This window comes from Gastrolobium bilobum, unplaced genomic scaffold (assembly GCF_033153095.1).
Source record: "Gastrolobium bilobum isolate Gb01-03AN ecotype WA unplaced genomic scaffold, APGP_CSIRO_Gbil_v1 utg1266, whole genome shotgun sequence".
In the NCBI taxonomy this organism is placed as follows: domain Eukaryota; kingdom Viridiplantae; phylum Streptophyta; class Magnoliopsida; order Fabales; family Fabaceae; genus Gastrolobium; species Gastrolobium bilobum.
In genome coordinates, this window is record NW_026898770.1 from 285,812 (window position 1) to 357,900 (window position 72,089).

General features: G+C 33.2%; 4 protein-coding genes across 5 annotated transcripts; 2 read left to right on the forward strand and 2 right to left on the reverse strand.

Annotated features, from left to right (window-relative positions):
* Nucleotides 1-2,343: 2,343 nt before the first annotated feature.
* Nucleotides 2,344-4,811, reverse strand: LOC133283953 (probable E3 ubiquitin-protein ligase EDA40). Its single transcript, XM_061480887.1, has 2 exons — nucleotides 4,211-4,811; nucleotides 2,344-4,083 (listed from the first exon to the last, which is right to left on the reverse strand). The coding sequence occupies exons 1-2, from the start codon at nucleotides 4,562-4,564 to the stop codon at nucleotides 2,389-2,391; spliced, it is 2,049 nt and encodes a 682-aa protein (XP_061336871.1). The 5' UTR covers nucleotides 4,565-4,811; the 3' UTR covers nucleotides 2,344-2,388.
* Nucleotides 4,812-22,508: 17,697 nt separating this feature from the next.
* On the reverse strand, nucleotides 22,509-27,684 carry LOC133283954 (auxin-responsive protein IAA9). 2 transcript variants are annotated; one of them, XM_061480888.1, is made up of 7 exons: nucleotides 27,467-27,684; nucleotides 26,445-26,892; nucleotides 26,181-26,359; nucleotides 25,825-26,051; nucleotides 25,549-25,690; nucleotides 23,623-23,684; nucleotides 22,510-22,828 (listed from the first exon to the last, which is right to left on the reverse strand). In XM_061480888.1, exons 2-7 carry the CDS (start codon nucleotides 26,862-26,864, stop codon nucleotides 22,791-22,793), a joined length of 1,068 nt encoding a protein of 355 aa, XP_061336872.1. In that variant the 5' UTR covers nucleotides 26,865-26,892; nucleotides 27,467-27,684; the 3' UTR covers nucleotides 22,510-22,790. The 2 variants fall into 2 exon arrangements, with proteins under 2 accessions (XP_061336873.1, XP_061336872.1); XM_061480889.1 differs by lacking the exon at nucleotides 27,467-27,684 and having other exon boundaries at nucleotides 22,509-22,828; nucleotides 26,445-26,888.
* A 19,316-nt stretch (nucleotides 27,685-47,000) lies between these two features.
* Nucleotides 47,001-47,694, forward strand: LOC133283973 (uncharacterized protein At5g65660). The gene is made up of 2 exons (XM_061480907.1): nucleotides 47,001-47,396; nucleotides 47,511-47,694. Exons 1-2 carry the CDS (start codon nucleotides 47,166-47,168, stop codon nucleotides 47,679-47,681), a joined length of 402 nt encoding a protein of 133 aa, XP_061336891.1. The 5' UTR covers nucleotides 47,001-47,165; the 3' UTR covers nucleotides 47,682-47,694.
* A 22,009-nt stretch (nucleotides 47,695-69,703) lies between these two features.
* Nucleotides 69,704-71,990, forward strand: LOC133283977 (uncharacterized). Its single transcript, XM_061480913.1, has 2 exons — nucleotides 69,704-70,502; nucleotides 71,148-71,990. The coding sequence occupies exons 1-2, from the start codon at nucleotides 69,918-69,920 to the stop codon at nucleotides 71,910-71,912; spliced, it is 1,350 nt and encodes a 449-aa protein (XP_061336897.1). The 5' UTR covers nucleotides 69,704-69,917; the 3' UTR covers nucleotides 71,913-71,990.
* Nucleotides 71,991-72,089: the final 99 nt, after the last annotated feature.

Below are 72,089 nucleotides of genomic sequence, written 5' to 3' on the forward strand. Positions count from 1 at the left end.
AAGTGCATTTAAACAAAATAAAATAAAATTCACAACTGATAGTCTTTGATTAAATTTTATACAATATTAACACATAGATAATGAAGATCTATTGCTTTGACATTTTTATATCCTTTATCTCGTATGTTTTACGTTTTCAAATACATCTCATTTTATAAAGAAAGAGGTAACATCATTGATGGATGTGGGAGTGCTGAAATACAAAAGTACAAAAGTTTATTATAATTCAATGGTTACAGTAAGTTTCTTAGTATCTCCTTGCTACCATAGTAACGTTATCCATTACTCTGTTTTTAATTATTTTTATTTAAAATTTTATAAAAATTTAGTAATTTAAAAAAAAATCACTAAATTTTCTTTTAATTTTATTAATTCTTTTCTCTTATTTTATTTTACGAGAGATAAAGATAAAATTAAAATATTAATTTTATTAAATTTTTTAAAATAAATAATTTAAAACATAAATATATATTGTATTAAGGTAAAATTATTTTTGCAGCCGCTTTACTTACAACAACGACAGGTGTATGGTTAAGGATCCCTATATTTAATGTTTTCATCCTTTGTATGGTTATGATTCCCCGCATTTAATGCTTTCAAGTATATATATGGCAAATATTTGATTGTTGCACGTAGAGCAGCTGCAGAAATATAAATCCTTTTTTATTGAAATTAACGGGTATATCTTTGATACTATAGAGTATGTACTCCTTTACAAAAAAAATAGAAAAAGATAAGACATAAGTATCAATAATCATAAAAGGTGAATAAAATAAAAAAAAAGTTAATTTTATTATTTTCTATCAAATTTAATAAAAAATATACCTAGTCAATATTACGAGAGTACTTAAGATATTTTCAAAATTAACATATGAGATTTTTTTTAAATCACTAGTGGGTGCTTGGTTAGAATCTGCCTCATAAATCACTAAATCGGGATCCCAAAAATCGCCCATCAATTCACCAAATAAATTCGTTGCTGACAGAATAGTAAAGAGAAAACCGTTGATGTTTTGACGTACTTATTTGTTGTATGCTTGATCTTTTTCTTCATAAAGGACTGACACTTGGCACTAGCCACAAACCAACAAAAATCAAACTTGACAACCAGGAAAGCATTTCCGTTGAAAGTTATGGTAAATGAAAACAAACTATGAAATGCATCATTTGCATAAGCCAACTATAATATTCAACATCTGCATAAAATATAAGAGTGAAGAGAAAAAGGTTCCACGGCTCGGTAGATAGAGTTATAAAACATGGAACTAAAATACACAAGTTCATAGTACCTAACATTCTCTGCTTTCTTTTCCATCCTCCTCTTTTTCTCACCGAATTCCTTGTAAACTTTTCTCCTAACAAACTTTAGTGATAGATTTTTTCTTTAAAGAGGAAATTAAAATGAGTGGAAAAGAACATGGCCGCATTTGCCCTCGTCTCTATTGCAGGTATATATTTCAGATTGTAAGGGGGGAAAATAAAATGAATATCTTCTTTGAATTTGGAATTAGTGGGGTAGTATCTCCCAATCATCATTATCCTTTTTTCACCATAACTCTACATTTTGGAAGTTCTTGTTTGGCACGGTGGAAGCAAAACCCCACTAGCAAGTGCGCTACACATGAAGAGCACTAAGGTAAATCTAGATAAGGTCTTTTTTCACCTGTGTGGAATTCCCATGATAGGATGCAGATGCAGTGTCAGATAACCAAACAAAATCTCACATGAAAAACAAACCCCCCCCTTCCATCCTAAATTCTTAGGAGGATCAAACGTTTATGCCCTATAATACCTAGTAAAGCACTTGGTATTATCCTTTGTCTTAATATGTAATGAGATCCAACCTTTATATGCTTCTTTAACCAACCGACCAACTATTAACTCACGCAAACATACAAAAACTGCTACTACTAATTTATTTCACATTCTGTTGATTAGACCCATCAACCGCAGCTATTATTAATTGGCAATTGAGCACAAAAAAGCAAAACAACCGCGTCAATATTCTCAATCTATTGATTTATTTACTCACTATTACTATTCCCTGCACACCTTTTGGATCGACATGATTATTTGCATACATAAAATTTTGGGATTTTCGAAAATTATAAGAGGAAGTAGGAAAGGACAAAACAGAAGAAACAGAGCCTCACTGCCCAATCAACTCATGTGGGGTTCACTTTCACTCTTCTATCACTCGCTATCCGTTCCTTTCCTATACAGAAAAGGGTCTATCCGTCTGGTATCTCTTGTCCTTATTATCATCGGCCTGGGCCATCTATTTTTTTTTCGTTTAAATTTCTTAAAAAAAGAAAAAAATTCTCTATTAATAATTTTTCCCCCTCTATGTACAAGATTATATTTCAATAAAATAAAATAAAATTACAACTAAAATCTGGCATTCTCAAAACCATGTAAATCACTGACTCTGTTCATAGACTTTCTCATGATAGCCACTTTAGCAAGCCTCTCAGCGGCTCTCCACGCCGAAGTCGGCGTAAGCGGCTCCAACTTCTCTTCGGCGCGATTGTTTCTATTGTTCCTTTGACTCTGTTGTCTGCGCCGTTGAAGTTCGGCTTGTTCAGCTTCGAGCCAGCGCAAGTGCTCTTCGGCCAGCTTGCTCGACTGCAACAGAAGAGCTCGAGCCGATGATAGCAAGTGACGAGCACCTGAGAAATCGCAGTGATCAGCCAGCCTGCTTGACTCGGCTACTGCTCGAGCCGTGACGTGGAGGTTCCTCAGCCGCTCTATCTTAGGATTCGATGATCGTACGGTGTGGGGACGAGGAACCAGCATTGTTTGCTCAACGGGATTCACAGCCTCTTGAGTTAGTGGGTCCCGGTAGGATGATCGTACGGTCAGAACGTGGTGGGACCCAGCTAAAGCGGCGGGCACCTTCAGCTCCACGAGCAATTCCCTCTCCTCCTCGGCGCAGAGATCGCCGATTCTTATAGAACCCGATCCGAGGGCTGTGGGTCGACCCGCCAGAGAGTACACTGCGGCAATCTCCACAGGGCGCGAGCGTGACACCACTCCTAACTGAATCCTAACGTCTTGAGCCACCACTTTTAACAAACCGCCCATGCATTTCGCGAGCACGTCGTCGGGAAGCGCGTGAGTACAATCGCCTTCGTTTGGGAAACGCACCGTGTGGACTGGTATCTCCAACGGACAGAGGCGCGTGGTGGACATCAGGGAGGGTTTCTGGCTGGACGCGGCAGCGCGTGAGTGGTTAATATCCGAAAGGACAATAATGGTGGCGACGGAGTTCTTCTCCCTGCGATCCTCGAGTACCTTCGCTGCCTTCTTCAGAGCATCGTTCTTCACAAGAGCACCTTCTCGGACCTGGTCAATCGCGGCAAGCGCGTCCACGATCCGTCGCGCAGACCTCTGGCCGCCGCCGGTCATCCTCCGCAACGGCAACAGCCTCTTGGATCCCGCGGAGAAAGCAACAATGGAAAGACGATCGTTGGGACCAAGGGAAGATATCACTAGTCGCATGGAGTTTTTCATCAGGCGGAGCTTTTGGCCGGACATGGCTCCGCCGACATCGAGAACCGTCACGAGGTCAATTGGAGCCCGACGCGCCGCCCTATGAGACGGCGATGGCTTCAACTGCAAGACGACAACGTAGGTCTCGTAGTTCCTGTTGGCGGCGACAATGGATGTCTCCGGCAACAAGCATAACTCAAGGTTGCTGGTAATTGCCGGCGACGATGATAAAGTAGCAACTGGATTGACGTTGAACCCTTGGAACTCAGTGTTATCTTCTTCATCTTCGTTTTCTGATTCTGGAATGGGGTTGAATCGAGCTAGGGATGTGGGAGAGAGGAGGGGCTCGTCGTCGTTGTAGACCTTAAACGACCTCGTTTCTCTGTTTCCCTCAGTGGGTTTCTTAATCTGCTTGTCGTTGTGGATAGCCAACACCGGTAGTTCCTTCCAGGTGGTGCCGCACACGGGGCACGTGAGGATTGGGTGCTTCTTCACTATGCAAGGGAAGTGAAACGTGTGAGAGCATTCAGCTGTGAAGATTGCAGTTCCTTGACCACTCTTCACACTCTGCATACAGATTCCGCATCGACTCTGCACAAAACAATACAAGAAAAGTTAACAAAAAAAATAAAAAAATGAAAGAATTATTGACCATTTGGCTGTGATAAAAAGGCATAGCATGATTTCGTTTTTATTGTTTTTTTTTTCTTTAACTTACTTTGGATAGGCGCAAGGTGGCTTTGAGAAGCGAGAAGCTTGATGGTGACTTGGGTGAAGAGGGATTGGAGAGTTGGAACAACCTTGGAGTTTTGGGCTGACTGGTGCATTGGAGTTTTGGGCTGTTGGGGACTGAACCAGTGGCCACCGAAGTTCGGCACCGGAGGCTGGGGCCTGATACCGGCTGAGACTGACACCGGGGCGTTGATGGGTTGGATAAAAATCCAAACTTGGAACTGATTTTGGGACTTTGATTGCTACTGTTGTCACAATGATGTTGTTTCTCTGTTAACACTTTGGGCTCTCTGTCCTTGGGGATGGATGTACAGAACGCTCTTCTCCACCCAGTAACCATTCTCACACTCCAAATCTCTCTCTCTCTCTCTCTCTCTCTCTGTATTTCTCCTCCGTAAAGGGGTGTTCTCTTATTTAGTTTCAGAGGAATTTAGGTGATGGTTGATCGATAGTATATATTGCAGTTGCAGGGGAAGAAAAGCTTTGGAGCATGGAAGTTGATTAGAAAGGCAGAAGAAGAAATGGATTAGATTCAGAGACCCTTTTCATGTTCCTCTTTTCCTTCTTTCTATTTCCATTCCCTACCATCTATTTATCTATGTCTTAAGGCCTAGGTGTATTTTCTAATTTCTATATTTCTGTTTCAATAACCCCAAAACAGAACCCCCCAATGGAAAAGCCTTAGGTGTTGCTTCCGAATTGAGCACTCTCTCTCTCTCTCTCTCAAAGGGTGTATAATAATATCATAACCATGTTAAAACCTAGAAAAACACGAGCTTTTCCCATAGTTGGGAATATTATTATCCGGGTAAAGTGAAAATGGGTGCCTTGGGATTAGCATGGTAACTGGCAAGTGTAGGTTGCTAAACTACAGAACAAGTCAACGCCCCCCAACCTTGTTTGCCTTGGAATCGTGCATCACTGTCCCATTCCCACGCTATGGTCACCGACCCATGCAACAGTGTGAAGTTGAGAAACGTCTCCATCTCTGGCTTTTGAACGTACAGACCTTAATACATAGTTACTCTTTTTTTTTTTTTCTTTTGGAATGTAATTCGTAGTTACTCTGATTCATCCCTTTCGCCTTAATCTTCTTCTGTTTTCCTTTTCCCCCACAAAGCAAAAATCCACGTCAAGAATTTTGATTCTCTCTTATTTATTTATTATTTCAAATTTTATAATTCTTTGATTGATTGAAACCTGAATGAATAATGAATTACTGATGAGTTTCAATGAGCTGTAGCCTGTATGTACTGTGATGCAGCATTAAGTAGCTGAGCCAACTTTGATACCTATGATCTGGTTCGTTCGTAGTGGGCTCCATTTCGTTGGCGATTGATATTAATGGTGTGGGAAATTGTGATGTTCAGAGAATCAGGACATAGACCAGTCCTTCTTTAGGGAAAGGGTGGATTGGTCATTCCAACTCTGCATTTCATTAATTACCCTAACAACAATTATTAATTTGATTTTCAGTCATTGAATACAATAGAATAGAATAACGGCAATTGGTTGGGTATATGATTTTGTCTTTTTCTTTTTTAATCTCACATCGATCCCTAGGAAACGCCCGAACCAAACATTGTAGAAATTGACCCACCACCAACGTTACTAATCCCTTTTATTCAGATTAAAGAAAACTATATATTAAAAAACTTTTAATGTTAATTGTTATTCACGAGGATAGTTATCAACTTATCTCATCATAATAAATTTTTAGTGAATTAAATACATTAAATTTAGTATATCTGTTTATTTATTTTATAATATGTAGACAAAAAAATATCACATTATTTGAAAAAAAAAATGATGAATATTTTTTATCAACGTATCATAAAATAATTAGACAAATACACTAAATTTTTGATACATTTAATGCATTAAAAATTTATTCATCTTGTAAGAGCCTCAATGGCACTAAAGATTTTTAGACAAGTTATTCTTGAAATTTGCCAATTTGGACATGTCTTAATGACACAAAAGCCATAGTCTATGTATATTCCTCGCACCCGTCCATTTATTGGAACTCATACATTAAAGATCAAACCGTCTTTCAAAGAAGTAGATTTGAGCTACCAAAACAAATGGCAATTGATTCAATTGTTGTAAGAGAAGTCAAGCTCAAGCATTCATTTGAAACTCCATTTATGCCATTTGGCAATGATCTGAACGGCACGTGTGATTCGACCTGATATGAAAGTGAACATCAATGTTCCCATTTGGCCTTCAGTATAGATGCCCAAATTGGTCTATGATAATAATGGCTCAAACATGTGACTGAGAAATGAGAATGTCATGTAATTGAATATTATTTAGATTTTTTATGATATATAATATAATTATTTATTGTTTAGCCAATAGTTTAAGTACAAATCAACAAAACTATTATTTTTTATCTTCGCAATGTGAAGAATAGTGCATAAGACAAAAATATGTTAATGTATTTGGAGGGAGATATAAAATTACATATGAATTTATGCTAAAAAAAAATACATAAATCCAATACTTATGTGAGAGAAGTGTTAAAAAAAGGTGTGTGATAAAAATAGTTGTATAGGAAAATTACGAGAGCCATGTAGTAGAGACGTTTCACCAACAAGGTACTATTCAAGTCTGAAATGTTCAGGTGCTTAACACATTTTAAGGAAATGCTGACATGCTTATGCTCATAAAAAGCCAGGTCTATGAGGCCAGGTCTTGCCTCAGCGGGTAAAAAAGATCATACCCAGATTTCCATATAAAGCTCTGATCATCATGATAACATTTTTTAATCTTAATTTGAGTCCTTTCATCATCCTCATCTTTACCTTCTTCATGATGTCTGATCTAAATGGTATAGCTAGCTGTAGGCACAAGAGTTGGCTCACCACCTCCCCCTTCTCTGTACGTTTTGCCTCTGTAAGATATTATATTGTTATTTGTATCTTTCCAACAGTTACATGTTAATAGAATGATTTGATTGATAATTGATTCATCAGTGTCAAACTGGCCATGGTGGGATTGCATTATTCATATTAGAAAAAGATTTATTGCCATATATGAATCAAAACAAAAGAATCCAAACAAAGGTAGAAGAACTATTAGTTACAACTCAAAATAGCAAATGGAGTTAGCTCCCCTAGTACGTATGGCATGGGTTCGATTTTTTATTTGACTATTTTTTTTATTTGTTAGTCATTCCTTTGGTAAATAAATCATCTCGCGCTCCAAAGTAATTAGTTGATTAATCACCCATCAATAATAAAAATTGTTTTAGAGGTAATCTTCTATTTAGCCTCTCTGTTAATCTAGGATTCCAAACATGCCACTTACTCCCATGGCATGTTTTCGTAAGAAAACTCTTGGAAATGACTATCACAAAGTATTTGAATAATATATGAAATTACCTAAAGAAGTTTTTTAATGATATTTTAAAATTTTAAATAAGTTTAATGGAATAAATCCTGTGTTTCTACGTTTCTGATTTTTACACCTAGGGTGTGTTTGGTACAAGAGAAATTTTTTTGTGTTCGGGAATCATGATTTCCAGTAATATAGAAAGAAATCCAATTTACTGGGAATGATATAAAAAAGTTGTTTGGTAGATGTAAATATTACTGGGAATATTTAATAATTTTACTGAGTATATGTTTGGTTGTTAGTAAAATATTACCGGTAATATATGATGATTTTACAAAACTAACCTTAACTTTTCAAAGCATATTCTTCAACGGGTATTGATGTGTGTTTGGGGTATTATTGTCTAAAAAATATGTTGATATGCTTTTCCTTCCCCCAGTAATCATGAAAACTACTTAATTTTTGGTAATCCTAACAGTAACTTTTCTTTGTAAAATATTTTACCGGTAAACCTTGAATATCCGGGGATTGATTTTTAATACTTCTACCAAACATGATAATTGATGATTACCAAAGAAGGTTTACCAATAATCCTTGTGATACCCTTGTATCAAACACACCCCTATAGAATTTCTTGTCCAAATAACAAGGTAAATGATTTCTCAAATATATATATACATATATATATATATATAGGGTCAGGATCATTTTACATCAGTGTAAGTTACACTCTCAATTTTGTCCGTTGATCCCACTTATATCTAAGGGTTCAAATTTTTTAGTAATGTGAGCCATTGGATACAAGTGGATCAATGTTCAAGATTGAGTGTAAGATTTTTAATTCTTACACCGGTGTAAGAATATCCTATCCCATATATATATATATATATATATATATATATATATATATATATATATATAGAGAGTTTGATGTTTTTCATTTTAAATGACATGAATTATGTCATTTTAGGAGAGAGATAGACACAAAAAAACGGAAATCATAGGAGAAAAGTGATTGATTTTTTTTAATTTAAAATTTAAATAAAAAAAAATTATGTGTCTGTCTCTCTCTTAAAATGACATAACCTTATGTCATTTAAAATGACAAACACTATATATATATATATATATATATATATATATATATATATATATATATATGTAAAGAACCATGAGATACATCACCCCAAAAGCTAGCTCAAAGGGTGAGAGTGCTCAAGGCCTTATAAAGACCACATTAGTTGCCCACACAATCAATGTGGGACTATATATCTCAACACGCCCCCTCACACAAGAGACCCCAAAAGCTAGCTCAAAGGGTGAGAGTGCTCAAGGCCTTATAAAGACCACATTAGTTGCCCACACAATCAATGTGGGACTATATATCTCAACACGCCCCCTCACACAAGAGCCCGTTGGGCTTGAAGAGTGGACAATGCAACAGGCCCAGCCTACCTGTGCTAAGAAACTCCACAAGAGAAAGTGGGGGACAACAAGGCTCTGATACCATGTAAAGAACCTTGGGATACACCACCCCAAAAGCTAGCTCAAAGGGTGGGAGTGCTCAAGGCCTTATAAAGGCCACATTAGTTGCCCACACAATCAATGTGAGACTATATATCTCAACAATATATATATAGGGAAAAAGAAGTATCCATTTAAATGACACAAGCTTGTGTCATTTTAGGTGTTTTACACAAAATACGACCGGTCGTACTTTGTGTAAAACTGAAAAGTTGCTTTTTTTTCTCTCTCTAGTCACATCGCTGACGTGTAAAGTGAAAAAAAGTAACTTTTCAGAATTACACAGAGTACGACCGGTCGTACTCTGTGTAAATCACTAGAAGGACACAACTTGTATGCTTTTGAATGACACACACTAAACTCATATATATATATATATATATATATATATATATTTATAATAGTCATCTAACTAAACTTTTGTTCTCGCTTGCCCCTTTGGGCCCAATGTCATACATCTAGAATTTTCTAGAAGGCAAATTATGTTTAGCAATAGAGTTTCATCATAGGGGATTCTCCTTCCCTTTCACTGCTCCCATCGTATAGTAATGATGGATGCAAAATGCTTTGCAATTGAGGCAAGACAAGGCTAATGGTGGTACCAGTGGCGGACACACATCTGCACTTGCAGACATAAGTTTGAGATTTTTTTTTCAAAGGGTGGGTGATATAGGTTAATTAAAAAAAAAGAAAAAAAATTTAGAAAGATTGAAAAGAAAAAAATAAACATAGGCCTAGCCTATGAAGCATCGACACTTCAAAAATCCTGACGTGTCGTATCCGACACTCCCCGACACTCACCGACACTCCGACACTTCAATACTCATTGCAAAGACTCAAAGAAGGTTCAAAGGTTACGTTGCGTTGCATTTTGAGTTCCAACTATTAGATTCGTTAGATTACGATTATGATTTTATTGAGTTTATATAAACATTAGGATATCTTATGTTTCTGATGGCTATTATAAGTTTAGATTTATTTTTTTGTTTAATTATTGAATATTAAATATAATATACACTACATAAAATAAAAATATTATATAATATCAAAATGTATCCTAATGTGTCGAAATTTAACATATTTTAGAAATAACGTGTCAGAGTGTCGTGTCGTATCGTATCTCGTGTCTTGTGTCGGTGTCGGTGCAACATAGGGCCTAGCCATGGTAGTTAAAATCGGAATTTTATCTAAAATCGGAAGGAGGATAAAATATATTAAAACGTAAAAACCTAACATAAAAAAATCGTAAAAAATCATAAAATCGTAAAAGTGTTTGGAATTTTGATTAAAAAAATTGTAAAATCATAAAATCACATATTTAAATCGAGATTTTAACTAACATGGACCCAACCTCATCAACCCCTATAATTCTTTTCTTTTATTGTTTATATATTTTTTAGTACATTTAAATTTTCTTTTAAAAAAATATCATCGGGGTCGCTGCCCCCGAGCCCTCCACCCTCATTCTAAATGTGCAGACATAAATTTTTTTTTTAGGTCCGCCGCTGGGTGGTACAACTTTATCCCCTCTCTCTTTCATACAAAGGGAGTATCCACTCCTCTATAAATACACATATTCTTCCATCAAAGAGCGATATGATTTTACATAATTTAATGAGATGCTATTTTGCTAAGATTTAGAGTCACCATAGTCGAAATACTCCTTCCCATATTGCAAAGACATTTGCCTAGCACTTGAATAACTCATATTGAGCCTTGGTTTATATCATTGTTGTTTTGAGTATCCCTAAATCAACGTAGTACATATTTTGTGTGATACATCTTTTGTTCTAAATCTACAACAATTTACCTTTCACTTTAATTAAAAACTAACAAATATTAGTACCTTATACGAGGATTTTTTAAATTCAAATAAAATATATAACACATAAAAACTATAAATTAAAAAAACCAATATGTACAATTATAAAAGACATGCGCATGCTCAATTTAAAGAAATATAAATTTAAAATAAGAAGAACTAAAAAAAGAAAAGAAATTTAACTACTTTTTAAAAATAAAATAAAATTTAATATATAAAAAAGAACGAATCGGTTTCCCAAAAAAAATAAAAAGAAGACGACGACGACAGACTATGGTAACTTTTCTTGAGTTTGATGAGATCATGCCGACTTCTTAGTTTTAACAGCAGTACTTTTATATTTCTTTTTAAATGTCCTGCTTTCTTTAAATTCATATGAACAAATTTTCTGTGTAAAAAATAAGTATATACAAAGAGATATTTGACTAGTGAAAACTCAAAATATGAAATATTACTATAATTTTTAAAAGGGACTTGCATTTATCATTTAACATAACAAGAAAAAGTTTCCTACACACACAACATCTTGTGAGGTTCATATTTTTTGGAGCAAAAAAAAAAAAAATTACGGTACGCAAAACGAATCTCTATAACATAATACAATCATTTTTTCTACAACATAACTCTTATAAAACCCTTTTTAAAATTAGAAGAAGAACGTAACTTCCAATAATCTTCGGAGATCAACATGGTTTTCTCAAGAAATAAATGTCATTTGGATGCATTTCCCATTTTCACTAACTTTTTTCAATGTTATTTTTGTCAAACGCATTCTGTGCCTTTCTTTGGCCCAATAAATTATTGTGTTAGTTGACCATTAGTTTAAGTAATGGGAGGGCAGATTGGGTAGTGAAATTAAGGTAGTGGTTGGAAATCATGTTGTATAAACAAATAATGAATAATATACTTGCATAGGTGCATAGCAGACCGGGCAGTGAAATTAAGGTAGTGGTTGGAAGTTAATAAAAAATAATGAATAACATATTAGCATAGAGTATTATAGCCCATAGGGCATTTAAAAGATTGAATAAGATCAGATATCTTTTTCAAGGAGCTCTCCAGGGAATTGTTCAACGTCATTTTCTCAATCAATTATGCTTCTTAATTTGTTCATCTCATCCCTCTTGGGGGTTAAAAAAGGGAAGTAAGAGAAACAGTTCTGTTGTACATTTTTTCTCCTAAAACATACATTCTTATTACGTGTGACCTTAGTAAACAATTGTTTATTTATGGAATTGTAGTCATTACGAGCGGAACCTTTTTTGGCTTTCTCTGAAATTCATTATTTGAATACGTATGTTATGGAAATAATTTTAAAGGCTTTGACCAAAACTCATTCCGCAAATATCGAAGTGCTTCGCAAACCCAGTGCCGCATAATGTTGTGAGAACTGAGAAGGACTTTGATGATGATCAACCAGCACATAGAGTCATCCATTTTGAGATGGCTTAAATTATTCAATTATGTCTGATTTTTTTAAGGTAAAAAACGAATCCTTTGTTGCTATGAGTTTAGCCCTATAATAATTTGCATACTTGTGGTAGGCCAAGACCCCAAGACCTTCCAAACTAGCCATGATACTTCCGAGGGTTGCAAGCTATTTCCATTTTTCTGTGGCCTTAATTTGTCCTTGTTAATGAAAATCTTGATGTTATTAATTTTTTGTTTTCTAAAGTGGAGAAACAAATGGAATCTTACAGAGCAGAATTTTCTTAAAATAGAAAAATGTGAAATCAACCATGAATTATTTTGTTGAACCAAGCCTAAATTGTTGTGTTATCTGTCACTGCTTATTGATTTGTGGTTCTCTGAATCAATATTGGAACAGAGTGATTTGTCCTCGTTAATGGAAATATTGATGTTATTATTTTGTTTTCTAAAATGGAGAAACAATTGGAATCTTACGGAGTATAATTTTCTTAAAATAGAAACATGTGAAATCAACCATTAATTGTTTTTCTGAAACGAACCTAAAATGTTGTGTTATCTATTCCACTGCTTATTGATTTGTGGTTCTCTGAATTAATGCAACAGAGTGCGTATATCGGATTTCGTTTAGGTTAATGTCATGCCCATTATTGATTGACAATTCTAAAATAAGTTTTTTTTTTATAAGTTTATTGTAAAATAATCAAGTGAATATAAACCTTTAAATTAATTTAAATCCCTCCCAAAAATGGTATTGAAAAGATTCAAACACATGTTCTCACCCTCACCTGCTTAGCTCTCATGCGCCAACTGAGCTACCACTATTTGGTAAGTACAGTATTACTCTAAAATAATACTGTACTTACCAAAACGGTGGTAGTTCAGTTGGCACATGGGAGCTAAGCAGGTGGGGGTGAGAGCATGTGTTCGAATCTTTGTAGTACCACATTTTGGAGAGGTTTATAGCCTTAATCCTGGACCCGTCCCGAATCGGATTAGTTGCGAAGCAATGAACCGATTGTAATATTTTTAAAAAATAAAATAAAACTGTACTTTTAAAATGTTGAGTTGCCTTAGGCCTGTTTGATCCACAAGATCTCCATTGGATCGTCCCTTTTTCCCCTCCAATACATAATACACAAATTATAACTTGTATTACTTTGAGTTTGTTTTGTCAATGTGATTTTGTGATGTTGGAGATCACTTGACTAAGCTTTCGTGATATTGAATGATCATTAATATGTCCAATTTTCTACTTTTTCTTATAACATCACTTTCCTACACACACATTAAAGAGGTGGGATCCACATGTTTTTCTTTCTCTTTCATCATTCCACTTTCTCTCTTCATTTTTTTGTGTGTGTTGGAAACAACACTTAAATCATGTAACATAACACTAATAAAACTCTAGTTTAAAATGCATTAGAAATCACTTTTCTTTGTCTCTTATATTTTCAATTCAGGATTATGATTTTGGTTATTGTCAATTTTAATTTATTAAGTAAGAAAAAAAAAAAAACAAGGGAACAGCTCGTTAAACCCGCCTAGCTGTCTTTATATAAGCCAACTTAGCCTATTGGCTTAAAAACAATAATAACAAGAGAACAAAGGAAAAACTAAGATTAATTTTTTCTCTGTTTACTAGAACAAGGAAAAACAACAACAGAACAAGGAACGACAACAACATAAAAAATTCTTTCATAGATTGCGAGGATTTCTTTCTTTCACATAATTTAGTTTTAGTTCAAATAAAGTGAACATGAAAACCTATTAAAAACTAAGTTGACATTATATGAATGGTATGATTCTTCTTCTTTGTATATAACAATTTCTTCATATTACATTAGAAGTGGTTCATTTGAAGATTAATATTATTATTTTACAGAATATTATTAAATATATGCGTCAATGAAGGAGAAAGAGGAATTGAATGCGAATGGTCTAAAAAGCTTAGAAAAAACGAAAGAAACATTCATTTGACGTTGAATGGTCTAAAAAGGCTGTTACTTTTACAAATCGAGGTCAAGTAAAAAGGAAAGTACCATTTACCAAAAAAAGAGAGAAGGAAAGTGCCGCACCACTTGCCATGTGGCACCACGTATTTGACGCCGTTAGTACACTCTCGCGGCACGTACCGTTACGACTTGGGAAATGCACACACGACACGAGGCATGCAGATCACATAAACAGCGAGAAAGAGTGTGAGCTATGCAGATCACTTGTGTAATTTTTTTTATTTCATATAAATTTTTGAAATTTATATATTAGAAGTATTATTTTTTGTGTTAGAAAGTGAAAATAAGAATAAAAATTAAATAATATTACTCACAGAGATAAAATATGCCAAACAGGACATAAGGAAGAATTTTTAGAAAATTTTTTCGACCAAATGCGTTTATCTTAAAAAGTTATATGAAAATGAAAAAAATATCTAATTGGGACACCTAAGTCAAAAATTATGGCCTTCCAGAATTTTATGAATTTTTTTTAAAAAAATGTAGATATGAAATATTCTTCTTAGTTCTTCTTATTATTAATTATATATCCCTTTAAATCATGCATACATTGCACGCTTAGCGCCTTAGGCAAGTATAATTTACTTTTATATATATATATATATATATATATATATATATGGGTAATGTTTTTTTCCTTTAACATGATACAACCAATTTTTTCTATAGACACCTAAAAGTAGGCCTATCAATTCTTTTACTTTTCTTTAATTTTTAAAATAGTGGCTCCTACAATTAATTATCTTTATGACATGACCTAAGAATTTTTCTACAGTATAATACTTATTTTTTCCTATATATATATATATAAAGTTATATATCTGTCTAGAAAATACGTAATTAAATTGGCAATTTGGTATACGTTGGGTACACGTTCATTAAGCAAAATCCCTGCAGGAAGATCCAGAGCCTACTTTGTTAATTCAAAAAACATATAATATAATGTTGATTCAGGAACCTATCTCAAACATGACACACTCACACACATCTTCCTTTGACCATACACTACATAATTTCAAATTTCAAATGTATTTAGTTTTGAATCTATTGCCACTCCGCATTAAATCCAAAGGTTTCCAATGTGACCACTAAACCTACCCCATCTTCTTTTTGACTTCACAGTGAATAATTTATTGATTTATTCAAACTAGGATTCAACGCTTTAAAAGCATAGGAAGCTATATCAGCGGCACTTCTAAATTATAATTTAATTACTTAATCAATTAGAAATATAACTAAATTAAATCATATTTAAATAAATATATAACATATTCGCAATTTAACTGACCGATATGATCTTATTTTTAAAATATTGTTACGAGAATACGTCAGGATTTATAAATAATATATAATAAACCGAGAAAATAAACCGAGAAAAGGAAAGAAAAGAGATATTCCTAATTTCGATGCACCTGATATATGACTAATAACACATGCAAGCTTGACTTGGGTAGCTACAAAATCATGGATGGTATGTGGAGGTGAGAGCATACCATTTTTTTTAACATTTTAATGCATATCCTTGGACCTGATTGAGTATAGCAATTTTTTAACTAATGTTATAAAAAAGCCTCTTTCCACATGAAATTTGGATATGAAAATGACTGACCCACATAGGAGTTGAAAGCTTTTTTAGAAAACCAAGATTTTTTTCTTCTTAATTTCAAGTTGAGCGCAGCTTATGGCGTTGAAACTTAGATTCGAATAAACTCTCTTGCTATCAGAATGAGTAGAACTCTGAGAGGATTAGACATTTACCACCCATTAAGGACTTTAAATTGTTTAATTTTAAGAGACAACAGGGAAACACAAAATCTACGTGATTATTTACTCAAAAAAGTCTTTATATATTAATACATATATATGCTTAAAAGTGAGCAAATATTAAAAGTCCTTTAATTTACAATCTCATTTCGTTACAACTTGTTGAAAGCATTTTGGCACTATTAGGAGTGCAAGATTAAATGAATCCAATAATACATACCATGACGTGCAGGATCCCTCCAGAAAACGACAGACACCAATGATAGGACTGAACAAATTGCTTTACCGATTAACGCGTATACAACATAAGGGGATATAATTTTTGATATAATATAATTTGTATCATGTAACAAATAAAAAAGTAGATATGACTCGTTAAGGAGAAGAGAGACAAATTATTTCATACAACATCAGAAATTATATCCTCGTAAAAAGAATATGATTAATCGTCTACTTTCCTTGGCCATTTATTTTGTTTCCATTAGAGAGCTCATTATTGGCCGTTAGTCTTGTTAAATTGATAATCCCATAGAATGCCATTTAATTATTATACATCTTAAAAAATTCCCATTTACAAGCATATGATAAACGAACAGGGATAATTATAGTTCCACATATCCGATGTCCTGAGGGTCAATAATCATTTAATATTGTGCAGAATGAGAGGCTTCTCCTAAGGATGGTGACTGGTGGTTGTGTGGCCGCTATTATTGGGGCACATGCCATGACCCTTAAATGCTAGGATCCCCAACAACCAATTATAACTAATCTCAGATTGCATATAATGGAGCGCTCCAAGCACTGTCATATACCGAAGTATGAATTATATGCCAAGTATTTATGTTTTTTTGGAAATATTCCATCGGTTCATCGCTTCGCGATTAGTCCGATTCGGGGCGGGTCCAGGATTAAGACTTTAAACTTCTTCCAAAGGTGGTATTGAAGAGATTTGAACACATGCCCTCACCCCCACCTGCTCAGCTCCCATGCGCCAACTGAGCTACCACCATTTGGTATGTCAAGTATTTATTTGCCTTGTTATAAGGTAGTGTTTGGTTCAGGAGAAATTTTTTTTTTACTAGGGAAATGTAATTGATAGGAAAATGGTTGGAAAGTGAGTTTGATAGGAAAATGTAAAAAAAGTTGTTTGGTTTACCCAAATATTACCAGGAAAATTTATTTAAATATGCAAAATCTATATTCGGGAGAAACTTTGCACCTGTTTTTTCACTTCCCCATTCATCTCAAAATACCACATCTCAAGTGATATTCTGTAACAGTGAATTTCATCCAAAAATCAACACAAAAGTTATTTTCTCATCTATCCTATTTGTCTGGTATTTCTTGAAAAAACCTGAACCAAACGTAATATTTTCTAATATCCACCTACATTTTCCCATCAATCCTAAAATAAACCTTCAACCAATGGAAAACAAGATGACCTATGCATATCTTTTTAATCAAACTTATGATTTGGTTCCCCATTTTACCCCTTTCCTCATTCACTACGGGATAAAAATTGAATCACTTATATATCTAGCAGAAAGTCCTTATAAGGTCCTCCAGCATTTATGAGTTTTACAGTATTTATGTGCTAATCCTTTTTTTTTTCCGAAAATATTACAATTGGTTCATCTCTTCGCGACTAGTCCGATTGAGTGCGGGTCCAGAATTAAAGTTTTAAACTCCTACTAAAGATAATGTGCTAATCCTTTTAAATGACACTATACCATAGTCGATTCAATCCCAACGAATTTTGCCACGTTTAAAAGATGAATGCACAGAATGTTTGTGTGGGACTTTAGTTTCTGATAATGATCACAAAGCAGCACAAGTGAAATATGCCTCCAACAAATGACATTGCTTACCGGGTGGTGGCTGAAGAAACACGTGGAGGCATTATTGTAGAGGGCAGTGTGGCAGCCTATAGGCTACATGAATGGAGCATCATATGGTGTTGATGCATGTCTATAAAAAGGTATATGTCTTGGTTACTAAGTTGTTTTTATCATCATCTATTTCTCCTTCACGTGGTATAGACAACTTATTTTGTTATGATGAAAATAGGTGTATAGAACAACAGTCATTAATTCAAGTGGTAACGAGTGGCTTGTTATTAGATAGAAAGGAGGGGAATGTGTACCTAGACTCTTATTGTGTCCAACAAAGACCTTGTCACATCTCATATTATAATTTTCACCCCCTACAAGTCCTACCAATTCTTAGGTTCTTAAGAAGATCATCCAAGCACTTTCCCCTATGAAACGGATGATTGTAATTAAGTGGGGGTGGTGATTTGCATTATGATACTTGGAATTTAAGTTTTCATCAGTGTCACTTAGCATAAGAAATAATATTATTCCATGCATGATTTGATAAGGATTTTGTTGTTTAAAATAGTCTGTTTCCAAGATTCACACAGGACTATCTCTTTCCAACAGGTACGTAGTGCTGTTATTAAATTATGAACTTTTTGAATAAATGGAAGGAAACAAAATCTTGTGCCATTAAGTCCACCTTATTAACTTCTAAAATTAAAAGAGATCTATGAACATTGATTGCCACTGAATTGCTCACTTTGTATGGCTCCAAGCATCTTCAAACTCCTAGTAGCTAGTGAATTGTACAATGGGGGAAATAATCACAAGGACTTTTCTCAGTTGAATTTTTCCCAATCCCATTGACAAAACTTTAACTTCATCATGGAGGGTAATTACCTTAACCACATTATATGGCATACATGGACAAACCTTACTCACAATCATGCCTGGATGTTTTGGAATCACTGTTTGCTGCAGAAGGACAAATGCTTCATCCTTTTTTCCTTCCCCTTTTTTTCTGCAATAAAGTTGCAACTTCAATTACTACGACCACGGTGACCAAAAAACAAATTCTACTTCCACAAAAAATAATGTAACCTGTTAATCTTCAAAAATCAAAGCAAGAACACTATAATACGTCATAAGTTATTATCATCCACAAGTTGAAATTTGGCTCCACACCTGCATTCTTATTACAGCAAGGTTAATAAAGCTCATGGTACCCAAAAGTTGCTCGCAACCCAATTAGATTTCAGGATTTTGCCCTGTCCAAAGGTTAGTGGAATTGATTTTTAAGAGTTGGAACTCCTAAGAACACGGGAGAGACTCAAATCCAAAATCAAATTAGTGGGACCTGTTAGAGTTTTGGATACTAATTGTTATGGATCTGCATCCTCTAATGTCAAAATTCACATGACCATATAACGCGGGGAATTATAACCATACAAAGTAGATCAATGGTAAAAAAAGAAGAGAGAAAAAAAATGATAAAATAAGTAGTTACGAAATCATAACCGATGATTTACCTTTGTATGGTTGTGATCTTCTCACATGATCATATCATGTTTTTTTGGCACATTAGAGGCTCCATTTCCAATTGTTATTTACCAAAAAATAAATAAAACTAAAGCTGGTGGTTACTTGGGAAGAAAATCTGATCTTGCAGTCTTGAACACGATAATGTGCAAACAATTTTATTTTTTTAAAAAAAAAAATAAAATTGTTTTCACATACAGGGGCTATATTAAAACAGGGTTAAATAATCATAACAATAAAATTGTAAGTGTAACTTTATATCACATCCGGGTAAGAACATTCCAAACAAGTGACATCCAACTTCAATGAATCAATAATTGACACCCAACCTGGCCATTACAGCTTTTCCCCACTATTAGGTAATGATTACAATTAATCCTACCAACACTGCTACTTTCATTTTAAGATTCTGGATTATATCTCTTACTTTTCTTTTAAGATTCTGGATTTGGATTATTATATTTCTTAGACACTACTCCAAAGTCTCCTTTCACTCTCCCCAAAAAAAAGTTGAAAAGAGGCATCGAGTTTAACCAAAGCCATGTATATTACCGAACTAAAGTATGGTTTATACTTCTTCAGATGGAGATTTTTTGTTGGCAGGATCAGGAAGCTAACTCTGTGGTGGATCTCTGATTTATTGCTAATTCATTATTGACTCACTGTATTTATTATTTTTTCAGTAATTTGGGTTTGAGTTCATGAATAATTCCTTTATAAACTAAGACGAATATAATACAGACAAGTTGAATGTTAAACGTAGCTTATATTAGGTTAACCAGGTAAATCGCTATGTCATTTTTCTCTTCCCTTCTTCTCTCTTTTCTTGTTTGCGATGTCATGTGTGTGTGGATTTCCAACATTAAACATCTTACTTCTAGAAGTCAAGCAATATTGGAAAAACTTAAGCATCCTGGAAAGCTGGACAGCTCAACATTACAATGAATGCAATTGAATGAAGAAGACAATGTGTGAAACCTCATTACTTTTATACTTGAAGGAACAAATACATATATAAATGTGATCTATGGATCAAATTACCAAATAGTCACCAGTAAACAAACTTCCCATGCTTTTGTAACATAATATCTACCATTTTCCTCACGATATTCTATCTCAAAAATCTATACGCACTAAGTCAAAAACTTTCTCAAGTAAATGTTGTGTTTTCTTCAAAGGGAAAGGCATCATATTTCCATTTAATAGTGTATGATTAAATTCAAATAAACATTATAATTCATAGAATCTAGAAGAAATGACAAACCACCATCTTGTACTTTAATGATCATTTAATGCTTATGGTCAATAACTAATCCTGCACTAACCTGGGAAGAACTCAAATCCATCATTACTGACAATGTGATACGGTCCAACCCAATAAAATATACAAAAGAGATAGAAATAAAAGAGTTTGGGTCAAGGCAAATTCCAATATTGTCCCCCAACATAATGCTGAGCTGGGGAAGCATTTAGTTAAATAGGAAGATTGTTGCTGGAGGGAGGGTATCGGATAGCACATTCTGGAATTGGAATCTGGGAGAGTGTGGAGTATCTCGAACTACTCCACATTATATGTTTTTGCTTTTCTACAATTTTCTTTGTTTTTGCTTTCCCTTTTAATTATGTTAAGAGTTGAACTCTGTGATACGTAGCAAGTAACAATAAAAGAGACTTCTTATTTCTGATATGATTCCTTACAATGGATGCATCCTATTTAATACACATTTAATTTCAATACTACACAAGTTGTTATTCACCTGCTATACACCTCCGTCACTCACTCTAACTTCCTAACAACTACTCACGTGCATAACCCTTCACTAACTGCCTACAATAGACGCATAACTCCATATGTGCATGCACGTTCTGTAACATTTTCCCACGCACTAACAATTGGTAGTTGAGAGTTGTTTTACGGTTTTACCTGTAACCCATTCACTATAATCTGAAATACAAATTTTCTGATTCAATGCCAACATTCTTGTATTCTGTTATGGTTTCTATTCCAATTAATTAAGGGATCCTATCACAAGCTCGAATCAATTCTGGTGTTTAGTTCGCTCGAATCAATTGACAATTGCAGTAGAATACAAATTAGATTTTCAGCATCTTCAGTGTTTACGAAATATACAATTATACCCTTCTAAGTATACTCAAAATTTCATTTAATTTCCAATGAAATTATCTTACAGAATAAACTACTAGGATCAAAACTTTCTAGTCCCTTCCGTTTTGGCACGATAAACTCAACAGCTGGACTCTATGTTTAAGTGGGGAAAAAAGGATTCTCGTCAAAAAGTAACATTTTGCCAATGTTATCTTATGAATAAAAGTATCCTTAAAATATGAGAAACATTAATCTCGTTTACCATCAGCAGAGCAGAACTCAATATCTACTTATCAAGAGAATTTGGTCATATGATGAGAATTAGATCTCGACACTCCAACTTCCCCTTAGGGGGCCATTTTTTACATGTTGATCAGTCATTCTTGGCAAGAGATATCCAGAGCATAATCAAGGGATCACCCAAAAACACCTGCCATATTGGACTTCATACTGAAAAACTCGTTACTGTTCCCATGACACCCCATACACATTTAGTACATATCATTAAAGAGTTTACTTTAGATAACTTTTCTAATGTTAATCAAAATATACACACACAAAAATATATGAAGTTCATATGGACCCATGTAAAAGAGAAGAGAAAAATAAATAAATAAAGCCCACATATTTTTTTGTGTGTATTTTGATAAATATTGAATAAAATTATCTAAAATAACTTTAAATCCATCATTAAATATGTATTGCCATATTTACACAACCTCCCTATTTTGCTAAAAGTTAATACTAAAAAACTGTAGTTGATATTTAATAGGAAAAAACACAAGAAATCTGTTAATCCACGCCCACCTTAAGAATCTCTCGTTGATATTGGGCCCGGGCCTATACCTATTGTAGGAACAATTCGGTTCAAACGGAGAGGGCATGAAATAATACTCTTCAGTATTTAAAGTAAAGAAAGACTGGGGAATGATAAATAACGTAAGAACCGTATGTTGGCCGTAGTAACAGACATTCAATTCATCCAAACAGGTTTGTGTAATGATTACAGACTCCACAAATACTAATCTTCCAAGGTAGCTTCACAAGATATTATAGTAGTAACAAATATAACAAACATAGATCAAGACAAACTCTCAAGGGACCTAAAAACATAAAACGTAATTCAGTCATCATCCTTTGCTTTTCACACACCTCGGATCCAGCATTAAAACTTGATTAGACAAAAAGAAGTCATCCGTCCCAGAAACCATCTAACACCTGCTTTTGGACTTCTCCATGGCCCTAGGAGCTGCGGAGGAAACAAAAACTACTTAAGCATAGGCACATTAATTGAGAGTTGTAAGGTACAGATCAGTATTAGACTGATTAATATTTGAATTGACATCAGCTGAAGAGGTAGAGAGGTATTTTAAATCAAGGTCATAACAGAGTTGCTAACATAAAAGGTATTTCATAGCGTTGCAAATTACAACCGAAATGATCTGTTACTCCTAAAATACACATTACTTTTGTTGGATAAACTCAAACCAATTTAGTACTATGTTTCCGTATAAAATGGATTTGGTGTTTGTCATTTTAAATGACATAAGTTATGTCATTTTAAGAGAGAGATAAACACAAGGAATGGAAATCATGAGAGACGAAGTAAGTGATTTTTTTTTTAATTTAAATTTTAAATAAAAAAATATTTTCTTGTGTCTATCTCTCTCTTAAAATGACATAATTTTATGTCATTTAAAATGACAAATACTTTTCCCTTAATTTGATCAAAAAAACGAGGAAGAAAACAATTTGGAAATAAAAGACTATTATAATTCAAAGTGCAGAAATCTTTTGTTCTCCGCCTCGTATATTATTCCTAAATAATATTTGAAGTATTCCATGACATGCATATACTGAAATATGTCTAGATTCAGTTATCTCATTTGAACACATCAGGATCATAATCTGCTGCAGGTTAATAGTTCTTAGACATGGCGACTATCTCAAGTAAAGTAGAAGGTCCCAATCCATTAATTCACGTAATAGGCTTCCATATAAGTTATAGTGACTGTAAAATGAAACATCACGGAGAATACATACCTAAGCCAATGGCATCAGAGCCCTTCATGATTTTTAGCCTTTTGCAAGTGTCAATGAACATTCTGCAACAAAAAAAAATGCAGTGGAGTCAGTGGAATGCACACTAGAGTAAAGTGAAAATTTCAATCCAGCAGCATCCAGTCCATTTTTTTAGTACAAACAGAGACTATAATTTGCATCAACTAGACAAGAACATTAACATATGCCTATAGGAAACATAACTGAATTAGACTTATTCAGTAGAAAAATATAGGGGAAGGATCAAATTGCACCGATACAAGTCTTACACCCATTATTAACCGTTGATCCCTCTTGCATCTAATGGCTCTAATTTATTAGTCACGTGAACCGATAGATGAAAGTGGAATCAACAGTAATAACAGGTGTAAGTAAAACTTATAAGACCTACACCGGTGTAAGTTTTGTTTGTTTTGATATCTGTGAGCCTGGTGCGGGAGTAGGAATAAATGACTGGATATAAATTATTTATTATCTATCTAAACTATGCGATAAAACTTTTATTACTTTATTTTGTGCTTGATCTGAGATAATACACAACAATAAAATGTCAATTCAAACTGGAATGTACAAAGTGCTGTGATTTCATTATCTTATATAACTGTAGCAGTAAGTCCCAATGGGGTCCAAGTCTAATATAAGATATGCAAAAACAAGTAGATCGGTGACAATGATTAAGAAAATAGACAGAAAGTGGTGATCAAGATTAGGATTTAATAGTTCAGATCTATCATTACATTTTTACAGAATAAAAGGATGGCAAAGGAAAGTTTCTGATTATTTGTTGCCTTTCAGCCTCATCCTACTTCCCCATAGTTTATATATATATACAGGCGTGTGCGCGCGCACAGTAATCCCAAGACAGAAGAATAATGAAAACAATTAAAAGGTGGAGAAGAGTCTAAGAGTGCAGACTCTTTGAAGGGTATGCAAATGCTTCCTCCCAGCCCAAAGTCCCCAAATCCTCGCTCAATCATTGCCTACCCTTACTCTCCTCCTAACATTTATTCTCACTTACCCCAGCCGAATTACTCCTTCTCACTCATTTGCCACTGCCCCGTGGTGCTAATCCCTACTTCCAATCCTCTTTTTTGTAGCATACACCCAAGTGAATGGGGTTCTATCACACTAAAAATAATACATCAAATCGCACCAAAAGAGAAAGAAAATGTTGCAATGTTCAAAAATTCTAAATTCGCTTCGGTACATTGTATTCTACTCACTTTATTAAATCTGTTGAACTAGAATAAAAATTCTCAATATCTGATTATACTTTCCATTTTGAAAAGGACAACTTTCTAGTTACTTTTTTTATGAGTTGCCAATCACTTAGATAATAAGATGCAAAGTCCATTATTCCATGTATCAGATTCGTTACAACAACATATTTAAAAAAATTTATCTACAAATTAGTTGTTGTTTGACATGAATTCTCTGTTGCCATGCAAACCCTTCACCTGCAAATAAAGAATGATTGTGGCTGCTATTTTTTTCTTATTACCACCATTTAGTATCCTTAATAGGCTCTACTCTTTTTTTATCAATTGTTAGAAGAATTAGTTTTGGAGTCAAAAAAAATTTAGAAAAATGCTGCAGACAATAATTCTTTACTTAACCTTTTATTATCAAGTTTTGAATCGAACTAAGTTAGGTGCTTACCCTTATAGGTCAATATAAAGTACAAAACATCAAGCAAAATTCAGGTACTACTAATAAAACAATACTCCTTGGACTTTCGGAAGTACTTGGAAAACAAAAATCAATATCAGTATCAATGCTGGATGGTTTGATTGAACAAGCATACTATTGATCCCTAGACCCTTTGTTCAAGAAACAAGCAAATTGCATGGAACAATATAATGAGAATATTAAGATAGTAAAAGGACATAGAGAGTTTAAAATATTTACTCCCATGGCACATCCCCCACCAGCATCCAGTCCCCGTCTTTATCTTCATAAGTGAGTACATATTCTGAACCATGCAGAAGGTCCCTCAGCTTGCTCTCACTCAACATTTCTCTTCCTGGGGTTCCGTGGGAACCACACTGACCTGATATTGTAAAAAGTACAAAAAGTACATTTTAGATAAAAAATAACGCAACAACGAAATTAATTTAAAATAATTCAGTAGTTAACTTAACACCAATTTCATTGTTAAAGTAAATCAGAATTACAATAGCTCACCGAGGATAAAACAGCTAAACATTTTCTCAAGGGCAGAAGATAGTTCCTGATATGTTGTGTAACTTCTTAGATCTACCTTCCTTAGATAGGGAGCACCATCCATGCTGACCTTCACAAAGAGTGCGGCAGGACCTGGTTTTCCATCCACTTCATCATTGTTCTTTGAAGTGGTAGCCATGGAGTTTTTCCTAAATGATCTTATAGGAGGCCAACCAACAACCTGTGCCCTGTCTCATATATGAGAAATTTCTATATTAGCATAACTAGAAATACACGTAAAAACAATTTAAGGTGTTTATCCAACATCCAGTTCCTCTTGAAAATTACAGATCCTTGAAATGACAGGTTTTACTTACTTAGAAGCCGGTGCACTGCCACTGATAGAAGCACCTGTATGGTTATGACCAGTACCATTAGCTGCACAAGGCCGTTCTTGTAACACCTTGCTCGGCATTTCTTTCATCGTGGTAAGCTGAGCTCCAGAAGGTCTAGGCGATACCATTACGTTTATCCCTGTATTTCCAGTAAACTTCCCCTGCACCAAACATAGTGAGGAATCAGACTTAGAAGCAGCATGAAACATCCACTTCACACTATAAGTAGAAGTTCAAACTTCTCACCTGAGAAAACCCATCCATGGTATCAGCAAAACCCCTTTTGTTGCCCGAAACCACAGCTTTCTGGGACGAGGAGCAGATTCCATCTTTTGTAGGAAGCAAAGGGAAAAGTGGCTTCTCATCAAGCTTTGTTGAGCTTAAAGAGTAAAGATCAGGTTCCGTATCCCTTTCAGGCGATTGGGATCCAGGAAGACCCAGCCTCAACTCTGTAGCCTTCAAATTCAAGTTCCCCTTTTTCTCATCGCTCAAGCTGGCAACAGTAGAGGCACAACTGTCCACTGATGAGCAATCTGATAGTCCTAAGTAATTCCGTTCTTTCAATCCAGCAACATAACAATCTAAGGATTGTGAAGATGCAGATGCTACAGTCGACGAGACTTTGCTCCGCCCTTCCTCCTCCGTAACAACCACCGCCGGAGACATCACACTCCAAACACACAAACAAACTCAACTGCCACACACAGAAACCGTAAAAACCACAGTCCACTTTCACATATTGCCAGAAACAAATACAATTGTTATGCTAATAACAAAATCAAACAAAAGACTCCATAATAGAAAAGCATTCATTTACAAAATGAAAAAAAAAAAAAGAAGAAGCCCCAATCATAATGATCATTCAATTAGTAACCAATATAAACAAAACAGCCAATCATAGAATAATGCTTTAGAATGAGAAATAAATAAATAAATAAGCATGCATCATGCATGCTTTAACCCGGTAAGTAAGTAATTTACTAACAAATCATCTTCGCACACAATCAGATTTTCAGAATAGCACGCGCTTTTCTCTTCCTAATCCTGGTTCAGTTTTCTTCATGAGCTCAGTGTTCTCCGCAAACAAAAACACAAAAGCAAATAGCGAGATTCGATCCGCACAGGCACCAAATCCTTACCAAAAAATTTACGAAAAAAGAAAGAAAGAAAGAAAGAAAAAGAGCTGAACAAAAACACAGAGAGAATCGCAGAAAAGAAAGGAAAGAGGAGCAGTTGGCAGTGAGAGAAGAAGATTTAGAAGCACGCACCTAAGGAAGCAAGTTTTGGTATATCAGACACAGAAGAAAACCGATTTTTGTTTTGAGGAAGCTTTTTACAGTCAGATGCAAAACCAAGACAATGAAGGAGAGAGAGAGAGAGAGAGAGAGAGAGAAAAGCTTAAGGCCCTTCCATTAAGCAGAAAGCAATAACACAACTTTTGAGCTGAGTTGAGAAGAGAAAGTTAATGAATGAAGTTCTTAAGACGGAAAAACCCAAAATAATGAATTCTCCAAAACGAAACGCAATACAAAGCGGATAGGGGCAAAATGGAAAATATGTGATGTCGTTTAATTAATTTAATAAATGATGTATACTCGGGAATTTGGGCCGGGGGAATGACGTTGGACGGTTGCGATTGATTCTGACGGAGAAATCAAAACCATCCATTATCTCTCTCTGCGGAGACAGAAAATTAAATACTTGTCGCTGTTAACAGGTTCTATGAATAATTATTAATGAGTCTGACTACTTTTCTATTAATCCGAAGGCAACGACTGGTTTCTGGTTTCTATTTTCTGTTTTTGGGTTAACTGGTTTGGATTTCTAAAATGTCGCTTTTGCTCTTTTAAATGCTTTTGAACGAAAGCGTAACCATAACTTATTTACACTGTCTGCGAGTGACTAAACTTGTGCACATGATTATGAATGAATTTATTATTTTTTTTTTAAAAAACTCAAATTGTCCACAAGCCCTTTTTTTAGTCACAGGTCAGGCACAACATTAGGGATGGATAGTTTTTTTATTTACAAACAATAAAAGATTATACTTCAAGATAAGTATTACAGTCAGTCTTTTTTCTTCATCCTTCTCGAACATTAGCCATGACATGATTATTAATTTATTTATTTTTTGGGAAAACTGTGGAATTATATTTTCAATTTTAATCATTTTTATATATTCACCCATTCATGAATTATTTAACTAATCTGATTCAAATATGATCAGATTTAATATAGGAGCAACTCACCAAGACTATTTTTTCTATTGCTAAGACTTGAACTCGAAAATTTTTAATTAAGAGGATCTTAATAATTAAGGGATCCATTTTGTGAGTTGGATGGCAAATTCAAAAGGCAAAACTCATTTTCATTATCACTAATATTCTTTGACGTGCTTTTTCTGCCCAAACTATCACGATGACAGATACCAGTCTGTATAAACTGTGCATATGAGTTAATATAATTTGTGGGACGATGGTGCCCAACAGAGCAAGGACCATGGAGCAAACAAGCCAAGGCATAGTACTGAGTTTACTGACATGAATGATTACTGCTGGAGGGATCATATGTCTTATACACGATATTAGATCTTTGGCACAACTAAAGTCAACTATGGCAAATGAAAAGGGGAACATATTGAACTGAATTCCAGGGTACTCAAACGACCATTATCATTTAAAATTATTCTCTTGAGTCATAACTAAACAACATTATTTTAGATAAAAATGTTTATAATGGATTGAGAATCTTTAACTTGCTATGAAAGTTTCACCCCACGATAAGAAAAATTTAGGAAACATTTGGTAGAGGAAATATTTTTTTATTATTTTGGAATCACAATTTTTAAGAATATAATGAGCAAATGAATTTTTTGAAAATACTATCTAAAAATTGTTTAGTGGGCCAAAATATTCCAAAAAATATTAGGTTAATTTTTTTAATGCTATGTTTGATTGTGTTAAATTTTTTCTTACCATGAGAATCCTAAATTATCACCTCCTCAATGGTGTTCTTGGATGATATTTTTAAAAAATTTTACACACAAAATAAAATTATGAGAAAATTAAATTCTCAAAAAAAAATAAAAAATAGAAATCTGATACCAGACATGAATAAATAAAATTACCATGCTCAATTTTCCAGAAATACTAAAAACATCCTTCTCAAACGCCCCAGAAAATCGGCTTTCCGTGGCAAATAAATAATGGAAACATGATAACATGCTTTCAACTTATATTCTTTCAAAATATTAAATTAAAAGCATCAAATCATATTCAATATGTAATTGGCGTACTTTTGTAAACTGTTGAAGCATACGAATTTTATTAGGAGAATGCTGTATTTTATTGATTATGGTGTGGTTTTGCATATTCCATCTATTGAAAAGCATAGTGCATCCTATATTATTGAAGTTTAGCACCAGATTCAATGTTAGCTACTAAACCATTAACTACTATGTAAATTTGGAGGCATCATTTTGTTTTGTATTCTGAATATTATTAATATAAATTTAGCCAATAGCTTAATTTTTGAATTGAATTAGTTGCTTAATATGATATTAGAGAAGTTGACATCACTAGAAAATTATGAGTTTGAGCATCACTGTTTCATTCTATTAATAAAAATAATTAAATATTATAAAATTTATTAATATAGATAAATTAAGCTTGATGCATCATTCACTTTTCAATTTTAATAAACTCTAAGTATAAAGAGATATGTTAAAAAAATTAAAAATGATTAATATAATTTCGTTCAATAACTTAAAATTTAAAATTAAATTGATTACTTAACACTTTCTTATATTATTGCAGAAGATATGCTGTTTATGATTTGTACTTTCGTTTAATAATGGTGCTTTAACATATTTGTATGTAAAGAGGGTACATATATCATTACCCTTCTCAAGCACATTATGGAATGGAAGAAGGATAATTACAAGACTTTAATTATGCTGCAGAGTGGTATTTTATTTTTTTTAGGTCAGGTCATGATTAGAAGAGGTCAAACATTATTAAAGGATATTAATGGAGGGCAGGGATGGAGTGGGAAAGGTGATAAAAAGGTAAGGGCAAAGCAAGTGGGTGGAAGCAAGGCAGAAAAATAAATGAATGGAGAAAGAAGGGAAAGGGGACAGAAGAAAACAGAGATTCAGGGAGACAAGTATGCGGCAATAGAATTGGGTTTGCCGGGTGGTGAGTAGGACAGGTAACCTCCTCCCTTCTCATCACTTTATTTTATTTTATTTTTTCATCATTACCAATTTCTCTCTCTCTCTCTCTCTTATATGGGTTTGTTTTCCTTTTTACCACTATAGACTATAGACTCTAGTAGCTACCTCTTAGTTGTGATGTTGTTGTTAATGTTCATGTTTCATACATATCCTTCACGTCTACCTCGTTTTGAAGCTATTATGAATCTCTGACCATTGCTCATTTTTCTTTTCCACGCACTCCTATATTCTCAACCATAATCATATCATCACCTTACGTCACTTGTCACTATTTTTTTTTGGTAACACTTGTCACTAATTTAAGTTCCTAATAATCATGTGTCATCTTTATTTATGTGATCTGAGGCCGCTAATTAATCAACCCAATCATATTTGAGTTTCTTGTTTCGTTCATTTATTATGTAAAATAACTCAACTTCAAACGAGAGCAAGCGAGATTTCCACCAAACGTAAGGTGCTAATGGATTATGATTATTATTATTATTATTATTGGGTAATTTGATGAATAACAATTTTGTCAAATGATTGATTAGTAAACCAGCCATGATTTGTTGTGATATAACTAATGAACGATATTGGTATTGATAGGGTTGATTAAGAAATGGTGGGCGTAGATTCATGAGAATGACAAGGGATAAGGTTATGGGTATGGGTAGCACTAGTGAACCAAGTAGCAGAACAGAAAAACGTAACACTAAAATATTATATACATTGATCTATGTAATCTAAAACCAAACTATCTAATTAATAATTTGACATTATCATAAAATAAGATTCCAACCAAAGAAAATAATAATAATAATAAATTTGCTTTGGTTAAGAGCCACAGGTTTTGCGGGTTTGTGCTACGACATAGGGGCCCAATGCCGGAAGGACTCCGCTTTTGCCGCTACCCCATTTTTTTCAATTTTTTATTTTTTTTTTAAATAGAATATTTAACTGTAACGGTGAGGCGTTTAATGAAAGGGAAAGGTAAAAATAAAAGGCGTTGGAGTTATAAACGGAGTTTGAGAAAGAGAAAGAGGAAGATTGGCACGTGGGTGGCTCGTGACTGACAGACAAGGAAAGCAAAGCAAGTATGCAATACAGCAATAGGATCAAAATGACTTTTTCAAGTTTAATAGCGAATGGAAACAAGTGGGGCCCATGCTAAATTCCTAGGGTAGACTCACGTGTGAGAAAGCTTTGATTCGTGACCGTGACCGTGCGTGCGTGCGTTTCCTCTCGCTCTCGTTGTGATTGCACTGTGTTACACTGGGAAGAGAGTAGCGTGTACCCCTCTGTGACCTTGTTTTTTTGTTAGGTCTCACCCCACACACCCTAAGGCTGTAACCCTATATTGAAATTTCAACATGATCACTGATGTTAATTTTTTTTTTATATTTTTTTTTTGTGCTGTTGTGGAGGAGGGGGGGTTTGAAACTTGAAAACACTGATGTTAATTTACTTAGTTAGGTGAATGTATTTACTATTGAACCAAATTCTGTTCATTTACAAGCCAGTTTTCGTGTCATTTTCCTGAGCTGAGATGACAGTTTTCATGTCTGGTTAGCGGTGAACCAGACTCAGTTCGTTTTTCTTTCTGTTCTACCATGGGCTTAGAACGAAACCACAAGGAGAAGACTACGTTGGGCTAACCCAAACCCAGCATATAAAAGCTCATTCAAATAAAAATTTTCAGGCGTTTTTTATATGGTAATGGATTTTTTTTTAAGGATAGTTGATTAGTAAGATGATAAAATAAATATTGAGACACAAGAATTTAATGTGAATGGATAAGTCCAATACCTAAGGTATCTAAAATAAATGACTTAAATGTCACTTTTTTTTTTTTTTTTTTTCTGAAATGTCACGTCTTAGGACTTGCTATCACTTTCAGCAGGTCGCCATTTTCACATGCCACACGAACTAGGACCAACTATCAGGCTATCAGCAACAGCTGATCCTAGACTCGTTGTTGGGCTTAGTAGATTCAAGACCAACTAAGTCCGAGAGCTGGTCTCACCATATTATACTACATGACATGATATTGCTTGGCATTGATTATGCAACAGAATATTAGGAAACATAAAATTTAGAGAACAATGCACATTAATAATGTATTATTTAACAGAAAATATACTCATGTTGTTGAAGAATATTTTTTTTCTCTTATACATACATCAATTTTCATATTGCTTCTTTTTTCTTTTTCTTTTTTATAGGTGAGTGGATTCCACACATAATTATATCTAAGTACAAGAGAATTTCTCTTCTATTACATGAGATTAATAAAGTCCATTATTTAATTGCACGGGATAAAACCAAGTTTACTTTTTGCATGAGACATCCCAAGATCATTTTTTGTTATTTTTTTCAAATATTTTAATTTTTTAAAATCTAATGATGGTGGAAGAAGGAAAATAAAAATATGAATAAATTATATTTTGAATTTGAAATGTATTTTGAATTTTTTAATACATTTCAAAAAATTTATCCCATAGTAGAATAAAAAATTAAATTAACGATAAATATGAAAAATATAACTTAATATACTCTCAAATTCTAATATAAATATATAATTTTTTGAAAAAAAAAAAGTAGATAAAATTTAAATCAATATATATAAGATTATAAAAACATTAAGGATTTTTTAAGGAATAAATAAAATGTAAGAAAAGAATACCATTATATTGGATAAGAATGTCTTATCTCAAATATGATATATGTAGAACTGAGAAACACCATAAAAATGTCTTATAGATCAATTTTAGACAAAAGTATTTTTGTTTCCGTGGCAAGAAATATTTTATCTGCTACAAACATATTATTATCAGAATTTGCCGATAGATCCTAATAAATATATGTTTGTGGCAGATAAGTTTTTCTGCCATGGCTGAAGAAAAATGGAACCCTCAAATTTTTTAGTATGAGAATGTCTTAGGAAGAGATTAGTATAAGTGGTTAAGTTATAGATCAATTTTTTATATCATTAATTATTTAATAATTAATACCGCAATTACACTTGTTTTTAATATTTATAAATAAAATAATATGAATATTTCACAATACCTTGTGTTATACGTATTATCCTGCTCAAAATAAAATTAAAATAACGAAGAAAATATATTTTATTATTTTTTCCTTGCATTACGGATAATATTTTATTAATTATTTAGTAAATCATAAAAAATTTGTACTATTTAAAAGATCAAATAAAATATATTTTTTAAATTATTTATTATTTTTAACAAATCAACAACATCTCTAGAGTGAATTAAAAAATTATTACTATTTTTCTTTTTCTTCTTCCACCATTAGATTTCATAAAATTAATTTTTTTGAAAAATTAATTAAAAATAATATTTTTGAAAAATTAATTAAAAATAATTTTGGAATATATATTATATAAAATGAACTTAACTATATCTCATATAATTAATTAATGCATAATAAATGTGCAGTGTTCTATAAATATTGTATTTCACAATATTTTGCTGCATAATTAATATCAGGTAATATATTATGGGGAGTGGATCTCTCATATAAAAAAAAAATGATCATGAAATCATGTTATTTAATCACAATTATTCATTTAAAAATTATACAATTAAATAATATAATTACATAATCATTTTTTCACGTAAAAAAATTCTGTCCTTATATCATGTCGTATCCCTCGGTGTAATGTGGTGAGATCAGTTTAAACATAGTTAAGCTTAAATCCATCGTACCCTACGGTGGGTTTAGTCATTCAGTGTCTGTTATTGCTGACAGTGAGTCCTTGTTCACGGGATATACAAAAAACGCGATCTGTTGGAACCGACAATAAAACTTAAAATGTAGCATTTAAAAAAAAATTCTGGATAATCTTTTCTTTTGGATATTGGTAGTATGCAGGATGAACACAAATATTTCTACTTTATGGGATAACCTTTATTTATATATATATTAATCTTTTGGTTACAGCTTGGGGTTAGTATTTCCTTTTTCAATAATGCGAATTTATTTTGATTTGAACTTTTGGAGGGAGTGTTTGGTAGCGAATAACTTTTTTTTTATCGAAAAAAAAGATTTCTAAGAATATGGTTAGAAATTTGAAATTTTTTTATCAGGTAAGTTACGAAAAAATGTTTGGTAGGTCAAATTTTTTTTAAAAAAGTTAGATTAATTTTATTGATATTATGTTTGATTGATTGTAAAAATTGATATGAATATGAATCAAAATGACAAAATTATCTAATTTTACACGTCAGCTGATATATTGTATAAGGGCATTTTTATCTCAAAATATGAAAATGTTTCCCATTTGGTTAAAAAAAATAATACAATGAATGAGATAAGATTATTTTTTTACGGTACGTAGTTAAAAATGGAAATAAAAAAAAAAAAAATTATCATATGATAATTTTACTTTTACTTTTACCAAACACGTCACCCCACTTTCTCATAATTTCCCCCCAAAAAATACTCCTATCAAACAGCTGAGAGTTTTCTGCAGCTTCTATTTTTCTAGTCATAGACTCATAGGCCTTGACTTGCAGCTGTTAAGATAAAAAATGGAAATACAAAGTTAATGCTTTAAATAAATTTCATATATTTATTTTTAGTATTTTAATCTTATACTTTTTTAAAGATGGTTAAATAAATATTGTTTTCTATAAGTCTCGGCGGACCATATTTTACCTTATCTATAAAAATCACTAACAGTGGGCAAGCTAAAAGAAAAAAAAAATGGATTGATTTAATTTGGACATCTATTTTACTTGTAGTTGAGTAAAGATGGATTTTATTTAGTTTTAGTTCAAAAAAAGTTTGTGATATATAAAACGAGAGAGATTATATTTACAACTCAAATAGTTTACAAACTCTTACAACCATATCTTAACCGTTGATTTTTGCCTATCAACGGTTGTCATTTATTGTGAATTAATAATTAATTAATAAATTTGATTTATAAAAATCTTAACCGTTTATTAATGGAAATCAACGGTTAAGATATGATTGTAAAATGTTGTAAACGAAAATAGGTTGTAAATATAACCTTTTCCATATAAAATAACTAAAAGTATTAAATTTCTCTTCTTCTTTTTGAAAAACTAATGGAAATTAAGAAACAACATAATTACACATGCGAGTATTAAATTTCTCTTACATGCATCATAACCAGTCTTTTAGAAATGGATCCATCGGGGAAGACAGAAAAGGTTGAGTATTGGGTTCTAATAGTTATCAATTTTCCGAAGGGTTGCGTTTGCAGTAAAAGCCCACTAACATGGCCCAAGTATTGCTAAAAGAAAGCCACCAACATTTTCGGTTCAGTGGCTAAAAAAACAACAAATGTGTTGGGCTCCTTGTCGTCAAAAAGGAGAAAAACTTTTATTATCACTCATCGATTTTCTTTTTTATAAGGACAAATTTGTTTCTCTATAGTTTTACACTCTCACAATTTATAAATTACTGAAAATAATTTTTACATGATATCTATACAAACTATCATTGATTACGTACACATAAAAAAGAAGGATATGACAAGTCTTTCTAGTTTTATACTAATTAACTAAAAATAAAGAAAAATAATTCGGATTATTTGTTAAACTATGTAACTTTTTTATGCGGAGCATAAAAGGCACAAATTTCACACTACTATAAGAAGGAAAAAATAAGTGTATAAATGCACTATAGACTAGTCACTTAATCATAATATTTATAGGGTGGAAAGCGTAAACATGTCGATTTTCTAATCTTATAAAGTCTTGATCAAATCAGTAAGCACTCAAGCAGCACTCACAAAAATAAAAGTTCATTGATATTAATTAATAGTATAATAGAAGTGCCTATTTATAAGTGCTTCTATATATTTTAGGTAAATGTTGGGTGAAGTGGAAGAATCATATACCACTTTGATTCTATGGATTAGATAATGGATACGGCCACTTCAGTGGTCCCAATTAGCCAAAGATACATCATAGTAAGCAAGGCTTTCACCAAAAGCATTTGCGTTGCGTCAATACTGCGAGAGACAGCGGAGATATCAGATAGATGCTCATTTCCAACTTATATATCTGTGAATCCAAAAAAAAAGTACATAAATAAATTGTCCTTTTACTTCAGTTTGTTCTCAATAGTCTCGGAATCTAATTATGAATATGACATAGAAATAGAAATAGAAAATTTCTCGCAAATAAGTTACCGAGAACAAGACCGACCCACAGTCCTAGCAGCATTTCACAATAGTCAACTCTTTCCTTACGAAGCAATGTACTCTAGATCAAATAAGTAACACAGACTAAAATGTCACTCTTCATCAATTTTTTTACTTAAATGTCACGCGAATTGTGTTATTTTTCAATCTGCCACTGGGGCAAGTTCGCTACCCGATGTAGCGAACTCAGTTTGCTGACGTGTCATATTTCTAGTGGATAACAAGTACCAAGTTAAAAAAAAAAGTTTGAAGTTCGCTACCCCGTGTAGCGAACTTGGTATCCACTAGAAACGTTACACGTCACCAAACCAAGTTCGCTACACCGGGTAACGAACTTGCTCCCGTGACAGATTGAAAAATAACACTGTTCGCATGACATTTAGGTAAAAAAGTTGGTGAACAGATGTATTGTTGTTGCCCTACTAAAGCAAGCCAGCGTCCACTTGCTCCAGGCTCCATGTGGGTAAGATTTGACATTAAGGGCATGTTTGGTGCATAGTATAGTATAAGACATGATAGTATAAGACCTGATAGTATAAGATCTGATTAAATTTTAATACTATCCAGCGTTTGGTATGGTATTGTATAAAATAATATTTTCCAATATTTTAAAAATTAATATATTAAAAAAAAATTAATATATAAATATTGAAATGATATATTGTTCTTAAGAATTGTACTTGTAAGCAATATTAATACATCAACCCCTTATCATGCCTAATCCACCACTCCTAGGCTTGATTAAATTATACATCATTTTGATGTACAAGGAGATCCTGCTGTATAAGCTTATACTATACGATGGTCACATCAAACAACTGAAAATGTCATAACGTATAGTATAAACTTATACTATCAGGCTTTATACATCACACCAAACAGGCCCTAAGGCATGCTCGGATGGGCTTGTAAAAAAATATTTTTTATGTTTTATTTATTTTAGATATATTTTTTATAAAAGTTAAAATTATTTATATTTTAAAAAAATATTTGTTTTTTAAAAAAAAATTACTTAATTTTTGAATTCAACTTTTTTTAGAAGTTAAAATTTTTATTTTAAAAAAAACAGGTTTTAAATTTTTTTTGTGATTTTTTTTTTTTTTTTTAAGCAAACATCTAAACAAATTTTGTAGTAAACATATTTTTTTACTTAAAAAAAACTGATCCAAATGAGTCCTAAAAACCAGACGAAGGGAAAAGGAAAATGAAGGTGACCTATAATTTAATAATTTAATTGATGAAAATCAAATTTCATCTAATATTGTTAGGTGATCTAAAAAATTAAAATTTACAGCCGTTTAAATCAATCACTTTCCATTTTATATTGCCTAGCTTGCCTCCATCATCTTCCAGCATGCTGACATACAGCTGGACTAAACATGACCCACCTTTTCACTATCTGCTCACAACACAAATGCTACTGCACTACAATTGTATAGTGCACCCTTGAAAATACCTGATATAAAAATTATATTTCACATAACACTGACGTATCTAAATCCACCTTATTTTAATAAATTATTTTGGCCAAAAAGTCATTTTCGAGATAGGAAACAAAACAAATTATGAGTCAAATAATTTAGATTCTATTTGTAAATAACACCCTCGAGTATTACCTGCAAGTTTCGGGTAATAATCTTCCTGCCGTTGGTACATCATGAACGGCTAACATGAGAAAAAGCAGCGGTGCTCCCTGATTAAAAGGCTGAACTGTAAACGTTGCTACGTCATGGCGTGGTTGAGCTGGCGCATTATTTAATTCATTGTTCTCCTCATCGGATAGATAGAGGATGCAGTTAAAATTCTGATTTAAATCAGTGTTTTTATAATTTTATAATTTTTTTAATCAAAATGATTTCATTAAAATTTTAAATGTTTTCATGATTTTTTTTTACTTTAAGATTTTATATTTACAATTTTTTATCCTTATTTTAGGTAAAATCTTTAATAATACTCCCGTATACATTACAAAAGCAATTCAATCATCGTATTAGCCTGGAGATTAAAGAAGATATTAATGTAGCAAACAAATTTAGAAGTTACATTGTTCTCTATTCAGCCACATGGAGAGGCTTAAGTGGTACGAATGATTTTTGTGAAATGAATTACGAACGGAAATTTTATTTTTGTATGTTACTCATTTATATTTAAATTTTCTTTCTCTCGTGGACATTTGTAAAAAAAATCTTGAAAATTTTATGGAGTTTCATTTTAACCTTTCAAACATATAAAGTTTCGATTCCACACGGCATTGTTTTTCACTATTATTATGATTGGTTTTGTGTGTTTTCTTCAGCAGCATATAAGTTTATATTCTTTCACCTCTTATAATTATGTTTTTCGGTGAGTATATAGTTATAATATAAAAGTAGTTTGTTTCGTTCTCTTCACGTCAGCCGACAAGTTTATGAAACGTTTATGCAGATAAGGAAAAAAAACTTTAATATTATAATTATATATTTCTCAAAATATATAGATATAAGAAGGCTAAAAAGACATAAGCTTATATACTTTAAAAGGACAAATAGTTTATGATATCAGGAAACCATCAATCTTAGCTATTAATACAAATATATGTTTTTGATATTATGGGCTCATACTTTAAGACCCAATAAAGACAGATAACTAAGGAGAAAATATGTAAAGAATCTTGAGAAGATAATAATTTCATCGTATCTTTGGATCAAGTATTGGCCCCCCAATATTCGTAAGAGGTCCATAATTCTCTTGGGATAGGGTCCCTCAATCAGCACGGAAACAATTCGTAGGCCGGGATGTAGATCTCACATTTCGATACTTCAAGGTCAGCTTGAAGTCACCAAGTCAGCCAAAACTCAAAAATGAAGAATATGCATAAATGAGATATGGAGAAAGAAAAACATAACTAATTTAACGTGAAATTTTTTCTCTAATGCACAGAAGTAAAAATCATGGAACCTAGTTCAGAAAATCTTCCACTATAAATAGTAAGATTACAAAGAATTCAAACTTCTCTAGTCTCATTAGAGGTATACTCAAACTTCACCACCAATTATTGTTACAAAGTTCTTATCTAAAGAGGTCTCTCTCTCAAACTTCTTTTTAGAAAATTTTACGCATCTAACATATTTCAAAGGCTTTCTCAAGCTTAAAAAAGTGAGAAGAAATCCTACACCTTCTTTTAGAATCTTCAACAATAATTAGGTGAGCAGTATTTATTGAGGTGGTTGTTAAATACATTGAGTCATGCACCCATAAATATGGTGCGTGCTTAGCCACGAAGCATTAAATGAAAGAACAAACCCCAACAAATTCTACTACCACCAGGTAAACTCTATAAATAAGAGGTTAAACTTACAGGTACATACTTTTGACACTCTCTCTTAGCTGTCATTATGCACATACCCACCCCCCGACTACGCTATTACTCATAGTGAACAGTGGTCGTTACCGGTAGTGCACAATCATTTGATACCTTCAAAGTATCTCCTCCATATATGGGTACTTGAGAGAGCATTTAGATCCTATAGCAACATATCAATCTCTACTTGGACATCCCAGATCCATTAGGATCAATCATGTTTTTTTTCCTTTAATTTATAATCTTCGTAAATTAAATTGATGACTCTTCTTAAAATATCTTCCGTAATCCTGTTGTACCGATGACTCCCCATAGCACTTGTTAAAACTGAAAAAAAAAAATTCATTTAGTTGCATTTCTTCTAGTTGATATTCAAATTGTTATGGAGCTGCAATTAAAAGGAATCCAAAATAGAAGAGAATATCATCCAAAATCTGAAGGCATTAGATTTGTTATCATTTCCCTTATACATTTCACATATTTATACACGAGACTTTATCACTCACACTTGAATTGTCACCCCTAATCACTCATTTATAGTTAATGTCACATGAATCTTCTTTTTTTCTTCAAAATTTTAAAAGTACCTACTCTTTTTTTTTTTGGATACAAAAAGTATGTACTGTTGTGAATCTTGTGATATTGAAGATATGCTAGACTCTTAACTAGCAATTGAATTTTAAAGGAAGTAAAGTTATATTATTTTAGGAGAGATAAAAAGATAGATCATAGAAGATATAGGGTGAATAAAAATAAATAAATGTATGAGTGACCTAGTTTGTATTGGTAATTTAGCCACTCTGTTGATTTTGTTTGGTAATTTAGATATGCTAATGCTAGCTAGCTTAGCTTTGCATGCTAGAATAAGCTTTCCTTTAAAAAAAAACACAAACAAATCACATGTTGAGCAACCTAGTTTGCATTGGATATAGACCAATAGCTAAAAGACTTATAAATAATTGCAGAAGCTAGATTTGGGATGGGTTTAGCTTCTTATATTATACATTGATGCCATCAATTAAACAGTTGGAATTCCCTGTGTAATGATTTAATAAGTCCACACTGGTTCTATACTTCTATCAATTATACTACATTGATCAGCTGTCTTTTTGAAAGGAGACTAATAGCGAAATTAGAAAAGTCAATACATAGACAAATATAGGTGAATCAACTCGTGAGCAGGGGTGTCAAAACGGGTTGACACGACACGAATTCGACACGACATGAATATATCAACATTAACACGACACGAATTTTTATTCGTGTCAAGATCTTCAATACTGACACGACACGAATTTTTATTCGTGTCAAGATTTTCAACACTGACACGACACAAATTTCTTTGCAGGTTGACACGACACGACACGAATAACACGCAAAATAGGGGTCAAAACGGTAATTGACAATAAAATTTTAAAAAATGGATCGAAATTTAAAAAATAATTATAAAAAAATAAAAATAAAATAATTTAAAAAAATACGGGTCAACACGAACACAAATACATCAACACGAACACGACACAAATTTTTTACGTGTCATTTTTCCCAACACAAATACGACACGAATTTTTTACGTGTCATTTTTCCCAATTGAACAACCGGTAGCAATTTACTTACGATACTTAGTTGACATTCATAAAAAGTATCTAATGAATTATGAGCTGAATACATCCTGTTTAGCAGAAAGACGTATATTTCTTGCTAGACAATCACTTATTCACAAACCCCATGTGGGGTTAATCGTTTTCATTTCCCATCTCATGGGAAACCCTTTTCGCTCCGCTTAGCCCTACCCCCCTAGGGGTATTTTAGTGATAGGTTCTATAGGAGTTGGACGATCCTATTTTGTCAAATACCTAGCGACAACGGGTCAACCCGAACACGAATTTTCGTGTCGTGTCGCGGGTCGACCCGCATGTCAAAACCTATATTGACATCCAACCTCGTGAGGGGTTATTTCGATTAATCAGTAATCTTGTGTTCAAATTCTTAAAAATGTAATTATCTCTACTCATCTTGAATCGAATTAATCGAATAATTAATGAAGTGATGGATAATATAAAAAAATAAAAATTCTTAACTACCCAATGCAAGCATTAATTTGAACTTCACACGGCATATCTTTTGGGATGGTGACGGTGTCCATTGCCATCAACCGCAACTACTTAAATATATCAATCGATTGGATGCTAGATTGCGTTGTCATCTTGTCGCTACCTTCATTCATTTGATGTTTATTCAGTTGCTACTTGTCTTTTCTCTCTCACCTCTTTTTTTTTTTTTTTTTTGATAACATCTCACCTCTTTTTTTCCATACAAAGTTTTAGGTTAATGGAAAAAAATTTCAGTTCAAGTTGAAATTACTAATTTTAGTGAGTATTGGTTATAATGAAATCATAAACTATATACTAATAAAAGACTTTAAAATTGAATTCAAATTCAAAATTTATAATTACCATAAATAAAAATATCGATTAAATGGACCTTTTCTTTCTTTCTTTTTTTTACAGTTTTTATTGTTAATTGTTATTATTATTGCTCTCTTTCTCTGTGTATATAGATAAATGAATTATGAGTTATTACACCTAGGATATTATCTCGAGTACACTTTATAATTAAGAACTACACATACTAGAGATGTATATTTCGTTTTGAATGATATAGCATAGGGTATTCCTTTATAAATTACTATATTAAATGTTATCCACAACTAGTAACGTGATATAACATTCTACCAATTGGACATAAGAGTGGGGGTCCATTTTCAGTACGACGCGTGATTAATATATTTTTAACATTTATTAGTCATCATGTCTCTTAAAAATAAATCCGCACCCGTGTGAGTTTTATATATTATTTCTTACACATCATAAGCGTACATAAAATTAAGGAGAGCACTTGATGATTGAAATAAAAAGTAAAAAAAAAAATAAGCGCGGGGGTTAATGTATGTATATTAAGTTATAAATACATTATAATTTCTAATAACTCACATATCAAATCAGATGGGTTATTATATATTAAATATGTGGTACGGTGCGAATTAGAGTTAACTCAATATATAGGATTGGAGTGCTTCCATCCAAAACTTTTGACTTTGTGTAGTTTGCATCCTTTTCCTTAAACTTTTCATCTAATTATTCTTGTCTATTTAAGAGTATTGATTTTTAACACGATTCGCCAATATGTACATGTCCCGAATATGATGTGGAATTTTTTTGTTACTATTAAGGATATTTACGTTCATGTCAATCTAAAATTAATATGAAAAAAATTATGTCATGTTTGTGTTAAAAATATTTATATTTGTATCAATCCACAAACCTGATATGAAATTGTAAGCTCAAACAATTATATATTTATTTCCAGTTTTATTACATATTTGTATGTAATTTAAGATTTTTTATTCATATAATTTAAAGAAAAAAAATGATTCTCATCATCGCATGCCAAATCGCATAATAAATATATCATATTACATTTGATAGCTCAAATATGAGTAATGATATCATATTAAGATTAAAAATATTTGTGCTCGTATTAAGCCTAAACACAACACAAATTCGACCCAACAAGCAAAGTTATTACCCCTATGACCCTATCCACCACCCTCGTAATTCATGAGAGTGCTTTTTGGGACTACTCTATACACTTACACTTGATCCATTGCATATAGTCCAAGCGACAAGGGTTGGTTCTAGAAGCTCGGAGTTAACCAGAATTGTGGCTTAATAAATTTGTCTCAATTATTAAAAAAAACTATAATTTGAAATCTAACAAATTGAGATCAAATCCAAGTCCAAATGAACCAGCATATATGATTATTATTTGTTTGGCAGGAACAGGAAAACAACACATTTGCATTATTTGAGATCTAAGATTTAGACGTATTTTGAATGATTTAAGGAATTTGCATTTATCATTTAACATGACACAAGAAAGTTTCCTACACACAACAATTTGTGGGGCTCACATTTTTTGAAGTAAAAAAAAAAAAAACTATGGCACGTGTAAGAACCTGCACCGTTAATTAAGGAAGTTAATTAATTAATTATGAGAAATTAAGAAATAATTCCAAAATTGACCCTAATAATTATTATGAGGCTTAAATAAATATAGAAAATGGTTAATAATGCTGAAAGTCGCTTTTCTGACGAACAGTGCAGATACCGGTTCTGCTACTCGGTATAAATGCGTACCATGAAGTATCCCGGAAAAGTATAAAAAGTGCATGAATATTCCTAGAATAATATTAGGACTTGTAAAACGAATTTCAAGTTAAAATAATGAGAACTGGTGTCAAAACCATAGCTTTGATCATGATAGTTGTAGCCTCTGTTAGTTAGGGTCTTTAGGAGTAGTTTAAACACGCTGTATTGACATATGACTAAAATTTGATGCATTCCTTTGTCTGTATTTAAGGTTCCAATTGTACAGAAGAACTACCAAGAAGAACATGTGTCTGAAGTATCCATGTTGCTGCTGTATAAAGAGCAGCTTGTTCAGTTTCTTGTTAATGTTGTGAATTGTAGTAGCTTAAAATACTATGACAAACTACCTTGTGAATCCTTATATATGTAAGTGTTGTGAAACCATGAACAACATGTGGTTGATATGTTATTTAAATCGTGTGCATGTTCTGCAGTACCCAGGTGTCACACTCTGTTTATATGTGTTGTTCATGTATCATTAAATTTTTATGTTATAAGCACCTGCAGAACAAAACGTGTTCAATTCATTTGGTTATAAGTACACGCCAAAGTTTAAATTGGAAAGCAGTTGTGATGCCTTACTTGGTGATGGATCATACTATGGTCGAAATTGATTGCTTTAAATGTTGGTCAAACATATATTGTAAAGGGAACCACCAACGATGGATCAACCATACTATGGCCGATCATGTACTATCACTTCTCTAATGAAACAAATGTCTTTTTTTGTTTTCTTTACCCCTTAAATGACAGTATTTTAAGAGTGGTTATGAACAAATGATTTTAACATATTTGTTTCACAACTGCCAAAAATATGGCTCATCATGTACCATGAAAAAAATAACTACTTAATAGCATGAACTCCCATCTATGACAAGTAGGGTCTATATAACCTTTGATATGGTTCATCACAGGAACACAACTTGCACAATGATTCAAGATAAAAATGAAACATTACGATTTGAAAATAAAGTCTTTAGTTTACCCAAAAAAAAAACCACAAATTGCATGAACTCCCATGGATGATAAGTGGGGAGGCTAACTTCTGATATAATTCATCACAAGAACACAACCTGAACAAATATTGAAGATAAAAGATAAAAATCAAACTACTCTAGTGGACGTACTAAATAAGCTGTGTATAGAGACTATATTATACAAGCAACATATGCTTGTCCCTAGTTGACATTTAACCAAGACGGATGCAGAGGGAGGAAATTGCGTTTGCGTTTTGAAAATGCTTTGTTTTTAGTTAATCATTTTTTTTATAAGTTATTCTTCACGAGGGTACTTTTGTGAAATTTTATCATATTCCTATCAATATTTTGTTTTCAACCAAATACTCATTCACAAAAATTAATCAATATTTCTGGTAATATTTTGTGCTACCAAACATCTTTTTCGTCAAATTCCCATACAATTTTTGTTCCAGCTATATACTCGATAATCGTGATTCCAGGATACAAAAAAATTTCTCTAGTACCAAACGCCCCCTCAATAAATAACTTATTAAAGATCATACGCAAGAGGAAGACATTTGAAATTTGGGAATGGCTTACATGCATGTATGCCCTCAGCCTTTCATGTCTCCAATAGTGGAACACCGATCAAAATGTCATCGTTTACCAAATTTTTACTTAAATGCCACGTGAATAGTGTTATTTCTCAATCTGCCACAGGGGCAAGTTCTCTACCCGGAGTAACGAACTCAGTTTGCTGACGTGTCACATTTCTAGTGGATAACAAGTACCAAGTTACAAAAAAAGTATGAAGTTTGCTACCCAGTGTAGCGAACTTGGTGTCCACTAGAAACGTGACACGTCAGTAAACCGAGTTTGCTACACCGGGTAGCGAACTTGCCCGTGACAGATTAGAAAATAACACTGTTCGCGTGACATTTAGGTAAAAAAATTGATGAACAGTGACATTTTGATCACTGTTCTTTCAATAGTCCACATAATATTTTCAGTGCTAAAGATGCATTAAATTTTTAGTGTATTTTTCATTTATAATGTGATTAGGATCTTACTTTTTATTAAATTATTTTCGCATCTGATATTTAAAAAAATTATTTATTAATAATTTAATAAAAATAAAACAGATATCATATTATAAATAAAAAAACACTGAAAACTCAATACATCGTGACATCAAAAAAAATTTCCCCAACAGCCGCCTATTGAAGTTCAAACTTCAAAGTCAATTTCTTGTTTGCCACAACTCTCTCTCTCTCTCTCTCTGTTTTTTTCTTCTTTATTCCAGTATCCATACTAAATAACATCATTTACAAAACGAAAATAATATTTTCACGTCAAAGTGTTTAATCATTTTTTACACTTCCCTTGCAACTAACAAATATAGTGGTTTATTACCCAAAAAAAAAACAAAAAAACAAATATAGTGGTTACATTATTTAATGAAAGTAAATGATGGTTTGACTCTTATTTTCGAAACTAAAACGTAATTACAAATTTGTACCTTCAATAAATACTTGTGATAATTTTTTTTTTTAATATTTAAGTCGTTCAAGAAGATAAGAATAAAAAAAAATGCTACAAATGAAAAATTTTAAAATTTATTAACTGTTTAGAAACTCGCCGTTAGAAGTTGTCACCGGTAATTAATTCCTCACCATTAAAGCAGTGGACCCTACTGATCTTTCGTACCATGGCCCAGACATGACATAAGGTTAATATTGTATCTTCACACAGGAGCTACCCAGACCTACCTCACTTCTCTTCTCTTCTCTCTCTCTAAACCCTCTCTCACAAGTCACAAGTGTCTATATATCCTACCCTTTCCCCCAACATTATCACACTCCATTCACCTTCCCCATTCCTTCTAATTTATTTCACTTTCTTCAATTCATATCCCTTAATTTTGTCTTGTCGTTCCCCTTCATATACATGAGTGTAGGAACAACAACAACAAGTCAACAACCACAACAGACAGTAGCAGTTAAAACACAAGCAGCAAGGAGGGGTTCGTTCAAGTGTGGATGATGGAGCGCCAAGATCTTTCGCCACCACGCGTGGACACATCTCGACCGTCCCTGGGCTTCCCTTTAGGAACTGCACTACTCTTGATCATAATCTTCAGCTTGAGTGGCATCTTCTCATGCTGCTACCACTGGGACAAGTTCCGTTCATTCCGTCAATCTTTCTCGGATCCCCACGATGGAGACTCCCACACCCAATCCTCACCCTCCAAATCCAAGTTTGATTCCACGGTATCTCTTTTATATTCTCTCACTCACTCACTAGCTAGCTAGCAGAACAAAGAAACATTAATTAGTTATATATAATTTTGAATTTTCATTTCCATTTTTTATGTTGGTGGCCAGGAATTCAAGCAAAGCAAGGACCAGAGCTTGCCTGTGTTGATGCCCGGCAATGAGGTACCAACCTTCATAGCCATGCCTTGCCCGTGCCAGCCGTCACGGCCGGAGAAGATCATTGTCACCGTGGAGAAGCCACCGCCAAAACCACCGCGACTGCCGGTGCCTTTGTATTAGGCTATTAGCAACCAGAGCATGTTCATTATTTATCATTTAATTTGCTGTGAATAGATATAAATTGAGATTTTTTTTTTAAAGATATAAAATTGTATCGTTTTAGTTAAAATTATTGTATTTTATTGTGTGAAAAAAAAATTACTGAAAGAAAGTGTGATTTTTTTTTAATTTATATATTAAATAATAATTAATAATTTTAACAAATATGAGTGTTAGTTCAAAAAAAAATATTTTTCTCATATTATGTATATTGTCGCATGATCCGTTAAAAGGCGGTTAAGAAGGGGGAAAGAAAACGTAGATAGCAGGTCAATTCCCATGTTATGACCATTTCATTTGATTCGATACTTGTGTTCTTCGGTGTAACTATTGTTTTAAGGGAATGTGTTTGTAAAGTTGTAAAAGGTAATTTGTTGCGTACGTTATAAAAAAAAGTGAATTTTTTTTTTAATAAATTTTACTTATTTTTTTGTGTACTAGAAATATATTTCTTATTATTGAGTTTAATGGTGCCGAAAATAAATTTTTTTTTAATAAAAAATTAAAATGATATTATTTTAGAGTTAAAAGATTAAAAATTATAATAATAAAGATTAATATAATTCTAGAATATTTTAAAATTATAAAATACATTTTCTTAACCTCAAAAATTAATTTGAATTCATTAAAGATAAATTATCTTCAAGATATATTAAACCCTATTTTATAATACTAAAACTGTTTTTATTTATTGAAACCTCCAATTGGGCTTTTTCCTTGGCTTTCAGCTTAAAATAAAAAATGAAGCGGCAGATATTGGCCCTACATTTGTCTTTTTCGGCTGATACAAAAATTATGTGGTATAACAATATGAGCCTTATCACAATAAATAAATAAATCTCAGCTTTACTTTTATCAACCATTCTTAAATAAAGAAACAGATATTGCCCCTCCATTCTAAGAATGCTATATTCGCAATGGAGCTGCAGAGTGCAGATTTGCCTAAAGCCAAACGTAAAAAATAAAAAAGAAAGTAAAAATAAAGATGCATGTTCTTCCAATCAAAATGGAACCCAATTAAAATTCTCATAATTAAAGATAATAAATAGCCAATACAAATCTATGGATCTCAAGGTATTTTTGGATCAATCCAGTCATGGATCGAAATGGGAAGGTGCCCTACATATACTGAAATATTTAGTATAGTTGAGATAGGTCAATGATCCCATCAACCACGCCAATGGAACTAATAACAAAAAATCCGTACATTATTATATATAGCACGTATTTGACTCATCACTTCACTTGTGTGACAGAAAAAGCATAAAAATAAGGGTACGAAACGTGTAAAACTATAAGACCTGGTGGGGCATGTCACGAATTTTCAACATACTAAAGGGGTGAGGTTGTTGGAAAACATAATGACCCGCAAAGAATTATGTTGCAAACAGGGACCCAAAACCAAATTGCTTTTTTCGTGACCTAATTTCACTGTGGCTTTTTTACTAAAAAAATATAAAAAAATTCACTGTGGCTTAGAGAGCACGCGGTTTTATTTTTCGCTGTATCAGGAATGTGTGTACCCTTCCGTGATTATTGCCAGTACATATCACTTTTCACATCTTCTTCTTCTCTTCAGTGCCTTGATTTTGAACTTTTGATCATTGGATTCACAAGTTGCCAAGTGGGCCTCTGACAGTCCGCACAAAACCTGTCCCCACACCCCATTACAGATAAATACAAGAGTAACACTGTTTATACATTAAAAAAAATATTTCATTATTTTTATATATTTGTTTATTTGAAAAAAAGTGTAGAATATTATAATGTACAATTGTACATTTTTTGTTTTATTATTCAAAAAGAAAATAGTGGAAGTTTTAGGTGTGATGGTAGTGGTAGTACCCAATATTAAGTATGGTTGTGCCCATTTCCTTGCTAGGTGGTGAGCCTGATCAACTCACTGTCACGCAAGATGTGTGTGCACGATCATGGTTATCATGGGGTATACTTGTGCCTGAGCACTATGTGTGAAATAGTGAATTGCTACTTGAATTAATGATTGCTTATCAATTATATTTCCTATGGATTGTAAGGGAGATTTTATATAGATATATATATATATATATACTTGATATGAATGTTTTGTGATGCTCTAAGCTGTGAGTGATAACATGTGATCTTTAAATAATGACTGCTAGTGCGTACTTGCTCTTGAGATTCATGTTGTTTCCTGGCATGTGTAGTTGTGCATATAGCTGGAGAATAGAAACTGTTATTCTTTTCATTAATCCTGTTGGGTCTCAAAATCGAGTAAGAGTAGCAGCGATATGATTAAGATAATTGATGTAGTTAACTAGCCTTACGAAGGACTTGTTAATTGATCTTAGAATGATACGTAGACAAATTTATGTAGAGATAGATCACTTATCTAAGTAGACTTCGTTAATGCCCTTGTAAAGTAGAATTGGAAGTAATTAAGGTTTAAACATGTGGGTTCACTATCCTTATAAATTTTCTAATGGTGAATTGGCACTAGACATCATTCCTGAGAAAGAAGCTGTGAAATAAATTGGTGATGTGTGGAGGAGGGTATTTGACTCCTACCTCCCTGTCTTTCATGTGAGTGATACTTGTCGTCCTAGCTCACATGCATTGACTCGCTTTGTATGATTTTGACCACTTTAGGACTTGCATATAGTTTATTGTCTCTGATTATAGTAACGGATTTTATTTGGTGATTGTTCGAATTTGTCAGTTCAGTTTTTTAACATTATATTGGAACTGAATGCACTATTAAAGATAGGGTTGCTTTCTATCTTAATTTTTTCTTTCTTTTCTCTCATTATTTTTCTCGTGTCATATCATAGCCTCTTCGGCCAAGCCCACCAAAGGTAGGCCTTATGTATTATTAAAAAAAATCATAACATTTCTTGTTTAAGATAATATGCTTGTTTAAATTAGTTTATTTTGAAAAATAATTACTTTTATTTATACAAATTTTTGAATCAGTACATGCGTAACTTAATCAAATTAATCATTTTGAATTATTAGTTTATGATAAACTACAGTGTATGTATAAATAAGCATAGATGAATGAAATCAGCCCAATACTATAAATTGTAATTAAACACTCAGCATTGTAATTTACTAATTTGGTGATTATGTAACTTCTTTTCAGGAAGATGGAAAGGGAAGCATTCCCCAACAATATCTTAATTCGTTGTTATTTATGTCTTCTCCTAATTTACCTCAAATTAGTAATTTTATTGCAGTTGAATATGAAGAAGGCGTCCATAATTTCTCGTAAACTAAATAAACTAGTTGATCAAAGAGAATGTGTATTGTAAATTAGTTATTGAAATAAATTCTAGTTCTTTAGTCTTCTCAAATTATCATTTCCATGAACTCACTGTTGAAATATATAGTCCTACATTGATTAGATGAACAATTAATATGGCCTTTATAAGGCCTTGGGCACTCCCACCCCTTGAGCTAGCTTTTGAGGTGGTGTATCCCAAGGTTCTTTACATGGTATCAGAGTCTCGCCGCCCCCCACTTTCTCTTGTGGCATTTCTTAACTCAGGTAGACTGGGCCTGTTGCATTGTCCACTCTTCAAGCCCAATGGGCTCTTGCGTGAGGGGGCGTGTTGAGATATATAGTCCCACATTGATTAGATGGGCAACTAATATGACTTTTATAAGGCCTTGGCACTCCCACCCCCTGAGCTAGCTTTTGGGGTGGTGTATCCCAAAGTTCTTAACACTCACAAAATTCCAATAAGTAAGACATAAAATTAAAAATATTGAGGAAACGTTAATTTTTTAGGGGACAAAACATGATCAGTAGTACTTATTAGAGATTAAATTGTATGTATGCTTATTACAAAAAAAAATAAAAAAATATTGTATGTATGCCATTGAAACACATTCATACAAACTCTAATAGAATACCGTATGAAATTGTAAATGGGTAAAGTATTGAGGTCAACTCACAAACTCACTTTTTTTTATACCAATTTTTATTATTTTTTTGAGACGAGTTGGTTTCCAAACTTTAATTCTTTTGCCCCTTCCCAAAAAATGGGATATGTTATATTTACTACTTCTTTTTCTTATCACCTCTTATTACCAAATATTAATCGTTGATTTCCGTCAATCTAACGGTTATAATTTATTAGAAATTAATAAGTATGACCCAATAAATTATAATCATTAGATTGACAAAAATTAATAGTTAAGATTTAGTAGTAAAAGATAGTAAGAAAAAGATATAGTAACTATAATATTTCCCCTCAAAATATATTTGAATGAGAATTAAATATAAATTCTCTTATCACCTCCTCAACTTATGTTATAACCAACTAAACTATACTTATTGGCTACAAACACTTTCTTAATCTAGTATATATTTGAAATTGTAAAGTTTCTTACCAACTAATTTTTTGACATTTTAACATCTAATAATAGTTTCAAACTCTCAAATTAATGGACATTGCATTTGCTTTGTCTTTATCATACATTTTTATTCCATTTGCATGTATGTATAAAAGAGCATCGGGGATGACCACGGTGACGAGAGCAACCTGCAGGCATTCCTTTTTTGTTTCATTTACATTCTAGAGAAGTAGCAAGGATTTTGACCGTACGGACGTTTGTCATTCCACGGGTGTAAATAAATTGGGCTATGATAGATTTTGTTTAGTGCGTAAATTATTTTAGGTCTTTCATGTTCTGTTAGTTTTGTATATGTCTAAATTATAAATATGGTCCGATCTATATTTAAAAAAATAAATTTTTTGACTTAAATCTGTTAGCTAATTTAAATATACTAAACATTCAATAATTAAAATAATATTATTCCACACCAAAAAATAAATAAATAATATTATTATATTATTCAAAATTATTAAAATAATAATTTATTTATTTTCATTTGTTCAATTATCTTCACTATATTTTAGCATCATTAAGGTATGGCAACGAGAGAAGACAGACAATTGTACTCTATATATTAGAATTATTAAACATAAGTATGATTGATAGTCAAGATTAAAAATGTATCTTATATTGATGTAAAATGGTGATATCCTATTATATTATAACACAATTAAAAATAGCTAAAAAATAACCAATTTTACAAACAATTGTACTCTATATATTAAAATACAACACGGGTATTAAAAAATAACAAATTTAATTACTAAAAAATAGCTAATTTAACCAAAATTAAAAAATTGAATAGAAAAATTGAAAATTGAAATAATTAAAAAATTAATTGAATTATATCGTTTTCATAATTCAAATTTTAAAATTGATTCAATTTAAAAAGAAACAAAACTATAGCTATAAAGGCTTATTCTACCGTTACACAATTCAAATACAAAAATCATTCAAAGTTAATTGTCTAGCAGAAATACAAAATTCAAATTTTTAACAAAAATTATCATATATATTAAATTAATTTTTCAGTTAATGAATTTTATATTTTTCATACTTAATTAAAAACTTTCTTATCATACTTCAAGTTAAACTTAGGTTTCTCTTAATTTTGTACATATATTATAATAACAATACGATTAGGAATTAATATAAAATTAGAATTAGAATTTAACTTTGTATATTCACGCATTATTTTGAACTTGTATTTAACAGTTTAAAATTGAATTTGATTTTTTTGTATAAAATTAAAGTTTTACATTTCAATGAATTTGATGAAATAATATATTAGATAACATTACTAAATTGAAAATTTAATTCAATACAAATCGAATTACACTAAATTGAATTTAGATTTCAAATCAAAATGGTTGATATCATAAAAAATACTAATTACATTGGATTGGTTGATTTATTTTTTCTTTTAAAACTAAAGGCAATGAACTCCTCACGCGATGAAATTTTTTTCAGCTGACCTTTTGATTCCCACACTGTCTCTCTCTCTCTCTCTGTCTCTCTCTCTCTCTTTTAACATGTGAGCCCTGCATTTTTTTTTTCCCTCTATGACATAAGATAATACTTCTCCTGAGAAGAATAAAATTCTTAAATCCAACGAAATCTGTGAACGCTGTAACTATACATATAAAATAGTTTATTTTAGAAACTCAGCATATACCTCCAATTCTCTAGAATATTTTGCACATTCCCAACCTTTACCTAATATTTAACGTTATGAAATTCAACAATTTACGCACAATAATGTAGCAAAAAGAAGATTTCAGTTGTCTCAGTTAGTGAAGTCCTTCGTAATTGATTATAAAAATTTGAGGTCAAGTTCATGGTTGGTTTAATTTAAATACAAAAAAGTAATTACTTTGTTTTTCAAAAACTTCTTTAGGAAGTTATGTAAAAAAGTATTAACTTTAAAATAAGTTAATCTAAACACATACCAAATCTAGCTTTTATTCATCCTCCGTTTTTGTGTGTTTAACTTAAAAAAATTTACCCCTTGAAACTTAAAAGGTTTTACGTATCAAACTATATATCCAAGATAAACTAAAAAATTAATGTAGCAATAACGATAATATACTATTGGTAATTATCATGGCTGGTCATGATAATTATGCAGAAAAAACACTTATATCTTAATGGCTGGTCATGCCCCAGATGAAATGATTCAAAAAATAGTATGCATACTTGAGCCCCCGGTGTTTCTACTTGGCCTTATCGAGGAGCATAATATCATTCAGTCTTTTGGGGACTCGTAATAGAGTGGGGCATGCACTTCAAGCACAAAACATATCCTGTTACTGTGTTAGTGTTCGTACTTTCTCTTATCAATCTTATGATGATGAGATGAGTCCTTATTATAAATTGGAAATCCTTGCAAAAAGTTAGGTACAATTCATATATGGGCTTTGCATTGATCCTGCAACAAAAAAAAATAATTTTTTTTTACAGATATATCATTTTGTAAAGCCCTCATCTTTTGATTAAAAAAAAAAAATTAAGACACAGAAAACATATTTTTATAACATTACAAACTCATTTTTCTTACGACATAACTTTTATAAAATCCTTCGTATATAAAGCATAATAGTGAAATTTTGTATATAAATATCCGTCCTTTTGTATATTGCATGAATGCCTTTCCAGCCATCATGCAATATCACAATATCCCACCGCTATGTTCCCTTACCATCATTATTTTGTTTCCTACGTGAAATTATTATATTCCACTTTCCCTTCTTTTAATTTCCATCACCTTCATCGTCATCTCTTCCTACGAAGCAAGAGAAAACCAAAAACCGATCGATGAATACTAAATAATGACTTCCTTTGAAATCATAAAAAGTAATTTAATGCTCACAAGGGGAAAGTGGCATGCGGATATATGTTATCAATTAGTACTTACTCCATCTATTTGATCGTAAAAAGGATTTGGATTGGTTTAAGGGAAAAGTGGCCGGCAGCGAAAGAACAGAATTAGGTTAGAGCAGTGCCATTGCTGTGTCAGATGCATATTATATTAATTTTTGGGTGGTAAGGAACACTGGACAACTTGCATGAATGGAATTCTAACATCGGCTTTAAATATATATATGATAACTTAGAGTGATTGAGATGGATAGTAGGAATTTAGTATTGCATCATAGCCATGAGATTTTGAGCACGAACAAATAATTTATTCGGTGTGCATTTTACTATATGAAAATATTTTAGAACTTGTTTTGTTTTTTGCCTGAGATGATTTGTGGTATATATTTGTTGAAATGATAGAGACATTCTTTTTCTTATGGCAAGATAGCCAAATAAGCCACCCTATACATATTCCCTTGATTAGCCCCTTAAGCCTAGACTTATTTGTTCTTTGATTGAATAGCTCCACATCACATCCTCACCCGATTAGATTAGATTTTAGATTTAAAGTGAGGATTTGAGCATAATTGTAATAATTGAATTGTTGATGTATGGGAAGTAAAGGTAGAAAGGGAAAAAGTCAAGAACATATAATATGGTTAAAAGAAAAAAAAAGTATATACATAGAAAAACAAAAGAAAGTAAAAATTTGAAAAATGAAAAAGAATTTTTCTTATTGGAAAAGTACTATGTTTCGTGAATAAAAATGTGTGAAAAAGTGCAAAGGAGAAAGAGTTGTAAAAGAAAAATAAAATGTATTATGCTTACTCTTCTTTGAATCTGACTTCTAGTCTTAGAGCCACTTTTTTCCGTTTATTTTCTTTGCTTTTAGCCAGGCCACATTACAACCTTAATAAAAGTCCTCTTGATCTACTATTATCTACGATGCACGGACACGGACACGGGACACGACACGACACGCCGACACGTTAATTCTAAAAAATGTCATATTTTGACACGTTGTGACACGTTTTGATATTAAATAAAAATTTTAATATATATAATATAATTTACATTTAATACATATAAGAGTCCATAATAAGTCATATAACCAATCAAATATTTAAATTTTATAACATAAATATAAATAAAAATATTTTTTCGTACTTTGTTAATTTTTTCATGTCAAATTTCATGGTAGAATTTTTTTTTAGAATTAACGTGTCAGCGTGTCGTGTCTCGTGTCCGTGTCCGTGCATCATAGCTCGTGATCACTGATTAAGCTGGAACAACTCCTTACCACTTGATTAACTTGGTGGTATGCTTTCTAAATTCTAATCCTGGATTATTAGTTAATAAACATTAATTATCTAGCAGTTGAATTAAGTAAAGTACAATAGTTAAAATGTTTTTGGTTAGAAGAAGAAATAGTGAAAAGAAGAGCGGTACCTGGAGATCAGCGAGAGCCATAGCAACAGATAAGGCCTTGGAAAGTGGAGAACGACCATCGGGAGAAAGGTGAACTTTGCAAGATGGAGATTGAGAGCTTCAGTGACTTGAATAGAAGACGAGACGAGCTCGTCGACAACACGTTCATCCTCTCCGTCAGAGAGTTGAAAGCTCCAACCAGTTCTATCACAATCTTCCCACCCTTAGACACCTCCGCCGCAGCGCACGATAAAATAAAATTAAGCTTAAAAAAAATGTGTCCGAGCGTGTCCGAGCATTGACCGCGTGTCCGAAAAAGTTGACTGCGTGTCCAAAAAACGTGTTGGAACGTGTCGAAGAGTTGACTGCGTGTCCCCAAATGTTGACCGCGTGTCGGACGCGTGTCCGAGCGTGTCGGAACGTGTCCGTGTCGAACACGTGTCCGACATGCAAATTTTCCAAACTTTCGCGTGTCAGTGCTTGCTTGCTATGTATATCATTGAGACTATGGAGAGTGAAAATATAACCAAGCATATGGTAGTATTGATTCAGTGAAGAAACCCTCAGACACTTGAGTGTGAGTGAATTGAAAATCCTAATGAGAAGGTGTTTTGATTTAATTTCCTTATTTTCTTTCTTGAGAACTCTTTTTACAATTTTATGAGTAGTGGGTTGTTAATACTTGCTTGGTTTGGTGTCTCATTATTTTTATACCTTAAGCCTGAATATTTCGTGAAATTGATTGAGTAACCAGTTGAAATTTCATTGAGAACATGAACTCGTTTCCTTTTGTATAGTTTTGTTTTAATTGATTGTTGGGGTCATCAATATTCTAAATCTGTGAATGATTTGATTAACTCATAGTTTATCATATTTTTAAGGACTAAAGTCACTCTTATATCTAGTCAAAAGCATGAAAACTTAGGGTTAATTGGCTAAAAAGCACGGAGTTTGAATTATTGACTTATGTGAATGATTTTTGTTTGTTTTGTATGACAATTGAGTTGAATTGGAGTATTGGAGCAATGGTTAAGCTTGAAAGATTTAAAGCAATAAATGAGGAGCAATCATTAAGTGAAAATCTTCTTGAAGCTATCTTTCGGTAAATTTTTAGTATAAACAATGATAGATTTGGATCTTGTCTTCTTCAAGTAGTTGTAGATATTTCTCTTATCTTTCCAACGAGACAAAGATCACATCAATCAGACGAGTATATACCAATCAACGAAACAAAGATTCATCGTGTCATCACACTAATGGAGTTTGGGGAAGCTTTTTCTTCCATGCTTTCTTGATTCTACTATGTTAGGCTAGTTTTCCATTGTAGTTGGGGCTAGATTGAATCCAATCAATTCTTTTTTTTGAATATTACAGGAATCGAACTTGCAACCTAATACACACTACACACATCCAATCAATTCTTTATGTCCTGAATAATCTTTAATGTTAATTTTTTTTTATATTGAATGAATTTATTTTTTCTTCATGCCTTCTATGAGTCTGATCTTGTAGATTGATCTAGGGTAAGTGTATGACAATAAGGATGTTGGTACATGAACCGTGCGTGGGAAATTTGTTGTAATTCTTATGATTCTAGGGATAGACATATGAATAATGCAATTTTTATGATTTTTGTATTTAATTTTTATTTTCTTTGAATAACAATCGGGGAACTAGGATTCTTTAAAGAGAGTAAAGAATTGAGTCTTAATTAATTTAGGAAAATCATTGGAGATATGAAAAAGACGTTTAATTAAGGGTTTTAATTCATAACATAAAGGGAAGATTAGGGGAAATCGAAACCCTAACGACGTTTCTTGATTGTCAAGTAAATCGTATTTTGCATTATTATTTTATTAGTTAGTTTAGTTTTCATAAAATTCTCTTAATAAATTGTCCAACTTATGTGTATTCTATGGGGGTGGTGGCAAGACTCAGTACCACTGGCCCCCACGGTACTAAATGACCCCGTTGATAAAATTTGAGAATTGAATACCAAATAGAAAAATAAAGGGGCTAAAAACCCTCATTTGGTCAAACAACCCAGAAATTACCCTAGGGGGCGTTTGGTTGAGGAATTTTTTTTTGAATACTAGGGAAATGTAATTGATAGGAAAATGGTTGGAAAGTGAGTTTGGTAGGAAAATGTAAAAAAAGTTGTTTGGTTGGAAAAAAATTTATTGGGCAAATTAGGTAAGATTTATAAAGTCTATGTTTGGTTTGAGGTAAAATATAGATGGGAAATAAGTGACAATTACCAAAATATCCCTGTTTTTAAAATTTTTGGGAAAATAAAAAACTACATGTATAGAGTTGGATTTGGCAGCAATATAATCAGCGCAGAGAACGAGATTTATACGCGAATATGATAATTTTGTATCAAAATAAGATACATCTTGAAATACAATCACGGAAACTGTTTCGAATCTTTCTATCTTTCATAACGTTCTACCTCGTATACATACCAGAATGTTGAAGTGTTCTGCAGTACTCCAATATCGTTGGGGAGTTTTTAACTTGTTCCCATATCTTGCCTGAATTCTTCAACCATTCACGCTTAGAGACGGGTCTCGTGAAAGATGGTGATTTCATGGATAAAATCTGACAGAAAGGAAAACATATCACAACATATCCTAAATTTTCTTGATTATTAGAATTAAATGGTCTACAAGAAAGGAGGCAATATAACAATAGCAAATTGAAAGACTTGATAAATCCCATAATGTTTTTGGGGCATTCATTTTATGTTCGTGTGCATGTGACTTAGGGGTGTCAATATGGGTTGACACGACACGAATTTGACACGACACGAATACATCAACACGAACACGACACGAATTTTCATTCGTGTCAAAATCTTCAACACTGACACGACACGAATTTTTTGCGGGTTGACACGACACGAATAACACGCAAAATAGGGGACAAAACGGTAATTGACAAAAAAAATTTAAAAAATAGATCGAAAATAAATAAAAAATTAAAAAATAATAATAAAATAATAATAATTAAAAATAATACGGGTCGACACGAACACGAATTCATAAACACGAACACGACACGAATTTTTTGCGTGTCATTTTTTCCAACACGAACACGACACGAATTTTTTTACGGGTCAACCCGAACACGAATTTTCGTGTCGTGTCGCGGGTCAACCCGCGTGTCAAAACCCATATTGACACCCCTAATGTGACTGGAGAGAGAGAGAGAGAGAGAGAGAGAGAGAGACCTAATCCTATAATTTCCATAGTGCAGAAATGTAACTCTCATGCTGAGCTCTTGGATTTTCATCTTTTTTCTTAAATGGGATCCAACACAAATTTAGCATATCAAAATCCATATGAATACCATGAACCATAGAAGAGGCAACATGCTCCTCAGGCTTGTTTCCAGCATGTTCTCTCACAAAAGAGTATGGTTTGAAATACTGTATGAGTGCATTCGTCAACTGCACAAAATTTTTAGGAGTAAAGTCTTGATCGTGCAGCCTATAGAAGTCAAAAGAAAATACAGATGAGGACTTTACTATGCAGCAACCTATTTCAATAAGGGCAAAATCTGGATATTGTCGAACGGGGATAACTGCTAATATGATTACAAATTTTTTAAATCGATTATATGAAAGTCATCCTTATCAGTCATGGAAACACCAAAGTTAAACAATATAATACATAACAAAAGTCCTTACTAGAGCTTCTTGCTCGAGCAAAGCATATATAATTTTGGGGTCACTTCACTAATCCGATTTTATACATTAAAAAAATATAAATATATATCCTATATGAAAATTTCAAAAAAAATAAAATCACCAATAATCAAAAGTTCGAAATATACTTAACATAATTCAACTAATTACTTCATCAAGTCAATATTACTCAAGCAAATCAAAGTATCGAACTATCAAAATATAAAACACATATTCCAATTAGGGGTGTTCATCAACCAATCCAAACAGATTCAAATCGCGGTGACAGAACCGAAAAACTGATAACCGAATAAATCGAAAACAAAAAAAAAACCGCAAATTTTAATTGGATTGGATTGGTTTTTGGATGGGTTGATGAAACCGATCCAATCCAAACCGATCCAATATATTAATTCTCCTCTACCTACTTGGGTCTTTCCTCAATCATAACCCAAAAATTTCTAAACCCAAGACCCATTAACCCATCAACTAAACCCAAGAAAAAACCTAGTCACATCTCATCAACAAAATTTCATCTGTGTAGAGTTTATGTCTCATTGAAAAAAAACTATATTATCGTTTACTAATGCTTTTGTTTTTTTTTTAAAATTTTTACAAAACCAATAAATACAAAAGATTTTATTTGCACAATAATTATGAAACTAATTTTAGAATTTTCAAAAAATCGAAAACCAATCCAATCCAAACCGAAAAAATTGGATTGGATTGGATTTGAAAAAAAAATCCAAACCAAATGGATGATTACATGATCAAACCGAAGGGATTAGATAGGATGATTTTTGTTTCCAAAACCGATCCAATCCAGACCGCGAACACCCCTAATTCCAATGGAGTTAATGATAAGTTATATCATCAAACTCAAGCACTCCTTGTCCTTCTCTGGCACCTACAACAACGTGGTAAAGAAGATCACTTACCCAAGAGAGAACATCAGAGGAAAGGCGTCGACGTGACAAATTAATGGTGGGGAGAGAAGAACCAGCACGCAGAGGAGAGGGAGAGATAATAATGAAGATGTTTGGATGAACTACCACCACGACGGAGGAGATCACGGGATTAGGGAGAGAAGATCAAAAGAGAAGAAGAAGAATGATTCAGATTTCAGATCTAGGCAGCAACGAGTTTTTGTACTTTTTTTTTACACACCAAACGACGTATTTTCGTATGTATTTTTTTCTTCTAAATATAGTGACCCTTCTTGTAACATCCCCGTCTCGAGCCGGTTCAGTTAACACACATATGATACTAAACAGAATTAGTGGAAGACTTAACTTTTGAAAATATGAGCTTACTTTTTTCTTTTTCCTTTTATCCTTTTCACGTGATATAATATTGCATACTTCTTATAGTTTACATTTCATTTAACGGAGAAAAAAATCGGACAGAGTAATGGCTGAAAACTGGACAAATGGGGATTTACGAATCCCACTCTCAAGGTATCCTGATAAACAATTTATATAATCTATGATTTCAGAAATACCAGATATCCATTAAAGGATCACATACCTATCCATGGACGCATGCATAACTGTGCTCAGCGCCACTAAATCTAACAGCAAGCATAACCAACAGATACACATATCTGAATACTACATCATCATATGAACATGCCTGAATATACAATTGTACATGCATCAAAGCAGAAAACATGTATAAGACATATACAGGCCATATGCAAGTAACAGATCAGACATCATGATCCCAAAATAATGAAATACTGAAGCAACACAATTTCCATCAAAATATCAGTAGCCTACAGCTTCTCAAAATCTGGTCCGTCGCAGCACCTCTAACCACAGGTCATGTCCCTACCCCGTGAGGGCTCACCGGGAATCTGAACACCTGAAATAATGTCCCCAAACGAGGTGAGATAACAACCTCAATAAGCTCCATATTTATAGAGAATTCTCCATACTTTGAGCCCACTCCTGCATGAAATTCAAATACAGAGTATACAAGGCATCATATAAATAAATATGATAACCGAGCAAAACATATATACGTATCTTATCAAAGGCAGACGCAGTCTTTCCCAAGGGAGGACCCCAGGCGGAAAATAACGCACGTGTTTCCAAGGAAAGACTATAACACCTCGCATTTCTAAAATATATATTAATATATTAAATAGGGATTAAATGGTAGGATTAGTGAAAATTCTGAAATTAAGGTCAAAATACAAAGGAAGGGTAAAATGGTAATTAGCCAAACACGTAACCCTAGAAAAGTAAAATTGAGTAGAAGGTCTCAAATGATAAAACTAACCTTGGAAATGGATTCAGAATGAAAATTTGAGTGGTTAGGCATGTTTCTGAGTATTTGGTGAATAGTGTTTCTACCGGGTAAAAATACAGCGGTACAGTTGCATCTAAAGCGTGCCGAATGAATTTTGAGCTCTAGGTTTGGATATAAGTTATAAATGGTACATAGGAATAGGAAATATGATTTCTGGTAAAAATTGATGAAAATTAGTGTGTTTGGGGAAGCGTGCCCACGAAGCGCATAACAGCTTAAAGCTGCGATTTCTCCGAACGACCAGAAAAATCCAGATTCATCTGATCAAGGGCAATTAAAGGACAATGGTTAATGTTAAAAATTAGAGTTTCTAAATAGTTTAAGAAATTATGGACGTTTAGCAGAATAGGCGGGAGATTCGAATTAATTTGAAATCGCATGAAGTGACGGTGGGGCCCACCTCACTTAAGTGGACTTGCCACCTTGCACAACATCACAAATCAGATTTTTCTCTCTCCTCCTCCCTCCCACAAAACCATGCCTCACCTCCATGGAAGGCCAAGAAAGGTTCCAAATCTTCCTTCCCTTCTAACTCCCTCCATACTCACTCAAATCCAACAAAGTTTGTCACCAAAGTTGTTGGAAATCATCATCCAAACACAACCATGGTATTATTAAGCCTTGAAACTTGCAAGATTGGGAGAAAAGAGGAAAAATCAGCTGCAACCTTGGAGGAAATTTTGAGGTTTTTGGAGTTGTGTGTTCAAGCCATTGCTTGGGGATCACTTGGAGGAGTCCTAGGCCAAGCTTGTGAGTAGGTTTTGATGCTTTTGAATGATTGATTCATGAATTTAATTTTTGAAAACCTAGAGCATGAGTTGTGTGATTGATGTAGTTAGAGAGCTCAAATTGAAATTGTGTATTAGACTATTGTGGCTTAGAATGATGTTTTAGAGTGATTGATGTCATAAAAATTATTGAGAAAATTGGACTTAGTAAATTTTGAGTGGTAGTTTCATGACTTTGTGAAATGGATTGGTTGTAGGATTGTGTAATTGAGTTGTTGAGTGTTTGTATAAGTTAATAGTAGGATTGTATGATGTGTGGAAATGATAAATTGGATTGAATACCCTTTGGTTAGGGGACTTGTAGAATTCGGCCATATTGAGGAAAATTGGAGTTTGATGTTGTAAAATTATGCAATTGATGTGTTATGATGTTAAAGGGTGTTTGGAGGTGTTGTGTGATGAGTTGATGTATTGGAAATTAAGGGAAAAATACTTGGAGTGTGTGAGAGTGTACATTGAACCTAGAAGGAAAAAAATGGAAAAAAATAATGTTGTGATGGTGTAGAATGGAAAGTTTGACCTAAAATGGTGTGGTGGTAGCCTTTGAATGCTAAAGAAAAATTAAAAGAAAATAAAGAAAAATATTTTGTAAAATATGCCTTTGGTGGCCGAACCTAGCACGTGTGGGGAATGAGGGATTTTGGTGCTGGGGAATCCTGTTGATTTCACCATGTATTGATGATCCTTGCGTGATCATTGTATGTTGCCTCCCTCGGAATTGAACTCGGAGCCGTGAGCTTGGTGGGTTGCCTTTGGTCCCGGACCAAAAGGATTGTGGTAAGTTGTCTTGAACCTATGCATGTATAATTGACGAACTTGCATATATCTTGGTTGGTTGATATTGAAATAGAAATGGCCTTTGTGTAGGCATTTCTGGTGAACCAAGCTTGGTGATACTGTGATTGGGAGCTATCAAGCGAAGGATATTATCCAGGTAATCCCTTGGTACTGGGGTTTGATCCCCGTGTGCGCTCCACTATGCCGTTGAGGGTAGTGGTTAGAGGTGTATGTGGATAATGTAGTATAATATGTTCATGCATTGATGTATGTTAGTGGTGCATAGGATGTACTGAGTCTCTGGCCAGTAGACAGTTTGCCTTCGGGCGTTACGGACTTCCAATGGATAGGTCTCCATGAGGGAGTTCCAGTTGACCTGGGTCGTGGTGCGTCATCCGCAGAGGAGCACACTAGGATGTCTCGGGTGTATATAGATGGAGGGTGCCTTGGTCGATGTTCTGAGAACACTTCCTTGGATAGGAACCAGTAGGCTATATGCCGAGGCCAATAGGCCGGACGTTACGTGGCTTTGGCATTGACCATTCCAGCTTCGTCGTATTTAATCCTTATGTTTCCCTATTATGTTATTGATATGCATTGAAGTGAGCCATTGGGCGGAGTATCTCCAGAACCTCTGGGTTACTGAGATATATCCGTATATCTCACCTCGCTTTGGGAAGTTTATTTCAGGTAGTGCCAATGGAGTTGGAGCGGCGGACAAGAGGCCCGTAGGATGAACTCATGGAATTATGGTGGATTTTGGTATTTTATGGTCACATGGCCTAAGCTAGACTTAGGACTTGAACATCATAGTGAGTTAGGATTTTTATCTGTCATCTTTGTTCATGTCACATTTTGCCTAAGTTTAATCATTTTTTTATCATGAATTATTTTGGTGGGTCATTATGTATAAATGGAGGATTATTGTAATAATTGTAAAGAAGCTTGTAATTTGTATTATGGAGACTTGATGTAATATGGAAGCATATATATGATGAAAGGGAAATAGGCCTATTCTAGGATGTAAATTATGTTTTATGTTTCAAAGATGCGTGCAAATGGATATTGTGATTGAAATTAGTTTAACTTTGAGAAAGTAAGCATGGATTATGAATATTGATCAAATTGGATATAAATTGTGAAGGGTTGTAAGAGCACCAAGGCATTGCTGTTCCTTGAGTGCCACCCATGTTTATTAGGTACACATTGAGGTTAGATAACACACCTTCTAATGTGGGATTTATGGGAAAAACAAAGGGAACTCTGGAGAAATTTCTAGAAATTGGCAGAATTTGGGTGAACTTTCGGAGAGCATATCTCCCTCCACAAATGTCCAATAGGGACGTTCCATACACTATTTTAAAGCTTGTGATGTCCTCTATCTTTTGTCAAAATTTGAGGTCAATAGGAGTTATAAGAAGCCCTGTAGAAGACATAGAACACAGACTGTTCAGAACGCCATGCACATGGGGCTGTCTCTGCAGTTTTTGGGAAAATTATTACCGTTTCATTTCTTGGTCAAATTAGGTGTATGATATGTAAAATTCAAGCTTGAGGTGTCTAGTTTACTGTATAAAAATTTGAAAGAAATTGGTTGAGTTAAATTTCAAGAATCATTGAGATAGTGTAGGATATTTAGAGCCCTTTTTGAGGTTGGCTGACAGATTTTCTTGTCCAACATCGAACGGTGATAACCGGAGCAAACGAGGACTTTATGACTCGTGTGATAGATTGTTAGAAATATAATTAAGTGTAGAATAACATACTAAAATATGGGAAGCACGTGGATTGCGAATTTTCAGCAGTAATTAAAATACCAAACCATGTTCGGATAGGTAGAAAACCAAAAAGTGAGATTTAAGCTAAGTGGGTTTATGGAAACCCCTTAGTGAATTGAGAGAAGTATTTTATGATATTTAGACATTTTAGATTATTATTCCGCAAAGAGTTATCAGTTACGGTCACAACTTTTATTTATTACGTTTTGTTATTGTTTTAAATGCTCGGGTAATAAAAAAGAAAAGTTTACTCGCATTTTTATAAATGAATTGCTGTGATTGTAACTGCGCTTAATATCATAATCAATGTTCACAATACCAGTGTACAACGGGCTGTTACAAGGACCCCGAGCGGAACCAAATATATATCAGAGGTATACACAGTCAATACCAAGAGAGGACCCCAAGCAGACATCAGTGCATATAGAATCAATGGCCAAAGATCATTACATAAATCACATCAGAACAAAACATGTCATATTTTCATGTAGCTCTATATGAATCCATCTACGTAAAGCATCAAATACAATCATACAATTCAACCATAGTCCACTAACCATGGTGGAATACACAAGTAAGAATAGACTCCTTAAACATAGAGCTTACCTCTTGAAGCTTTACCAATTTACTTACTTGTAGCACAAGTTACTTATCTTGCTCCGAAGGAATCCAGACGTTCATAGTCCCTAGGCACCCCTAGAGAAGGAATTCAAAACAAAACTTAATAAATGATACGATTCCATGTAATTACACATGACATACACTTTACTGTTTACTTTCATTTCTTCACACTTATGCCAATCATATGCCAATCCACAAGTCAAGACCTTAATTTCTTGTACTCACTTTTTAGACCATTTAAAGATGATTACTTGCCCCACAAGCAACCACATGGTTTTATACCTACTTAGGGCCTTAGAATGACCCAACAAAGATTCTAAAATACCTTTTTCAAATTTTAACATTTCCAAGCCCCAAAAACCCTACAAAGGCCGCAGCCAAGACCTAGGGAAAGCTAGGGATTTGCATCAAATCAATTGACACAACTAATAATTCCTAGAACCCTCACTTGGCCCATATGTTACCTATGTGTCCTTATAGCAATTTAAGCACAACTTTTGCCCATTCTTCCTTCACAAGGCCGAGGGCACCCATACAAAGGAATCAAGATGGCTTTCGTCATTTCTTAAGTCATCTCAACTCATAATCATACCAATGAAACACATTAGGATGTCAACACATGATCAAAATAACTTTTACACAATTAACCCCAAGGAGGGTTTTCAAGGGATATTTTTTTTGTAATCTCACTTTCACACTTAAATCTCAACATCCAAACACATACTAACTTTCACCAATCATGCAATTTAATTTTTGCACACCAAACCCTTATATCCCACCATGGCCGAACCTAGGGGAGGAAGGTGCAAGGGAATTTTTCAAAATTCCAACTCATAATCATGCTTATCGCACATTATAACTTCATAAAAACACTAATTCATCAACAATTTCAAATTTCAAACTCAATAATTTCCCACCAAAAAGTGCTCATAAAACTTAAATAATATAAATCCAACCACATGAATGATGATTTCTTACCTCCAATCTACAAAGTACAAGGAACCAAACCCAAGCTTGGCTCTACCAAAAACTACAATTTCCCTCTTAGATGAATAGTGACCCGAAAAGGGAGAAGAATAGAACTCTTCACACAAGCGCTTTCAGCCCAAACAAAATGGTGGAATGGATTCCTTGGGTGATTTATTATAAATTTCGTGTAATGCACTTAAGGATTTGGTTGATTGTGGAGGTAGAAATCAAGAGGAGAATAAAGCTTGAACCTAGCTCCCATGGTGGAAATGGCGCGGCCAGAAGAGAGAGAGAAGAGGGAAGCTAATGTGAAAATTGCTCAACTTAAGTGACTTGAGCTTTTATGTATATGTGGTCTTTGAACGATTTTTTTTTTCACTCAATTTCACTTAAATTGACCCGGCACTAACTTAAAGCCATAGACATATTTTTATTTTTCTGAACTCATTTACATTAATTTTCATTTCCTAAGGAACAATATTAACAATTTACAGTAGGATTTCTGCAACGTTTTTGATGAAATGAACTGTGAATCACTAATTGTGCACTGTTGGCACACGAAACAATAAAACTTCTAAACTTATCACTTTTAGGTCTATCATGACTTGTTTGGCATATATTGGACTTTCTTGTTCTTATTACATCATTTAGTTCTGGACTCTACCAGTTGCTTAAACAGCGGTATAAAATACTTGACAGAAATACTATTCATGAAATTTTCACGGAAAGTGATAGACTATATAATTTTTCGTTCTGAACTCATATTTGGCATCAGAATTGCCAAATTAGGTCTCTAACGTCATTTTGCTCATTTCCTAGCTCTACTGATTGCTACACAATAATACAGAACATCCGGCATAAGGCACTGTTCATGACCTAGTCATGATTACAGTCAAAATACTCAAAATCACGTTCTGAATCTAATTATGACATTTAAATCCTTATATTAAATCTCTTTTTAAGATTTACCAATTGGGGTCATTATACTGTTGACCCCGACCCGGGAATCATGGGTTGAACCAGGGGTTTTTGAGAGTCAAAGGGTCAACGTACATGCAAGGTTTAACTGCAGACCCCAATCCTCAGAGAGAGGGTTAGTGACCCGATGGGGTCATCCTCGTTGTGGGGCAGAGTTTTAAAACACTGGGTCAAACCCAAGAGTAGGAACGATAAAATGATAATGTGTGGATGACTAATATAGTTTTAGATTTTTGGAGAGCTGTTGCTTAGTAATTTTTAATATTTGTTAAAAATTATATATGTTTTACTAATTGAGAAAATTATATTAGGTTTTATTTTTTTTATTAATATCATTGCAATTTTTTTATTGACTCTTATAATTTTGAATGTTTGTTCAAAATTCATATGGCTTTTTAAAATCTTATAAATTCATATTGTCCTTTCAAATCTTATAAATTATATTAAAATCTTTTAAAATTCAATCTTATAAAATCTTGATTGTTTTTTTTTTAAAGTCCCTCCAATTCTATACAGTATTTTAAAATTTATAAGATTTTTATGTGAAAAAAATCTTTTAAAATTCTAATCCAATACATCACCCTAAAATCATTTTAGAAGCTTATGTCTAATCTCTAAAATAGCATAATAGTTGGGCTTTTTCACCCTTTTTTCCCTCATTAATTATTTAATAACCATTTTGCCCCTTATTCAGAACTATCTACCAATTTGTCCCTCTTTAATCGATTAAATTGAATATTTAATCGATTAAATAGTCAAATAAAGATTTAATCAATTAAATCTTCAACTTAATCGATTAAATATTCCTCTTTATCAGAAGAACAACCTTAAGCATGGGAGATTTAGTCGATTAAATAGGGAGATTTAATCGACTAAATCTTCAAGTCAACGATTTTTGCCTATTTTGACCATTTAATCGATTAAATTTTTGGTTTAATCGATTAAAGAGGGGCAGATTGGTAGATAGTTCTGAATAAGGGGCAAAATGGTTATTAAATAATTAATGAGAGACAAAAGAGTGAAAAAGCCATAATAGTTGGCTTCCTTAACAATATGATACATGTCAACATCCTAATTAAAAAAAAAGAAAAAGCTTTCAAGCAATCTTATTTTTATGAAAAATGCTAACGAAAATCTTTAAGAAACTTGTTAATAATTTAAATATAAAAAATACTAATTAAAAAAAAAGTTTAAAAAAATTTCACCCTATTTTTATTCTTGTGAAATATCTCGCTAAATTTTTTCTTACTGCTATTAAAAAAGTTATTAATAACACAAAACAATATAATGTTTAGATAATTGTTGTTAATGTAAAACTCATTTACCAAGATGATATAAAGATATCGATGAAAGAGAAGCGAGCGCCATGGTAGAGAAGATTTGGAATTTTGCGTTGGTTTTGAGTTGGGACATTCAGAAGAACTCACAAGTCACAAGACAATGGGTTCGTAGCCCATTCCACAAAGGACCAAAACAAGTCATTTGTTTGGTTTGGTCTTCTTTGCCACACTGTTGTTCTGACATGTCATATTCAATTTTGAATTCACCGGTTTCCCTCTGAAATAAAAAGGTGTTTTTTTTTTTTTAGCAGGAGTGACCCCATCAAGTGTTTGTGAAAATGCCAAACAGAAAAAACTCCTTCGTCCATAACCCCAACAACCAATCCACAACCCCAAGAAGGTCACCGAGGTTACTCCTCCTCCAAAACAACCACAACAGTCCCCCAGCGCCCAACCCCGAATCCGCAAAATCCAACGATTCCACTAAGAAATCATTGGTCGAATCCAGAAACTGCACTGTTGGGTTGAGAAGATCTCCCAGGTTGAACAATGGGGTCGTTGGGTTTTCCTCTCTTAGACGATCTCCCAGGTTGTCCAATCACAAACCCCACGGGAATGAGCAAATGGATAAGAAATCAAGTAAATCTGATGAATTTTCCTGTGATTCGGCGAAATCGAGGAAAGTGAAGGGTAGTGAAGCAAAAACGAAAGAAAATTCCATGGTTACTGATGAGGCACTTGCGGTTGAAGGTGGAGGAAAAGGGAAGGCGAGAAATGGAGACAGGATTGAAGTTGGAGTGAAGAGGAAGCGAGGTGGCGAAGAAATTGCCAAAGGGTGGACAAAAGAACAAGAATTGGCTCTGCAAAGAGCATATTTTGCTGCAAAGCCCAGCCCCCATTTCTGGAAGAACGTTTCTAAACTGGTATGGTATTCATTTCCCTGCCTTGGTGTCTTTGATAGAGGCTGTAGTTGAGAGGTTTGACTTGGTTTGGCTTCAACTGGGAACTAAATTTGAGAATGTTGTTGCAATCTTACTGAAATTTGCAAGTTTTATTCTTGACAGTGGCTTGTGCAATCTTGAAAGCTGACAGTTATGTGCTTTGCATTTTTGAAAAGTTTAGTTAATTTCTGGGGTTTAGGATCATACAGAAAGTGAAACAGTTTGCTTTATTGTGAAACACCTCAAGGATGAAAACTTGGTTGATGATTGCCTTTTTTTTGCCTTAATTTTGTTGTCTTTGTTAATGTTAAAAAAAAGTATGATGCTGGAAGTGTCACCCAAGATCTTGCATGTTCTTTGTTAGCTGAGGATAACGGTGGATAAATGATTATGTAATTTGGAAGGACAAACGTATAGCTCAGTGAAATGTTGATAACTGTTTTTGAAATGGAGTTGCTATTGATAAGTTCTCCGTTTCTATATATTTCCTAATGAATAAATGCAAATTCATAATTTATTGGTAGTTAGTTGCAGATGGATGCGGATCATTCTCATCTTTGGGGCTAGCATATAGCCATTTTTTATTCTTGTATGTATTTAATCGCTGCCATACAAAATTTATTGCAGGTGCCCGGAAAGTCCCAACAAGAGTGCTTTGATAGGATTCACCGTGACCATATAACACCGCCTCAATCTCATCCTCGGTCAAGGGCAAAGACAATTAAGTCATCACCCCTTCATAAATTCTCAATATCTGCAAGTAAACTGCTCAAACCAATTGATAAGACTGTTAGAAGATCAAATTTTCTCAAACCGAAGAACTACATTACCCAGAAGTCTATTGAGAAGCTGTTACAACGCCATCTTAAAGTTGATCAAGACCTTGAAGGGGACATTTTTTCTGTTCTTGAACCCAACATTGATTTTTCTTCTAATACCGTTAAGCCTTGTGAAGGACTTTCTACTCCGAAACAGCTAAAGGAAAATCAAGGGATGCTGCAAAGTTGCACTGAAACGTTGTCTTCAAGCCAAAAGAAGCCCCTTTCAAGATTTAGTAGCTCGTACGTTACAAATCTTGTTAGTCCCGCTGTACTAAAGCAAGTTAAAAACAGGGAACTGCATGAGAAATATATCAATCAATTACGCTGTAGGGAAGCTAGGAGAAAAGCAGCCTCTGCACGGACACAAAAGCCAATAAGTGGAAAAATTATTGGAGAAGGAAGCAGCATTCAGACAAAGGATGTAGTTAAAGCTGCAAAAGTTGCCTTGGTTTCTGAAGCTAGAGAAGCTATCAATAAGTTTCAACAGTCACAAGTCAATTTCATGGACGACTCATATAATTCTGATGAGGACAATGATGATTGCTTTGGAGTTGAAGATGAAAGTCAATAGGTTTTTCTCGAGTTAACTGAGTGAAATACAATTGACACATTGCATGTATAGTAGTTTGACTTGAAGTTTTATATGCTTGTAGCCTAGTCAAAATCTAATTTTTCGAAAAACCTAGATTTTGTAACATTTTTTCTGTGGTTAATAAAAACTAGCAATGCACGTTTTTCTTGTTCCATA

What these genes read in the sequence shown, in the direction of transcription:
- LOC133283953 (XM_061480887.1), bottom strand. Translation starts at nt 4,564, where the DNA reads ATGGTTACTGGGTGGAGAAGAGCGTTCTGTACATCCATCCCCAAGGAC. An exon ending in CCACCTTGCGCCTATCCAAA is followed by an intron (nt 4,084 to 4,210) that starts GTAAGTTAAAGA and finishes TGTTTTGTGCAG; the next exon opens with AGTCGATGCGGAATCTGTAT.
- LOC133283977 (XM_061480913.1), top strand. Translation starts at nt 69,918, where the DNA reads ATGCCAAACAGAAAAAACTCCTTCGTCCATAACCCCAACAACCAATCC. An exon ending in GGAAGAACGTTTCTAAACTG is followed by an intron (nt 70,503 to 71,147) that starts GTATGGTATTCA and finishes AATTTATTGCAG; the next exon opens with GTGCCCGGAAAGTCCCAACA.
- LOC133283973 (XM_061480907.1), top strand. Translation starts at nt 47,166, where the DNA reads ATGATGGAGCGCCAAGATCTTTCGCCACCACGCGTGGACACATCTCGA. An exon ending in AATCCAAGTTTGATTCCACG is followed by an intron (nt 47,397 to 47,510) that starts GTATCTCTTTTA and finishes GTTGGTGGCCAG; the next exon opens with GAATTCAAGCAAAGCAAGGA.
- LOC133283954 (XM_061480889.1), bottom strand. Translation starts at nt 26,864, where the DNA reads ATGTCTCCGGCGGTGGTTGTTACGGAGGAGGAAGGGCGGAGCAAAGTC. An exon ending in GGCAGTGCACCGGCTTCTAA is followed by an intron (nt 26,052 to 26,180) that starts GTAAGTAAAACC and finishes TATATGAGACAG; the next exon opens with GGCACAGGTTGTTGGTTGGC. An exon ending in CTCTGATGCCATTGGCTTAG is followed by an intron (nt 22,829 to 23,622) that starts GTATGTATTCTC and finishes TTTCCTCCGCAG; the next exon opens with CTCCTAGGGCCATGGAGAAG.